Below are 72,089 nucleotides of genomic sequence, written 5' to 3'. Positions count from 1 at the left end.
TAAAGCTATCTTATTCGAAGGTTTAAACTTGTAATCACTAGAACATAGTTTAGTTAATTCTAAACTTGTTCGCAAACAAAAGTTAATCCTTCTAACTTGACTTTTAAAATCAACTAAACACATGTTCTATATCTATATGATATGCTAACTTAATGATTTAAAACCTGGAAACACGAAAAACACCGTAAAACCGGATTTACGCCGTCGTAGTAACACCGCGGGCTGTTTTGGGTTAGTTAATTAAAAACTATGATAAACTTTGATTTAAAAGTTGTTATTCTGAAGAAAATGATTTTTATTATGAACATGAAACTATATCCAAAAATTATGGTTAAACTCAAAGTGGAAGTATGTTTTCTAAAATGGTCATCTAGACGTCGTTCTTTCGACTGAAATGACTACCTTTACAAAAACGACTTGTAACTTATTTTTCCGACTATAAACCTATACTTTTTTTGTTTAGATTCATAAAATAGAGTTCAATATGAAACCATAGCAATTTGATTCACTCAAAACGGATTTAAAATGAAGAAGTTATGGGTAAAACAAGATTGGATAATTTTTCTCATTTTAGCTACGTGAAAATTGGTAACAAATCTATTCCAACCATAACTTAATCAACTTGTATTATATATTATGTAATCTTGAGATACCATAGACACGTATACAATGTTTCGACCTATCATGTCGACACATCTATATATATTTCGGAACAACCATAGACACTCTATATGTGAATGTTGGAGTTAGCTATACAGGGTTGAGGTTGATTCCAAAATATATATAGTTTGAGTTGTGATCAATACTGAGATACGTATACACTGGGTCGTGGATTGATTCAAGATAATATTTATCGATTTATTTCTGTACATCTAACTGTGGACAACTAGTTGTAGGTTACTAACGAGGACAGCTGACTTAATAAACTTAAAACATCAAAATATATTAAAAGCGTTGTAAATATATTTTGAACATACTTTGATATATATGTATATATTGTTATAGGTTCGTGAATCAACCAGTGGCCAAGTCTTACTTCTCGACGAAGTAAAAATCTGTGAAAGTGAGTTATAGTCCCACTTTTAAAATCTAATATTTTTGGGATGAGAATACATGCAGGTTTTATAAATGATTTACAAAATAGACACAAGTACGTGAAACTACATTCTATGGTTGAATTATCGAAATCGAATATGCCCCTTTTTATTAAGTCTGGTAATCTAAGAATTAGGGAACAGACACCCTAATTGACGCGAATCCTAAAGATAGATCTATTGGGCCTAACAAACCCCATCCAAAGTACCGGATGCTTTAGTACTTCGAAATTTATATCATATCCGAAGGGTGTCCCGGAATGATGGGGATATTCTTATATATGCATCTTGTTATTGTCGGTTACCAGGTGTTCACCATATGAATGATTTTTATCTCTATGTATGGGATGTGTATTGAAATATGAAATCTTGTGGTCTATTGTTACGATTTGATATATATAGGTTAAACCTATAACTCACCAACATTTTTGTTGACGTTTTAAGCATGTTTATTCTCAGGTGATTATTAAGAGCTTCCGCTGTCGCATACTTAAATAAGGACAAGATTTGGAGTCCATGCTTGTATGATATTGTGTAAAAACTGCATTCAAGAAACTTATTTTGTTGTAACATATTTGTATTGTAAACCATTATGTAATGGTCGTGTGTAAACAGGATATTTTAGATTATCATTATTTGATAATCTACGTAAAGCTTTTTAAACCTTTATTGATGAAATAAAGGTTATGGTTTGTTTAAAAATGAATGCAGTCTTTGAAAAACGTCTCATATAGAGGTCAAAACCTCGCAACGAAATCAATTAATATGGAACGTTTTTAATCAATAAGAACGGGACATTTCAGTTGGTATCCGAACGTTGGTCTTAGAGAACTAGAAAATTTGCATTAGTGTGTCTTATCGAGTTTGTTAGGATGCATTAGTGAGTCTGGACTTCGACCGTGTTTTCTTTAAAAATGATTGCTTAACATTTTTGTTGGAAACTATATATTTTTAACATATGAATATTATGTGATATATTAATCTCTTAACGTGTTTGATATTATGTGATAGATGTCTACCTCTAGAACAAGTCCCATTGACTCACCTAATAATAATGAAGAGTCAAATGTAAATTGGAATGATTTGTGGACTGATTCACAAGTTCCCGAAGAGGAACCGGAAGAAGAGTCGGAACCGGAAGAAGAATCGGAACCGGAAGAAGAATCGGAACCGGATGAAGAAATAGAACCGGTGGGGGAAATAATAAAACGGTTAAGTAAAAGAAAATCCTCAACCAACCGACCAAAGTTAATTATGGTCAATGGTGTTTCCGCCAAGGAAGCAAAATATTGGGAGGATTACCAATTCTCCGATGAATCGGATTCCGACGAGAATTCCGATGATGTTATAGAAATTACCCCAACTGAATTTAAGAAGGCAAAAGAAAATAATAAGGGAAAGGGCATAAAAATAGAGAAATCTAATTCCAACCCCGATGAACTTTATATGTATCGTCAACCCCCGAAGTCCTTAAGTTGTAACAATGACCCGGGAACCTCTAAACCACCAGGTTTTTCTAAACCAATGTGGACAACGACGGCTCGTATTAGGGGAACATCATATATCCCTAGAAACTTGGCAAAACGAACCAAAACCAAAGAAGAAGAAACGAGCGAGTCGGAATAAGATAGTTATATTCGTGTGGTGTAATATATGTAATATAGTGTTCTTATGCTTTATGATATATGTAAAAATTGCTTGTATTAATAAGTATTTTTTTATGAAACTAACTCTTGTCTATTTTACAGTTTAAAAACACAAAATGGATAGACAACCCAATATTTTAAGAGACCTACCCGGAGACATGATTGATGAAATCTTGTCTAGAGTCGGCCAGAATTCTTCGGCACAACTATTTAAGGCGAGATCAGTTTGTAAGACATTCGAAGAACGTTCCAAGAATGTCTTGGTTTATAAGAGACTTTCGTTTGAAAGATGGGGGATATCACATTGGGAAACCCATAAGTTACGATGTGTTTACTTTGACGCATATATTGCGGGGAACCCAAATGCTATTTTACGCAATGGGTTAAGAAATTATTTTGACTCAATATATCCGAATATTGGACTTCGTGATTTAGAAAAAGCGGCTAACATGCAACATAAAGAAGCATGTTATGCTTACGGATTAGTAATGTTCGCTTCTCACCAAAGTGAGAACAAGAACATCGGGATACAACTATTAAACAAAACGTTTCCACAAGTGGCGGAGTCGGTAATTGGGGTAAGAAATGAGGTTTTTAGATTATTACGGGACTGTTGGACATTACGTAACCCTCGTCCCTTTGATGACGTTACAACACGCTGTCTTATCAACGGCCATAACGGTTATGTTGCACAAGACCAAGGATGGGAAGTAGTCCTAGTAAAACCAGAATGCATGACTTGTTTCTGGACGTATGAATTACGTGTCTTTATTGCCTTTGCTGAACGACTTGTGTACTAGCTAGAATTGTCTTCACAACTATCTTGTATCAAAGTTATTGTGTGCTATATTTCATGCTTTATGTAAAATAAGCGGTATTGTAAGTTTGTAAAAATATTGTATAAAAGTTTGAACGCGAAATATTATTACAATCAGTTTTTCATATAGAATTGTAGTAGTTGAATTGTATATTAGCTTCTAAGTATGAACTTAACGGGTAGGTACTACCCGAATTTAAACTTATAAAACGCTAATATGAAGAAAAAGCTTTTATAAATGAGTTCATATTATGCTACGAAATACTATTAACTACTCTTAATATTCTGTATGATTAACTTGTTCCATTTGACTATTTTGAAGGAAATGGCACCGACTACTCGACACACCGTGAATATGAATGAAGAGGAATTCCGTACTTTTCTAGCTTCAAACATAGCCGCAGTACAGGCTGCGCTACATACCAACAATAACCTTGGATCTAGCAGTACAGGAAATCGTGTAGGATGCACCTACAAAGAATTCACTGCCTGCAAACCTTTGGAATTTGATGGAACCGAAGGACCAATCGGATTGAAACGGTGGACCGAGAAGGTTGAATCGGTGTTTGCCATAAGTAAGTGTACTGAAGAGGACAAAGTGAAGTACGCTACGCATACCTTCACAGGTTCTGCGTTAACATGGTGGAATACCTATCTAGAGCAAGTGGGACAAGATGATGCGTACGCACTACCGTGGTCAGCATTCAAGCACTTGATGAACGAGAAGTACCGTCCTAGAACCGAGGTCAATAAGCTCAAGACAGAACTTAGAGGGTTACGAACCCAAGGATTTGATATTACCACGTACGAAAGACGATTCACAGAATTGTGCCTATTGTGTCCGGGAGCATTCGAAGATGAGGAAGAGAAGATCGACGCGTTTGTGAAAGGATTACCGAAAAGAATCCAAGAAGATATAAGTTCACACGAGCCCGCCTCCATACAACAGGCATGTAGAATGGCTCACAAACTAGTGAACCAGATTGAAGAAAGAATTAAAGAACAGACTGCTGAAGAGGCCAATGTGAAGCAAGTCAAAAGAAAGTGGGAGGAAAACGGTGATAAGAATCACCAATACAACAACAACAGCAATTACAACAATAACCGCAACAATTATCCCAACAATCGCAACATCAATCGCAACTACAACAAACGGCCCAACAACAACAACAACAACAACAACTATAACAATCATCCCAACAACAATAATAACCGCAACAACAACAACAATCAGAAGCAGCTATGCCAAAGGTGTGAAAAGAATCACTCAGGGTTCTGCACCAAATTTTGCAACAAGTGTAAAAGAAATGGTCATAGCGCTGCGAAGTGTGAGGTCTACGGACCAGGGGTTAATAGAACGAAAGGAACAAATGGTGTCGGAACGAGTAATGGCAGAGCAAGTAGTGTCGGAGCAAGTTATGCCAATGTAGTTTGTTATAAATGTGGAAAACCAGGCCACATTATTAGAAATTGCCCGAACCAGGAGAACACGAATGGACAAGGCCGTGGAAGAGTTTTCAATATTAATGCGGTAGAGGCACAGGAAGACCCGGAGCTTGTTACGGGTACGTTTCTTATTGACAATAAATCTGCTTACGTTTTATTTGATTCGGGTGCGGATAGAAGCTATATGAGTAGAGATTTTTGTGCTAAATTAAGTTGTCCATTGACACCTTTGGATAGTAAATTTTTACTCGAATTAGCAAATGGTAAAATAATTTCAGCAGATAATATATGTCGGAATCGAGAAATTAAACTGGTTAGCGAAACATTTAAGATTGATTTGATACCAGTAGAGTTAGGGAGTTTTGATGTGATAATCGGTATGGACTGGTTGAAAGAAGTGAAAGCGGAGATCGTTTGTTACAAAAATGCAATTCGCATTATACGAGAAAAAGGAAAACCCTTAATGGTGTACGGAGAAAAGGGCAACACGAAGCTACATCTTATTAGTAATTTGAAGGCACAAAAACTAATAAGAAAAGGTTGCTATGCTGTTCTAGCACACGTCGAGAAAGTACAAACTGAAGAAAAGAGCATCAATGATGTTCCCATTGCAAAAGAATTTCCCGATGTATTTCCGAAAGAATTACCGGGATTACCCCCACATCGATCCGTTGAATTTCAAATAGATCTTGTACCAGGAGCTGCACCAATAGCTCGTGCTCCTTACAGACTCGCACCCAGCGAGATGAAAGAACTGCAAAGCCAATTACAAGAACTTTTAGAGCGTGGTTTCATTCGACCAAGCACATCACCGTGGGGAGCTCCTGTTTTGTTTGTCAAGAAGAAAGATGGTACATTCAGGTTGTGTATCGACTACCGAGAGTTGAACAAACTTACCATCAAGAACCGCTACCCACTACCGAGAATCGACGACTTATTTGATCAACTACAAGGCTCGTCTGTTTATTCAAAGATTGACTTACGTTCCGGGTATCATCAAATGCGGGTGAAAGAAGATGATATTCCAAAGACTGCTTTCAGAACACGTTACAGTCATTACGAGTTTATGGTCATGCCGTTTGGTTTAACTAATGCACCAGCTGTGTTCATGGACCTTATGAACCGAGTGTGTGGACCATACCTTGACAAGTTTGTCATTGTTTTCATTGATGACATACTTATTTACTCAAAGAATGACCAAGAACACGGTGAACATTTGAGAAAGGTGTTAGAAGTATTGAGGAAGGAAGAATTGTACGCTAAGTTTTCAAAGTGTGCATTTTGGTTGGAAGAAGTTCAATTCCTCGGTCACATAGTGAACAAAGAAGGTATTAAGGTAGATCTGGCAAAGATAGAAACTGTTGAAAAGTGGGAAACCCCGAAAACTCCGAAACACATACGCCAGTTTTTAGGACTAGCTGGTTACTACAGAAGGTTCATCCAAGACTTTTCCAGAATAGCAAAACCCTTGACTGCATTAACGCATAAAGGGAAGAAATTTGAATGGAATGATGAACAAGAGAAAGCGTTTCAGTTATTGAAGAAAAAGCTAACTACGGCACCTATATTGTCATTGCCTGAAGGGAATGATGATTTTGTGATTTATTGTGATGCATCAAAGCAAGGTCTCGGTTGTGTATTAATGCAACGAACGAAGGTGATTGCTTATGCGTCTAGACAATTGAAGATTCACGAACAAAATTATACGACGCATGATTTGGAATTAGGCGCGGTTGTTTTTGCATTAAAGACTTGGAGGCACTACTTATATGGGGTCAAAAGTATTATATATACCGACCACAAAAGTCTTCAACACATATTTAATCAGAAACAACTGAATATGAGGCAGCGTAGGTGGATTGAATTATTGAATGATTACGACTTTGAGATTCGTTACCACCCGGGGAAGGCAAATGTGGTAGCCGATGCCTTGAGCAGGAAGGACAGAGAACCCATTCGAGTAAAATCTATGAATATAATGATTCATAATAACATTACTACTCAAATAAAGGAGGCGCAACAAGGAGTTTTAAAAGAGGGAAATTTAAAGGATGAAATACCCAAAGGATCGGAGAAGCATCTTAATATTCGGGAAGACGGAACCCGGTATAGGGCTGAAAGGATTTGGGTACCAAAATTTGGAGATATGAGAGAAATGGTACTTAGAGAAGCTCATAAAACCAGATACTCAATACATCCTGGAACGGGGAAGATGTACAAGGATCTCAAGAAACATTTTTGGTGGCCGGGTATGAAAGCCGATGTTGCTAAATACGTAGGAGAATGTTTGACGTGTTCTAAGGTCAAAGCTGAGCATCAGAAACCATCAGGTCTACTTCAACAACCCGAAATCCCGGAATGGAAATGGGAAAACATTACCATGGATTTCATCACTAAATTGCCAAGGACTGCAAGTGGTTTTGATACTATTTGGGTAATAGTTGATCGTCTCACCAAATCAGCACACTTCCTACCAATAAGAGAAGATGACAAGATGGAGAAGATAGCACGACTGTATTTAAAGGAAGTCGTCTCCAGACATGGAATACCAATCTCTATTATCTCTGATAGGGATGACAGATTTTTTTCAAGATTCTGGCAGACATTACAGCAAGCATTAGGAACTCGTCTAGACATGAGTACTGCCTATCATCCACAAACTGATGGGCAGAGCGAAAGGATGATACAAACGCTTGAAGACATGCTACGAGCATGTGTTATTGATTTCGGAAACAGTTGGGATCGACATCTACCGTTAGCAGAATTTTCCTACAACAACAGCTACCATTCAAGCATTGAGATGGCGCCGTTTGAAGCACTTTATGGTAGAAAGTGCAGGTCTCCGATTTGTTGGAGTGAAGTGGGGGATAGACAGATTACGGGTCCGGAGATTATACAAGAAACTACCGAGAAGATCATCCAAATTCAACAACGGTTGAAAACCGCCCAAAGTCGACAAAAGAGCTACGCTGACATTAAAAGAAAAGATATAGAATTTGAAATTGGAGAGATGGTCATGCTTAAAGTTTCACCTTGGAAAGGCGTTGTTCGATTTGGTAAACGAGGAAAATTAAATCCAAGGTATATTGGACCATTCAAGATTATTGATCGTGTCGGACCAGTAGCTTACCGACTTGAGTTACCTCAACAACTCGCGGCTGTACATAACACTTTCCACGTCTCGAATTTGAAGAAATGTTTTGCTAAAGAAGATCTCACTATTCCGTTAGATGAAATCCAAATCAACGAAAAACTCCAATTCATCGAAGAACCCGTCGAAATAATGGATCGTGAGGTTAAAAGACTTAAGCAAAACAAGATACCAATTGTTAAGGTTCGATGGAATGCTCATAGAGGACCCGAGTTCACCTGGGAGCGTGAAGATCAGATGAAGAAGAAATACCCGCATCTATTTCCAGAAGATTCGTCAACACCTTCAACAGCTTAAAATTTCGGGACGAAATTTATTTAACGGGTAGGTACTGTAGTGACCCGAACTTTTCCATGTTTATATATATTAATTGAGATTGATGTTTACATGATTAAATGTTTCCAACATGTTAAGAAATCAAACTTGTTAAGACTTGATTAATTGAAATAGGTTTCATATAGACAATTGACCACCCAAGTTGACCGGTGATTCACGAACGTTAAAACTTGTAAAAAACTATATGATGACATATATATGGTTATATATATAGTTAACATGATATTATGATAAGTAAACATATCATTAATTATATTAACAATGAACTACATATGTAAAAACAAGACTACTAACTTAATGATTTTGAAACGAGACATATATGTAACGTTTATCGTTGTAACGACATTTAATGTATATATATCATATTAAGAGATATTCGTACATCATAATATCATGATAATATAATAATTTAAAATCTCTTTTGATATTATAAACATTGGGTTAACAACATTTAACAAGATCGTTAACCTAAAGGTTTCAAAACAACACTTACATGTAACGACTAACGATGACTTAACGACTCAGTTAAAATGTATATACATGTAGTGTTTTAATATGTATTTATACACTTTTGAAAGACTTCAATACATTTATCAAAATACTTCTACTTAACAAAAACGCTTACAATTACATTCTCGTTCAGTTTCATCAACAATTCTACTCGTATGCACCCGTATTCGTACTCGTACAATACACAGCTTTTAGATGTATGTACTATTGGTATATACACTCCAATGATCAGCTCTTAGCAGCCCATGTGAGTCACCTAACACATGTGGGAACCATCATTTGGCAACTAGCATGAAATATCTCATAAGATTACAAAAATATGAGTAATCATTCATGACTTATTTACATGAAAACAAAATTACATATCCTTTATATCTAATCCATACACCAACGACCAAAAACACCTACAAACACTTTCATTCTTCAATTTTCTTCATCTAATTGAACTCTCTCAAGTTCTATCTTCAAGTTCTAAGTGTTCTTCATAAATTCCAAAAGTTCTAGTTTCATAAAATCAAGAATACTTTCAAGTTTGCTAGCTCACTTCCAATCTTGTAAGGTGATCATCCAACCTCAAGAAATCTTTGTTTCTTACAGTAGGTTATCATTCTAATACAAGGTAATAATCATATTCAAACTTTGGTTCAATTTCTATAACTATAACAATCTTATTTCAAGTGATGATCTTACTTGAACTTGTTTTCGTGTCATGATTTTGCTTCAAGAACTTTGAGCCATCCAAGGATCCATTGAAGCTAGATCCATTTTTCTCTTTTCCAGTAGGTTCATCCAAGGAACTTAAGGTAGTAATGATGTTCATAACATCATTCGATTCATACATATAAAGCTATCTTATTCGAAGGTTTAAACTTGTAATCACTAGAACATAGTTTAGTTAATTCTAAACTTGTTCGCAAACAAAAGTTAATCCTTCTAACTTGACTTTTAAAATCAACTAAACACATGTTCTATATCTATATGATATGCTAACTTAATGATTTAAAACCTGGAAACACGAAAAACACCGTAAAACCGGATTTACGCCGTCGTAGTAACACCGCGGGCTGTTTTGGGTTAGTTAATTAAAAACTATGATAAACTTTGATTTAAAAGTTGTTATTCTGAAGAAAATGATTTTTATTATGAACATGAAACTATATCCAAAAATTATGGTTAAACTCAAAGTGGAAGTATGTTTTCTAAAATGGTCATCTAGACGTCGTTCTTTCGACTGAAATGACTACCTTTACAAAAACGACTTGTAACTTATTTTTCCGACTAGAAACCTATACTTTTTTTGTTTAGATTCATAAAATAGAGTTCAATATGAAACCATAGCAATTTGATTCACTCAAAACGGATTTAAAATGAAGAAGTTATGGGTAAAACAAGATTGGATAATTTTTCTCATTTTAGCTACGTGAAAATTGGTAACAAATCTATTCCAACCATAACTTAATCAACTTGTATTATATATTATGTAATCTTGAGATACCATAGACACGTATACAATGTTTCGACCTATCATGTCGACACATCTATATATATTTCGGAACAACCATAGACACTCTATATGTGAATGTTGGAGTTAGCTATACAGGGTTGAGGTTGATTCCAAAATATATATAGTTTGAGTTGTGATCAATACTGAGATACGTATACACTGGGTCGTGGATTGATTCAAGATAATATTTATCGATTTATTTCTGTACATCTAACTGTGGACAACTAGTTGTAGGTTACTAACGAGGACAGCTGACTTAATAAACTTAAAACATCAAAATATATTAAAAGCGTTGTAAATATATTTTGAACATACTTTGATATATATGTATATATTGTTATAGGTTCGTGAATCAACCAGTGGCCAAGTCTTACTTCCCGACGAAGTAAAAATCTGTGAAAGTGAGTTATAGTCCCACTTTTAAAATCTAATATTTTTGGGATGAGAATACATGCAGGTTTTATAAATGATTTACAAAATAGACACAAGTACGTGAAACTACATTCTATGGTTGAATTATCGAAATCGAATATGCCCCTTTTTATTAAGTCTGGTAATCTAAGAATTAGGGAACAGACACCCTAATTGACGCGAATCCTAAAGATAGATCTATTGGGCCTAACAAACCCCATCCAAAGTACCGGATGCTTTAGTACTTCGAAATTTATATCATATCCGAAGGGTGTCCCGGAATGATGGGGATATTCTTATATATGCATCTTGTTATTGTCGGTTACCAGGTGTTCACCATATGAATGATTTTTATCTCTATGTATGGGATATGTATTGAAATATGAAATCTTGTGGTCTATTGTTACGATTTGATATATATAGGTTAAACCTATAACTCACCAACATTTTTGTTGACGTTTTAAGCATGTTTATTCTCAGGTGATTATTAAGAGCTTCCGTTGTCGCATACTTAAATAAGGACAAGATTTGGAGTCCATGCTTGTATGATATTGTGTAAAAACTGCATTCAAGAAACTTATTTTGTTGTAACATATTTGTATTGTAAACCATTATGTAATGGTCGTGTGTAAACAGGATATTTTAGATTATCATTATTTGATAATCTACGTAAAGCTTTTTAAACCTTTATTGATGAAATAAAGGTTATGGTTTGTTTAAAAATGAATGCAGTCTTTGAAAAACGTCTCATATAGAGGTCAAAACCTCGCAACGAAATCAATTAATATGGAACGTTTTTAATCAATAAGAACGGGACATTTCAAAAGGATCCTTGGATGGCTTGAAAGTTCTTGAAGCAGAATCATGACACGAAAACAATTTCAAGTAAGATTTCCACTCGAAATAAGATTGTTATAGTTATAGAAATTGAATTAAAGTTTAAATATGATTATTACCTTGTATTAGAAAGATGACCTATTGTAAGTAACAAAGGTTTCTTGATCTTGGATGATTACTTGGAATGGATTTAGAAAACTTGGAAGTAAACTTGCAATCTTGGAAGTATTCTTGATTTTATGAAACTAGAACTTTTGGAATTTATGAAGAACACTTAGAACTTGAAGATAGAACTTGAAAGAGATCAATTAGATGAAGAAAATTGAAGAATGAAAGTGTTTGTAGGTGTTTTTGGTCGTTGGTGTATGGATTAGATATAAAGGATATGTAATTTTGTTTTCATGTAAATAAGTCATGAATGATTACTCATATTTTTGTAATTTTATGAGATATTTCATGCTAGTTACCAAATGATGGTTCCCACATGTGTTAGGTGACTCACATGGGCTGCTAAGAGCTGATCATTGGAGTGTATATACCAATAGTACATACATCTAAAAGCTGTGTATTGTACGTGTACGAATACGGGTGCATACGAGTAGAATTGTTGATGAAACTGAACGAGGATGTAATTGTAAGCATTTTTGTTAAGTAGAAGTATTTTGATAAGTGTCTTAAAGTCTTTCAAAAATGTATGAATACATATTAAAACACTACATGTATATACATTTTAACTGATTCGTTAAGTCATCGTTAGTCGTTACATGTAAGTGTTGTGTTGAGACCTTTAGGTTAACGATCTTGTTAAATGTTTTTAACCCAAAGTTTATAATATCAAATGAGATTTTAAATTATTATATTATCATGATATTATGATATATTAATATATCTTAATATGATATATACATTTAAATGTCGTTACAACGATAATCGTTACATATATGTCTCGTTTTGAAATCCTTAAGTTAGTAGTCTTGTTTTTACTTATGTAGTTCATTGTTAATACACTTAATGATATATTTAATTATCATATTATCATGTTATATATAATATAACAATGTATTAATATGCTTCATATATATTTAGTAAGACGTGGTTATAACGATAATCGTTATATGTATCGTTTCGAGTTTCATACGTCAATAGTCTCCTTTTTAAGTATATAACTTCTTGTTACTATTTTTAATGAGATACTTGATGATCATTATATCATGTTAAACATATATATTTATTCATTTATGTATCATCATGTCATATACAACTTATAGCGTTCGTGAATCATTGGTCAAACTCGGTAATCAGACGTTTACAAAATTTCCGTTTCAATTAACCAAGTCTTAACAAGTTTGATTGCTTAACATGTTGGAAACATTTAATCATGTAAATATAATTTTCATCAAACATATAATCATAGAAAGGTTCGGAATAGTTCAGGTCACTACATTTATTGGCATAAGATTTTTGTCTATCTTGCGCCGCCTTAAGTCGAGCCCGAATCATCTCGATCTTGCTATTCGTCTCTAAAACCAAATCAATACTCTCAATTTCTCTTTAACCTACTTCTCCCCAACAAATAGGAGTTCGACATCTACGCTCATAAAGCATCTCATAAGGTGGCATTCCAATACTAGTGTGGTAACTATTATTGTACGAGAATTCCACCAATGGTAAGTGCTCATCCCAACTTCCACCAAAATCAATAATGCACGCCCTTAACATGTCCTTCAACGTTTGATTTGTACGCTCAGTTTGGCCATCCGTTTGAGGATGATACGCCATGCTCATTTTCAATTGAGTACCCATATCTTCATGAAACTTATTCCAAAACCGAGAAGTGAAACGAGTATCTCGATCCGAAATATGTATATAGGAACCTCATGTCTCGATATCACCTCCTTGATAAACAACTTAGACAAAGTCTCCGACGATATCGTTTCCCAAATGGGAAAAACAAGGCACTCTTCGTCAATCTATCGACTATCATCGTATCATATTGGGTTCTCGCCGTCTTTGGTAACTTGGTAATGAAGTCCATGGTAATGTGCTTCCATTTCCATTTTGTAACTTCCAATGTTTGTAACTTACCGTACAGCTTTTGGTGTTCGGCTTTAATTTGCAAACACGTGACACATTGTTCAACATACTTAACAACATCACGTTTCATGTCGGGCCACCAATACTCTTTCTGCAAGTCATCGTACATCTTTGTTACACCTGGATGAATGGAATACTTTAACTTATGTGCTTCATTAAGTAGCACTTATCGGTAGGGATGGCAATGGATCGGATACGGATCGGATGATGCCATATCCACATCCATATCCATTTAATTTTTGCTCATCCATAACCATATCGATATCCATTTAATTATAGTTCATCCGTCCATATCCATATTCGATGGATTAAGTGGGTTAATGAATATCCGTTGGATATCAAATGAAATGTTAATCTAACGATGATTTTATCAATTTAGTATAGATTATAACAAATGTAAATATTTAATCTTTATGTTTTTGAGTCGTTACACATGTTTTGATTGAAATTTATTGCCGATTAAAATTTAATTGAGCAAATTACGTTATAATATAAGTAAATATACGTTTAAACTAATCTAAATATATAACTTGTAATATTGTAAGTAACAATTTAATAATTGTGACTATCACAACCCTTATTTTCGTTAATAATTTAAGAATTCTTAGGTTATATGTATATGTGTATTGATATGTAGATGTATATGCCTATATTTTAGTACGTATATATGTATATATAGATGTATTTCGGGTGATTATGGATATATCTGTGGATGGTAAATTATCATCCATATCCGATCCATAAAATATTTAGATCATCCATATCAATATCCATATCCGTTAATCGTCCATTTACATCATCCATATCCATTACAAATGGATCAGCTTGGGTGGATGTCCATGGATGGAACATCCATTGCCATCCCTACTTGTCGGTAGCCACCCATCTTAGGCACCCACACTCTTCCTTGAAAAGACAACAAACCATGCGGGCCTAAAGTAATAGACTCCGTTTGCCCCACAATCCGCTCTTCATGTTTGTTGTGAATGTACGCTTCTATTTGAATCTTACCAAGCTTTACAAGAAAATCGTTAGTAATGATCATGCGTAACGACCCTACTCGTATTGCCGGATGTTGACTCTTTCGACTTAACGCATCCGCGACCACGTTCGCCTTACCCGGATGATAAAGTATTTCGCAATCATAATCCTTTACCACATCCATCCACCTACGTTGACGATAATTCAAATCTCGTTGGTTAAAGAGGTGTTTTAAACTCTTATTATCCGAATAAATCGTACACTTGACACCATACAAGTAGTGGTGCCAAATTTTCAACGCATGTACCACCGCCGCCAATTCAAGATCATGAGTCGGGTATCTCTTTTCGTGTTCCTTTAATTGCCAAGAGGCGTAAGCGATGACTTTACCTCTTTGCATTAGAACACACCCGATTCCATTTAATGAAGCATCACAATAAACCGTCATATCTTCGATCCCTTCCGGTAATACCAACACTGGAGCTTGACACAATTTCTCTTTTAATAATTGGAAAGCAATCTCTTGCTCGTTTTCCCAATTAAACCTCACATTCTTCCTCGTCAACTTCATTAAAGGAGAATCAATTTTAGAAAAGTCTTGGATAAACCGACGATAATAACCGGCCAACCCGAGAAAACTTCGAATTTCCGTAGGCGTAGTCGGTTTTCTCCAATTCTTCACCGTTTCTATCTTCCCCGGATCTACTTGAATACCTTCTTTATTCACAATATGGCCAAGGAATTGAACTTCCCTTAGCCAAAATTCACATTTGGAGAATTTAGCATACAACTTCTCCTTCCGCAATGTCTTCAATACTTCACGCAAATGGTGCTCATGTTCCTTTATACTCTTAGAGTAAACAAGTATGTCGTCAATGAACACAATTACCGACTTGTCCAACATAGGTTGGCACACTCGGTTCATAAGGTCCATGAATGCCGCCGGTGCATTCGTAAGACCAAAAGGCATAACTACAAACTCAAAATGCCCGTAATGAGTTCGAAAAGCCGTTTTCTCTATGTCTTCCTCACGGACCCGCACTTAATGATAGCCGGACCGTAAGTCAATCTTAGAAAAATAGGTTACACCTTGGAGTTCGTCAAACAAATCATCAATCCAAGGCAATGGATAACGATTCTTGATCGTCACTTTGTTTAACTCTCGATAATCGATGCACATCCGCATACTACCATCTTTCTTTTTCACAAACAAAACCGGAGCACCCCATGGCGAGGAACTCGGTTGAATAAAATCTTTTCAAGCAACTCTTGAGTTTGATTTAACAACTCTTGCATTTCCATCGGCGCTAAACGATAAGGAGTTTTAACAATGGGAGTAGCTCCCGGAACCAACTCAATGCGAAATTCGACTTGTCTTTCCGTCGGGACACCCGGTAACTCATCCGGAAAAACGTCTTCAAATTCATTAACCACCAAAATTTCACGAATGGATGGTGGCTCATCATGAGTATCAACAACATGGGCAAGAAAAGCCATGCCACCACTAATAAGGGTAAGACGTGCCCGTGCAAAAGTGCATATCGGCACAAGTCTACGTCGTTTATCGCCATGAATAATTAACTCTCCCCCACTCGGGGTCTTCACACGAATAGATTTTTCGTGGCATGCAATATCGGCTCTATAAGGATCGAGCCAATCCATACCAACGACAATATCAAAATCACTCAAAGTCATCGGAATGAGATCGATTTTAAACGTTTCGGTACCAAACACAACATTACAATCATTACAAATATCAACCCCTAGCACCGTCTTACCATCCGCTATTTCGACTTCTACCAGATGACTTAACTTAGTTAGCGGTTTATTTAACTTAGGCACAAATCTTGGAGATTAGCACCACTATCAAAAAGTATCCGTGTCGGATTAGAGTTAACCATGAAAGTACCTGAGACAACTTCATTGGATTGTTTGGCTTCATCATTCGTCATCAAATAGTTGCGACCCCTAGCCGTGCCTGCCGCCTTTTCTAACTTCTTAACATGATCATTGCACAAATTGGGACACTCCGTCCTTCGGTGCCCTTCCTTACCACAATTAAAACAAGTGAGCTTGGTTGTGGATGATGGTTTCGGGCACTCACGAGCCATGTGCCACTGTTGCCCACAATTGTAGCAAGCATAAGTAAAATCTCTGGAAGCACCCTTCTTCACACTACCAACACTCTCGGAGCCCTTCTTGTGCTTCTTGTTAGAAAAGTTGGAATGACTAGTGGCTTCAAACTTCTTTTTGCCGAAATTAAAGCCACTCTTTCTCAAGATGAGCGACTCGAAACCTTTGGCCATATCAAACAATTCATCAATGCTTTTCACCACGTTCACACTAATCTTCTCTTGATAATTGTCATTCAAGATTTGATAGAAGTCTTCCTTCAACATTTTATCATTCCCGACATACTCCGGGCAAAATTGGGTTTTTGATAAGAAAACGTATTAAGAGTGTTCAAATCCATCGACCCTTGCCTCAAGGAATGCAACTCGTCCTTAAGTATAGTAAGATCGGCCGAAGTTAGGTACTCTTAGAAAAACTCCGCCTTAAACTCTTCCCAAGTAAAATCCATACACTGTTCTTCATTATAAACTTGGATTTTCGCATCCCACCACAATTTAGCGTCACCTCTCAACATGCTACAACCGTACCTCGTCTTTTTATCAAGAGGGCATTCACAAGTACGAAAAGCCCCCTCCATATCAGAGATCCACCGGACACTCTTAAGTGGGTCTCTTTCGCCCTCAAAAGTAGGAGGTTGAGCATCTTTGAAATTCTTATAGAAAAAGTCCCGCCTTTCAACATTATCCTCTTAAAGGACAATCTTAACTTGTTCCTTTACTACGTTGACTAATTGCTCATCAATCATATCTAGAGACATTTTCCTAACATCTTCAAGGAAAGACGTACGATGATCTTTCAAAATGGCCTCAACTTTGGCCGTGAACTCGGGGTCCTCGCTCGTGCCCCCATTATAGGTGTCGTGTTCGTTTCTCATCTTCATTCTATAAAATGGAAGAGGTTAAACATTAAAACGAAAAGACATAACACATATAAATATACACATATACACCTTAACACCTCATCTTGCTCAACAATCATCGTACATCGCTTGTTTGACACGAATTGCACCCGTAATAATGGTAGCTAGTCATTATTACGCGTGCACTTCGCATTAACTCACTAGTACAACGTCTATCTCGCTTGATGATTGCAAATACAACACCAAAATACTTGGCGCAAGGTTAGATCACATAAACCTAAGCACTAACGATTCCCGATCCGACCCGAAGTCCTACAAGTCCCGCATAAAGCGCACACATAATAAAGTCTAAGTCTAGGCACCGATCTTAAGTTGCCTAAATCCCTTAGACCATGCTCTGATACCACCTGAAACAACCCAACCCGTATTCCATACGATAATTTTTTTTAAAATAACAAACTATTAGCGCCTAATTGAACGGTTACATGTAACCCATTTAAACAATATCACAATTAACTGTTTACAAATGACATGAAGGCCCTTAACAAATGTAATAAGTTTGACCCATTCACAAACGATAGTTTTAATCCAAACAACACTTCCATCATGGTTTGGGGCTAAACTGCCCAAAACACTAGGCCAACTTCAAAAGCTTCAACAAGCATCACCAAGGGACACCTACTGCCCAACAACCCCTATTCCCTTATCCGCACCTACATCTAAAAAGATAAACAACGAGAGGGGTAAGCTAATGCTTAGTGAGTGCAACAAATATACGAATACATATACAACCTACTTACTTGCAATCACTTACGCATTTACCGCATACATGCTAGCAATATAAATAATCATACCATCACAAGTATAATAACTAAACTTCCAACCACACAAGCTAGCATAACGTTAGCATATAACTCGAACAATATAATATGCTAGAATACAACGCACAACCATGTTTAACCAATCAAACGAGGGAACGGTATTTAAAAGACCGTCGGAGTTCATAACAACCATTAGTGCACTTAACACGTCATACACTAACCCCACGGGTGGCATCTTAACACGTTGATACTTCACCCCGGGTAGTGCCGTAACACGTCGACACTTTACCCCGAGTGGTGTCTTAACACGTCGACACTTCACTCGTTACATCTCTCAGAGTGGCATCTTAACACGTCGATGCTTCACTCCCGAGTGGTGTCTTAACACGTCGACACTTCACTCGTCACGTGAGAAGTGGTGCCTTAACACGTCGACACTTCACAACTCAACTACACAAATAAATACATCATATATGCACGCATATAATTATTCCACTCACCTTTTCGCCTTCGGTGATCTAGTGAATCAAGCTCGCAACCTTCAATGAAATGCACCTATCACATTATGCATTTAATTAACATACAACCTAGCGAAATTAACCACTATCACTCAATTCTTGAGCATTTAATGTCCTAACCGCATTAAATGACTCACACCCACTAAACCGCCCATTAATGGCCATGACTCATCATAAATCACTAAAAGCTAGTGATTGGAGCCTAATATCACCAAAAAACACAAATTATGGGTATTTCATACCCATTTCACCCAATTAGGTCAACCATGACTCATTTGACCCATTTTAACACTTATACACACCAACTGGGTCAAACTTAACCCTTTAACAAGCTTTCATGATTTACAAGTATGTTAGGGACTAGCAAATCAATTTAACACTTACAAAACCCCAATTACATAAACAAACCCTAGGTTAACACCATTTGGGTTTTCTTACATCAAATTAACCCAAATCCACCCATTAAGTCCCCAAATGGGTCTTACAAGTCCCAAATGGCCAAACCCTAGCCATAAATTACTAAAACTCATAATATAGAGTTAAGACTTACCAACACTATCCACTCGTAGCTTAGAATGAGGAGAATAACTTTAATTCTTGCTCCAAAGATCAAATCTCAATTCTTCTCTCTCAAATCTCACTTTGAAGTCACTTGGGTTTTATGTTTGAGAGAATAATGGAGAAGAAAAATGGAAAAGAAATGAATTAAGTGGATAAGATTTGAGGTCATAAGGCTGGTCACACGTGTAAATTACCAATTTGCCCCTTAAAATCCCTTAAAATGAGTTAAATCTGGAATCAGCCCAGCAGGACTGTCGCGACGCGGCCCCATTAGGCGCGGCGCGAAATATAAAGGAAAAGTTGACCCTGTTTAACATGTCTCCTGTTTCTGGTTTGCATGAGATGCCGCGGCGCGGCAATGGTCATCGCGGTGCGCCATTAGGCGTGGCCTGACCAGTTTCTCGGCAACAAAACTAACAATAAATTATTTGACTTGTACGCTTCGTTCTCGCTTCCTATATACGTCTAAAATTCATCTTTAAGTCTCACACGACTTAACACTATCAAAACCCATGTATAAACGTATGCATGCATACATTCTCAAATATATATATACATATACGTTTACACAACAACTAACACTTTAATTTATTTTTCATATAAACGAACGAGTTATAAGCGAACTAACGCTTAAATATGTACCTTTACTCATGTACGGGAAAAACGGGATGTTACACTATTGTATTAGATTTCGTTATGTGATCTCGTTGGTAGTTTCATGTTTTACTCATGTATTGTACGAACCTTATGTATGCAACTTCCTTATTAATGGATGGAACTTAATGTTGTTTAATTATTATACGGTGTTCTTTTTAGGTTATTACCTGATGGTTTTCGTGCTATCAGTAACTAGCTAGCCATGCTTAGTTAGCACGTATTGTGATGTTTCCCGGTTGATTTCCTTATGCTATAGCATTATGAATTATTGAATGCGAAATTTTGACTTAAGTCGAAATTTTTGGTTAGAAGATCAATGGTGAACGGAAGAGTTCCAAGGGACTTGCTCACAACAGCTCAGATTGAGGAGATGATAGCTACTCGAGTAGCCGCAGCTATGGCGATTGCCAACCCTGCTCCAGCTCCACCGGCCAACCCAGCTGTTCAGAATGGGTGTACCTATAAGGAATTCCAAAGCTTCAAGCCCCACAATTTCAGTGGTACTGAAGGGCCAGTTGGACTGACGAGATGGTTTGAGAAGTTGGAATCTGTGTTCCGTGTGAGTAACTGCTCCGAGGGAATAAGACTAAGTTCGCATCCTGCACTTTATCGGATGGCGCTTTAACTTGGTGGAACACACTTGCCCAGGCCAAGGGAATTGACGAGGCTTATGCTACACCATGGGAGGAGTTTAAGAGTGCTATTATCGAGGAGTATTGCCCCCGAACCGAAATTCAGAAGATGGAAGCGGAGTTTTGGGAACTGAAAGATGTAGGGACTGATCTTGATGTCTATAACCGAAGGTACTTGGAGTTAGCTTTGATGTGCCCGACGATGGTCACTCTTGAATTTAAGCGAATGGAATGATATTTGTGGGGACTTCCCAAGGACATTCAAGGAAATGTCACTTCATCGAAACCAGCGAATGTCCCAGAAGCAATGCGTATGGCGCACACCCTGATGAACCAAATTACCTGCCAAGAGCCAGAAAAGGAGAAATCAGAATCGGGAGCTAGTAATGGGAAGCGTAAGTGGGACGGAAGCAAGGGAAAAGGTTTTGACCAGAAGCCGACTAAGAGGTATGAGAATTTCAAATGGAACAACGATTGGAGGAACCGGAACCCGAACCTTAGCTCGAACCCTAACTACAAGCGTAGCCTTTCGCAGTGCAAGAGATGCTATAAGCATCATACTGGGTACTGCAACGTGGTTTGTGAAAAGTGTAAGAGGACTGGACACATTGGCAAAGATTGTAAGATCACCGCCCCAGCTTTGAGGACAAACCCGATTGGACCCAGGAAGTGCTTTGAGTGTGGCCAGCAGGGCCACTTTAAAAATGAATGTTCGAACAAGAAGAAGGATGGCTGGCTAGCATGTGGAAGAGTCTTCAACATGAACGCCCAAGATGCCCGTGAGGATCCTGACTTGGTCACAGGTACATTCACTATCAACAATCTATTAGCTTATGTCTTGTTTGATACTGGTGCTGATAGGAGTTATGTAGATAGAAACTTTTGCTCTAAGATAGATTGGTCGTTAGTACCTTTGGAAGAGAGTATGCTTGTTGAGGTAGCCAATGGAAAACTTGAGAAAGTTAACTAAATTGGCCGAGGAGGTATAATAAACTTAGCTGGTGTAGATTTCGAGATTGAATTGATACCCATCAAGTTGGGAAGCTTTGATGTGATTGTCGGTATGGACTGGTTGTCCAAGGTAAGAGCCGAAGTTATCTGTGGTGAGAAGATTCTACGTATACCACGCGAAGATGGTGAGCCTCTGATTGTTTACGGAGATAGATGTAGTCCGAAGTTGAACCTTATTAGTTGCTTGAAGGCACAAAAGGTTATGAAGAAGGGACATTTTGCTGTTTTGGCGCATGTGAAGAAGCTAGAAGTTGAAGAGAAAAGTGGTGATGATGTGCGAATTGTGAACGATTTTCCCGACGTCTTTCCAGAAGAATTACCGGGATTACCACCGCCGAGATCAGTGGAATTTTAGATCGATCTAGTACCAAGAGCTGCACCTGTAGCCTGTGCACCTTATCGACTTGCACCTTCTGAACTACAAGAGTTGCAGAGTCAACTGCAGGAATTGCTAGACCGTGGATTTATCCAACCGAGTTCATCGTCTTGGGGCGCACCTATTTTGTTCGTGAAGAAGAAGGACAGATCTTTCCGCAGGTGAATCAATTATTGTGAACTGAACAAGTTGACGATCAATAATCGGTGTCCTCTTCCCAGAATTGACGATCTTTTCGATCAGATGCAAGGATCCAGTGTTTACTCCAAGATTGATTTACGATCAGGTTATCACCAGTTGAGGGTGAAGGAGAGCGATGTGATGAAGACTGCGTTCAGAACCCGTTATGGCCATTATGAGTTTCTTGTGATGCTATTCGGTTTAACCAACGCACCTGCCGTGTTTATGGATCTCATGAACGTGTATGCAAGCCATATCTGGATAAGTTCGTTATCGTCTTCATAGATGATATCCTCATCTATTCCAAAAGCGAAGAAGAACATGAGCAACATCTTCGACTTATGCTAGAACTCTTGAGACAAGAGCAACTTTATGTCAAATTCTCCAAGTGTGAATTTTGGTTGAAGGAAGTTCAATTTCTTGGTCATATCGTGAGCGATCAGGGTATCAAAGTCGATCCCGCAAAGATCGAAGCTATCAGCAAGCGGGAAACCCCCACTACTCCGAATCATATCTGCCAACTTCTAGGTCTCGCCGGTTATTACCGAAGATTCATTGAAAGTTTCTCTCTGATTGCGCGTCCTTTGACTACATTAACTCATAAGGGGAAGAAGTTCGTTTGGGAAGCCGTGCAAGAGTCGGCATTTCAAACCCTAAAGCAAAAGTTGACCTCCGCACCTATCTTATCACTTCCCGAAGGCAGTGACGATTTCGTTGTGTACTGCGACGCCTCGAAAAATGGATTTGGTTGTGTATTGATGCAACAGAAGAAGGTTATTGCTTACGCCTCTCAACAACTGAAAATTCACGAGCGAAACTACACTACTCATGATCTTAAACTTGGAGTTGTTGTCTTCGCACTCAAACTGTGGAGACACTATCTTTATGGAACCAAGAGTACTATCTTCACCGATCACAAAAGCCTCCAACACATATTCGACCAGAAGCAGCTGAATATGAGACAGCATCGATGGATTGAGACGTTGAACGACTATGATTGTGAACTTCGCTACCACCCTGGCAAGGCAAATGTTGTAGCCGATGCCTTGAGCCGAAAGGAGAGAACGGTACCACTTCATGTCCGTGCCTTGAACATCACCATTCAGACAATTCTCAATAACCAGGTCCGCATAGCTCAAGAAGAGGCTCTCAAGGAGGAAAATATTTCTCAAGAGCAATTGAACATTCTCGTTTCTCGATTTGAGGTCAAGGAGACTGGACTCCGATACTTTGCCGGAAGAATTTGGGTACCTAGTTATGGGGATTTACGGAGCCTTATTCTAGACGAAGCCCACAAGTCAAGGTATTCGATTCATCCAGGAGCTAGTAAGATGTACCATGACCTCAAGGTTCAATATTAGTGGTCGAACCTCAAAAGGGATGTTGCAGCTTATGTTGGAAAGTGTTTGACTTGTTCCAAGATCAAAGCCGAATATCAGAAGCCGTCTGGATTACTCCAATAACCCGAAATCCTGTAATGGAAGTGGGAAGGAATAAAAATGGATTTCATCACGAAGCTACCAAAGACGGTAGGAGGTTATGATACTATATGGGTTATCGTTGACTGTCTTACCAAATCTGCTCACTTCCTAGCCATGAAGGAAACTGATACAATGGAGAAACTGGCGCAATTATACATAAAGGAAGTTGTATCTCGACATGGTGTACCCTTATCGATTATCTCAGATCATGATACCCGCTTTGCTTCTAGGTTTTGGCGTTCTTTACAAGAAGCCTTGGGAACACGTCTTGACATGAGTACCGCATATCACCCGCAGATCGACGGACAGAGTGAACGCACGATTCAAACTTTAGAGGACATGCTGCGTGCTTGTGTTATGGATTTCAGAAAAACTTGGGAAAAGCATTTACCGCTAGCTGAATTCTCTTACAACAATAGCTATCATGCAAGCATTAATGCCGCACCTTTCGAAGCGTTGTATGGCCACAAGTGTCGTTCTCCTATTTGTTGGGCCGAGATAGGTGAAAAGTAACTCACCGGTCCTGAACTCGTCCATGAAACCACCGAGAAGATTGTCCAAATTCAAGTAAGGCTCAAGACGGACCGTGATCGTCAGAAGAGCTATGCCGATCTTAAACGTAGAGATCGCGAATTTTAAATCGGTGATCGCGTTATGTTGAAAGTCACAACTTGGAAAGGTGTAGTCCGTTTCGGAAAGCGTGGGAAGTTGAATCCGCGATATATTGGTCCTTTTGAAGTTTTGGAGCGTGTTGGACCCGTTGCTTACCGTTTGGATCTTCCGACTCAATTGAGCGCAGTTCATCCCACATTTCACGTGTCGAATCTGAAGAAATGTCTTGCTGAACCAGAACTCGTCATACCTCTTGAGGAGCTTACAATTGACGACAAACTCCATTTTGTGGAAGAACCTGTCGAAATTATGGACCGTGAGGTCAAGACCTTGAAACACAACAAGATTCTGATCGTCCGAGTACGATGGAATGCAAAACGAGGACCTGAGTTTACTTGGGAGCGAGAGGATCAGATGAAATAGAAGTATCCTCACCTCTTTACAACTCTACCGTCTACCTCAGCTTAAAATTTCGGGACGAAAGTTTCATTAACAGGTGGGTAATGTAACGACCCGACTTTTTCGACTTGCTTTTGTGCTTTGTGCTTTCATAAACTGCGTATTTGTGCGTACTGAACTATATTATAATCTGGGAACTTTCTACATATGGATTACTTTCATTTATATATTAAAATGTTCCTTTAAGTACGTAGGTTACTTAACTTGAACCCCGGAAGCCTTTATGACCGTTAGTGTCACTTGATATTTTGAACGAACTGCGTACTGTGTACACGTTTAACTTTTGTCGTAACCAGAATATTACGACTAAGAAATACTAATTGTTATTTTATAATAACAATTACTTGGGTTTTTGGATGCTTAATTACGCTTAGTAATTTACTAAAGCACACTAGTTAGTCTTGTTGGACTTTCTACCTTGTTGGACTTTAGCCCACCCTACACTAGCTAGTGGACTATTTAATTAGCCCAATTTAAATAAGTTAGTGACCCATATTAATGAAAGACAAATTCCCATTTATTAGAGGGAACATACTAGCATTTTTGTTAAGCATTATCCTTAATGTTGCATGAGATCCTAACATAAGCACCTACTTTAGACAAGCAAAACTTTTGACAGGCAGACACGGTCGAAGTCCAGACTCACTAATGCATCCTAACGACTTATCAGTTAGACACACTAATGCAGACCTGGTTCGCTAAGACCACCGCTCTGATACCAACTGAAAGGACCCGTTCATATACATTATAAACGATTCACAATAGTTGATTACATTGCGAGGTATTTGACCTCTATATGATACATTTTACAAAAATTGCATTCGTTTTTAAAAGACAATTTTTCTTTACATCAAAAATTGACAGGCATGTATACCATTTCATAATATCCACTATCCAACTATAAATTGATTTAATAATAATCTTTGATGAACTCAATGACTCGAATGCAACGTTCTTCGAAGTATGCTATGAAAGACTCCAAGTAATATCTTTAAAATGAGCAAATGCACAGCGGAAGATTTCTTTAACACCTGAGAATAAACATGCTTTAAAGTGTCAACCAAAAGGTTGGTGAGTTCATTAGTTTATCATAATCATTTATTTCCATCATTTTAATAGACCACAAGAATTTCATTTCCAGTTCTCATAAATATACGTCCCATGCATAGAGATAAAAAAATAATCATTCATATGGTGAACACCTGGTAACCGACATTAACTAGATACATATAAGAATATCCCCTATCATTCCGGGATCCTCCTTCGGACATGATATAATTTCGAAGTACTAAAGCATCCGGTACTTTGGATGGGGTTTGTTAGGCCCAATAGATCTATCTTTAGGATTCGCGTCAATTAGGGTGTCTGTTCCCTAATTCTTAGATTACCAGACTTTAATAAAAAGGGGCATATTCGATTTCGATAATTCAACCATAGAATGTAGTTTCAATTACTTGTGTCTATTTCGTCAAACATTTATAAAAGCGCATGTATTCTCAGTCCCAAAAATATAAAGGGTAAAAAGGCAAATGAAACTCACCATACTGTATTTCATAGTAAAAATACATATAACGTCATTGAACAAGTGCAAGGTTGGCCTCGGATTCACGAACCTAAATTAATTATATATATTTATGTGTTGGTCAATATTTGTCTAACAAATTAGGTCAAGTCATAGTGTACCACAATCCTAATGCTCGAGACTAATATGCAAAAGTCAACAAAAGTAAATTTGACTCAAAATAATTTCCAAAAATTTATACATGATTAATATATAGTTTAAATATCGTCGTTTTATATTTTTAAATATTTTTAAAAGATTTATTATAGTAAATAATATAATTTATTTATTGATAAATAAAATTTTATATTATATTTATATAATAAAATATACTTTTATATATATTAAGTAATAAAATTTATAGGGTTCATTTAATATTATAAAGAAAATATGATACGTATTATTAAAGTAAGTTATTACACGTAGTAAAATATGTTTGTATCAAATATTTATTTGATAAAATAATATCTATAATGATAGTAAGTAAAAGTTGTATTATTTTGTAATAATAATTATTATTATAAAAATATCAATATTTATAATTACTAAGATGACATTATGATAAAACGATAATTCTAATTATGATAACTTTAATATTTATGATAATTTTTAATATTATCTTTAAAATAATAATTCTATTTAAAATAATAATAATGATGATATTTTATAGTAACAATGACATTTCTATTAAAATGATAATTTTTGTTAAAATGATAGTTTTAATACTAACGATAATTTTAATAATAATAGTAATGATAAAAATAATAAGAACGATAATTTTATCTAAATCAATATCTTATAATATTTTAATTTCATCATGATACTCTTACCCATTATTTCCTAATCGTTTCGTTTAATAGCTTTTAATCGTCTTTTATATCGTGTTCGTAATAATGATAATAATAGTAATCAAAATAATTAGGTGTTACAAATATTTGTTTTAATTACACTAATATTAATAATGATATTTACTATAACATTATTAACGATAATACTAATAATTATCTTAATGATAATATAGTATTAATAATAATAACAATAACAATAACCATTTTTAAATAATGATATATATATTAATAATGATAATAATAATAATAATACCAATAATAATAATAATAATAATAATAATAATAATAATAATAATAATAATAATAATAATAATAATAATAATAATAATAATAATAATAATTGGATAATAATAATAATACTAATTATAACTTTAACGATAGTAATAATAAAAAAATAACAATTTTTAATGATAAATCCTTTTATTGATAAAGATAAGAATAATAATAATAAGATAAAACTAGAACGACGATAATAACGATGATAATAATAATCATTTTTAATAATAATACAAAAATTCGATGGACTATAACTTCAAATCCGTTCATCGAAATCATTCGATATCTAAATGAAAAGTTCTTAATTTTTCGCTAGCTTTCCAACGACATGCATATCTTATACCTTATCTCAGTCGCATATATAACTAATTTAGGATTCAACATAACCTAACTAAAGGCAATATCAAAAGTACAAACATGCATAATCCTATATACTCGAGCACTAGTCAGGGATACACTATTAGTATGTAAAAGTTAAATTATGAGTACTCACGTATCAATATTGAGATTCAATATTGCAGGAAAGGTACGTAGACGCAACGGAGATGATAAACACTATATTGACCTCACGAGCATACCCACGAACCATACCAATCACCTCCATAGATATAATCCATAATTTCCTTAATCCAATCCCACCCGAAAAACAATTTCGAAATCACTCGAACAGCACTCTGACGTAATATTTTATGTATACTAATAATATCTTGAAATAATACGGAGTAAATATATATATGTAAATCGATTGAGAGAGTTTAGAGAAAAATATTTTCAAGTTTCTATGAAATAATGAAACCTATTGAATTCTATTTATAATTGATTTTTGAATTATTAAAGTAAATTATTAAAGTATGAATTATTAAAGTGAATTATTAAAGTATGAATTATTAAAGTGAATTATTAAAGTATAAATTATTAAAGTGAATTATTAAAGTATGAATTATTAAAGTGAATTATTAAAGTATGAATTATTAAAGTGAATTATTAAAGTTAAAGTAAAGTAAAGGTAAAGTTTAAGTATAGTAAAAGTATAAAACTATGTACGTATAATACGCGTATAAATATATATAATATTAATTTAAATCGTTATATATATTTAATAAAATAAAATATAAATATCGTTATCTTTATCATACTGGTTAAGTAATGAGTTGTCAAAAGTGGTTCTAGATATTTATAAAAGTTATATACGTTTTAATAATAAAGTTCTTTTTAAACTGAAAACGTTTTTTTGTACGTTTGAAACTAAATCAAATAAATATAATAATTTTGTTTTCCAAAACCAAATATATTTTTCAGAATCATTTTGTTTAAAGGTTAAAATAATAGAAATCGTTATATCATAAAATGTTTTAAAAAAATAGAATCATATATATTCATAATAGGTTTCAAGTTTTTAAATTACAGTTTGTTGGTGAAGCATGGGATAAAGTTCAAAGGTTAAATAAACGTATGAAATCATCTTAATGAAAAATGTCGAGTTACTTAACTTGTCGATATCCCAACATCTAAGTTATTTACACTTCACGTTCTTACTTATAAATCACTTTACCATTTTCCGAATGTTGTCAAAAAGAATAGATTTCTTAAATCACAGTGGACCTCATAACATAGACCCGTAATCATATCATAATGTATCGGATAAATCAACAATTTGATATTATCTTCTAATTTCATCGATAAACATATTGAAACAAATACGATCATGTAAAGTATTATACGTTTAATACTTTATTAATATTCTCAAGTTATAATATATATATATATATATATATATATACATACATATATATACATATTTATTTATATATAACGGTTCGTGAATCGTCGGAATTTGGTCGAGGTTATAATGAATGTATGAACACAATTTAAAATTCTTGAGATTTAACTTAACAAACTTTGCTTATCATGTCGGAATAATATAAAGATAAAGTTTAAATTTGATTGGAAATTTCCGGGTTGTCACAGTACCTACCCGTTAAAGAAATTTCGTCCCGAAATTTGAGTGGAAAGGTCGTGAATGATAATAAGTATGTTTTCATGATGCATACAGGCTGAAAATTAGAGTTTTATTATCAGCGAATAATTTGGATAAACAATCTATTTATATGAAGAGTACGAATGAAGCTAACATAGAAGAGTGAAATGAGTAAGTGTAGATTCATCTTATCATTTGACGTAGATATGATTGATTTCCAGATTTCAAGGGATTTGAAGAAAATCTTTGTAATAAGATTTGATTCTCCTGTAACAAAAGGAATTAGGATCCGCTTTAAATGCGATCGTCCATTTTAATTGTTCTGTCGGAGATTTTCTTATAAATTCACCTCCTTCCTTTTCTTACAACTCACACCTTCTGTTGATGCATTTTATGCAAGTCCCTAGACATCTACCCACGTCCATTGCAGGTACAACAGTTTACAGGCCACCATGATCATTCGTTATTATCCTATCCGTGTTTGTATGTGGTTACAGCAACTGCAGGAACGAGATGTGGATGTTTGACTATGTTAGACTTAGTCAGACGTCCGATTGAAGCCTTACTCGTACGGCTGACAGGCTCATACGCACGGTTGATGCTGAGCTAAGTCACAATTACAACCTAAATGAGAAGACACGAGTGAGTGATCACCCGTACGGCTGATGAAGCCAACTCGTATGTCTGATGGATGAATCGTACGGGTGAGTCAACAGCAGGGGTATATAAAGTCTTATGTTCTTCATTTTTAGGTTAAGCCTCTCATTTGTTACACACACTCAGATCTGGTGAGCTCCTCCGATTCTCTCTCAACCCAAATCACCCAGGTGGTGAATAATAGCTCTAGGTGTTGATCTAATCACACTTAATTTAGTTGTGGTATGACTAAATTAATCACAAAAAGCTTAACCTATTCACTAGAGGGTTTGATTCACTTATTCCGTCATTGTGTGAGTTAAATCTGTTGATTTCTAAGTTCCTAGTCATGTTTCATCACCTTCTATTCTTTCCCCCTCAACTCATATTTTAAAGTATTCATCAATATGCTCCATCCAGTTCTGATTCTCGATATACTTATAACTTTCATATCGGTCATTCTTCTTTTTCATCTACCGCCGGAAGAATCTATTTACTTCTACTATACTCTTGGGTTTATAGTGTTTCTAGTTCTCCCGTGTCTTTATATTGCTATTTGCATCGATATATATGGTTTATAATTTTTGGTTTGTCGTTGGGCTTTATATCTTCCCTTATATTTCAAAGTCTCTGTTTCTATCTTCTATAATCATTGTCATCCATAGTTAATGCTCTCTTTTATTTGCTGCAATTTATACCCCAATTTCTATTTCGGAGTTTTGTCCTTTCGTTTCTTCTTCTTGCGATTAAGCACCGCTTGTAATGGTCCAGAATTCACAAATATGATTTTCGGAATGAACATTGTTAACGTTCTAGGAAGGAAATTGTGATGGCACGATCTTGACTTGTCAAATTACTAGAATACCTTGGAAAAGGCCGAATCATCAAGAAATATTTTCTTGATATTTTAGAGGTTAAATAGAATACAAGAGTTGTATAACATGGCACATGATGATGTTATGATCTGTGAATCATCACGTTCCATTTAGAAACTCAGCATGAATTATCGTAATATAATCACGTTGATCAAGTGTCATTATATTATACTAACTCATGCTTAAGTTTCCAACACTACTTCAAAAACATTCATATTTTAAACTCAAAGGTTTACAGAGTATAGGAACTAAACAGTTTCCTTTTTGATGTAATACAGATAGCGCAAAGAGATAAATGATTCCAGATAAAAATAGTTATGAAAATATCTTCAGAAATATGGAGGATATTTATAATGAAAGATACGATGATATCTTAGAATTTCTAATATCAGAGGATGATGAAGAATATTGTCTGTAAGGGTTTAGTGTCAGGAGCAAGGTATTCGTTAATGACTTCAGCAGACACTGAATCATTTGGATTCTTTGAAGGCAGGTTCAGTCTTTGTGATTTGTCCACAGTCTCCTTCATACTTTGCTCAATCCGTTTTCCAGTTCCAAAACTTCTCTGTTTCTGAGCTTTGTTAATACACTAATCTTTATCATCAAACTTTTTACTGCTAAGGTCGTTTACAGTTTTTGTTGCTTCATCAGCATTTCGAGAACTAGTTCGCGGTTCAGAGTGTTTTTCAGAAACTTCACATTCGAAGTATGTAAGCCTTGGAAATAGACGTTATGTATAACTGTTGGCGTCAACATGCTGTGAGATTTCAAAATACTGATTGCTAACTCCCAATGATTCGTATGACAATTCTCGTTACAAGAGGCAGATGAGTAAATGATGAGGTTTCGATAAATAGAAAGATTCTTCAGAATGCCCAAGATCAGTGAAGTTGTTGGTAAGCTTATTGCTAATGTGGTGGAATATGAAAGGTTCTCCGGTAACAAAAGGGTAATCACATATATCAAAATTATGATAAGGCTACTCCGAATGAAAAAATCGAAGTTGTCTTGCTGGAGCAGTGATATAATTTGCTACTTTGCAAAGGAATTGCAAGGTTATTTTTGCTAATAAATGCCAAAAGATCTGACACAGATATGTGTTGAATTATGACTTTGGTTTCGAGAGCTTTTTAAGTACATAACTGTGGGTAATATGTGGTTGGATCATCATCTCGATTGCTCATTATTTGAAGTGTCTTCAGAGATTTTTGAAGGGTTTGAACATAGATTGTAATCGTTTGTATACATTTGATGTTCTAACACACTTTTGAAGTCAAAGTATAGCTTTGAAAGATGTAGGAATCTAAAAGTAATGGTACCGGTTATATCTCGAATTGAATTCTGAAATTTTAAAATCAAAATACGTAATTGGGTTTGAATGAGTATGGTTGTTTTGATTTCTATGAAAGAATGTATATTATTGTGAAAGTAGGAAGTATAATTGATAATTTGCTTAATCTGATTCGAAGAATGTAACATATTAATTGTGAATTTATATATATCTCTCGGGTATTACCTACCCGTTAAAAAATTTTCACAATTAATATTTTGTACATAAGAATTTTATTACAGTCTTTATGAAAATATATATGTATATATTCTCCTCAGATGTAACATAGATTTTAATGAGTTAATACTAAATTAAACTCATTCGATTTAAGGTTGGAACTAGAATTGAATAATTCCTTGAAGGTTTAGAGGTTACATAAGTATTTCTTCAATAATATTGAAATTATGAATCAATACTTCGTTATTTGCTGAGATGTGATGTTGGTTTTCGTTAAATTCTTGTGAACTTCGCAAAGTACGAATGATGTTATCTGAAAAGTTTCGGTTACATCAATGATGAAGTGTAAAATCAAATATATACTTGATTTATTAGGAATTGGAATTTGTTGAATTGAGACAGAGATTGTAGTTAACGATGGTTAAGTCACGGGTGAGGGACGTACATTATTGCATATTTGTAATATGAATTAACTGAGTAGTTAAGATTCACACACAATAGCTTAGCACGGAAAGATTTATTTTTTATTTCAAAAAATATATATATATACAAAATATATATATAATTTCTTCAGAGGGAATGAGTTAATTCTTCATAACTTATTGATACAATATACACGTTATTGATTCGTAATGATGTCCACAGTGATTCTTTAACTGACAGAGTTTGTGATGTTATAGGTGTTGTTGATTCTGATGTTGACTGTACTGACGATGCTGGTGACGTTGACGGTACTGTTGATGCTGTTGGTAAAACAAGTTTAACTTGTTAATCACACACCATTTTTGTCCGGGTTTCTACTCTTCCTTCTATCATTTTGGTTCGCTTAACTGATTTATGGTTAGGGCTAGATTAGATAATCTCTAAGACTTTAGAGATTATATAATCGCCGCGGAATGTTTCTTCAATAAAGTTATGAATTAATACTTCGTCAGTTATTGTTGTTGGTACTCCTTGGTATCTATGGTGCGTATGACGTTGATGCTCGTGGGACAGATTGTGAAGTTGAGGTTTACAACACGGTTGTGGTTGGAGGTGGTAATGGTACTATTGGCATTGATGATGGTGGTACTGGTTATGCTGCTGGTGCTGCTGCTGGTGTTTGTAATCTCTGCACCATATTCTCCAAAGCCACTACCCGAGCGCGAAGTTCGTTGACTTCTTCTATTATTCCAGGATGATTGTCGGTCAGAACGAGCGGATAAATAAAATCTAGAATTTGATGTAGTATATAATCGTGACGAGATACCCTGGAAATGAGAGAGAAAATGGTGTCTCGAACAGGTTCGCCGGTAAGTGCTTCAGGTTCTTCGCCAAGAGGGCAATGTGGTGGATGGAAAGGATCGCCTTCTTCTTGTTTCCAATGATTGAGGAGGCTACGAACCCATCCCCAATTCATCCAGAATAGGTGATGACTGATTGGTTGATCCATTCCGGTCACACTGCTTTCGGAGCTTGAGTGAGATTCCATTTCGGAATTCGAGTGACTTGAACTGATGACAAATTCCAATTCGTACGATTGGATAAAGGATTTTCGATATAAAAATGATTTTTCGGCTATCGGGAGGTATTCTATTTACATAGGATATCTATATATAGAGATAAAAAGATTTCATAGATTACGGAGGAATTTGCGGGGTATGTCAGGTAAAGTTTAAAGTAACAGATACGATAAGACATGATTTAGCAGATACGCTAAGATATGAAGTTTGTCTATACACTACTCATGCAATTAATGTAGCAAGACGTGTCTAGACTAATAATGATAAGCAGGTAATTTCCTATGGATGATAAGCAGATGATTTCCGACTAGAAATGATAAGCAAAACTTTTGACAGGCAGACACGGTCGAAGTCCAGACTCACTAATGCATCCTAACGACTTATCAGTTAGACACACTAATGCAGACCTGGTTCGCTAAGACCACCGCTCTGATACCAACTGAAAGGACCCGTTCATATACATTATAAACGATTCACAATAGTTGATTACATTGCGAGGTATTTGACCTCTATATGATACATTTTACAAACATTGCATTCGTTTTTAAAAGACAATTTTTCTTTACATCAAAAATTGACAGGCATGCATACCATTTCATAATATCCACTATCCAACTATAAATTGATTTAATAATAATCTTTGATGAACTCAATGACTCGAATGCAACGTTCTTCGAAGTATGCTATGAAAGACTCCAAGTAATATCTTTAAAATGAGCAAATGCACAGCGGAAGATTTCTTTAACACCTGAGAATAAACATGCTTTAAAGTGTCAACCAAAAGGTTGGTGAGTTCATTAGTTTATCATAATCATTTATTTCCATCATTTTAATAGACCACAAGAATTTCATTTTCAGTTCTCATAAATATACGTCCCATGCATAGAGACAAAAAAATAATCATTCATATGGTGAACACCTGGTAACCGACATTAACTAGATACATATAAGAATATCCCCTATCATTCCGGGATCCTCCTTCGGACATGATATAATTTCGAAGTACTAAAGCATCCGGTACTTTGGATGGAGTTTGTTAGGCCCAATAGATCTATCTTTAGGATTCGCGTCAATTAGGGTGTCTGTTCCCTAATTCTTAGATTACCAGACTTTAATAAAAAGGGGCATATTCGATTTCGATAATTCAACCATAGAATGTAGTTTCAATTACTTGTGTCTATTTCGTCAAACATTTATAAAAGCGCATGTATTCTCAGTCCCAAAAATATAAAGGGTAAAAAGGCAAATGAAACTCACCATACTGTATTTCATAGTAAAAATACATATAACGTCATTGAACAAGTGCAAGGTTGGCCTCGGATTCACGAACCTAAATTAATTATATATATTTATGTGTTGGTCAATATTTGTCTAACAAATTAGGTCAAGTCATAGTGTACCACAATCCTAATGCTCGAGACTAATATGCAAAAGTCAACAAAAGTAAATTTGACTCAAAATAATTTCCAAAAATTTATACATGATTAATATATAGTTTAAATATCGTCGTTTTATATTTTTAAATATTTTTAAAAGATTTATTAGAGTAAATAATATAATTTATTTATTAATAAATAAAATTTTATATTATATTTATATAATAAAATATACTTTTATATATATTAAGTAATAAAATTTATAGGGTTCATTTAATATTATAAAGAAAATATGATACGTATTATTAAAGTAAGTTATTACACGTAGTAAAATATGTTTGTATCAAATATTTATTTGATAAAATAATATCTATAATGATAGTAAGTAAAAGTTGTATTATTTTGTAATAATAATTATTATTATAAAAATATCAATATTTATAATTACTAAGATGACATTATGATAAAACGATAATTCTAATTATGATAACTTTAATATTTACGATAATTTTTAATATTATCTTTAAAATAATAATTCTATTTAAAATAATAATAATGATGATATTTTATAGTAACAATGACATTTCTATTAAAATGATAATTTTTGTTAAAATGATAGTTTTAATACTAACGATAATTTTAATAATAATAGTAATGATAAAAATAATAAGAACGATAATTTTATCTAAATCAATATCTTATAATATTTTAATTTCATCATGATACTCTTACCCATTATTTCCTAATCATTTCGTTTAATAGCTTTTAATCGTCTTTTATATCGTGTTCGTAATAATGATAATAATAGTAATCAAAATAATTAGGTGTTACAAATATTTGTTTTAATTACACTAATATTAATAATGATAGTTACTATAATATTATTAACGATAATACTAATAATTATCTTAATGATAATATAGTATTAATAATAATAACAATAACAATAACCATTTTTAAATAATGATATATATATATATATATTAATAATGATAATAATAATAATAATAATACCAATAATAATAATAATAATAATAATAATAATAATTGGATAATAATAATAATACTAATTATAACTTTAACGATAGTAATAATAAAAAAAATAACAATTTTTAATGATAAATCCTTTTATTGATAAAGATAAGAATAATAATAATAAGATAAAACTAGAACGACGATAATAACGACGATAATAATAATCATTTTTAATAATAATACAAAAATTCGATGGACTATAACTTCAAATCCGTTCATCGAAATCATTCGATATCTAAATGAAAAGTTCTTAATTTTTCGCTAGCTTTCCAACGACATGCATATCTTATACCTTATCTCAGTCGCATATATAACTAATTTAGGATTCAACATAACCTAACTAAAGGCAATATCAAAAGTACAAACATGCATAATCCTATATACTCGAGCACTAGTCAGGGATACACTATTAGTATGTAAAAGTTAAATTATGAGTACTCACGTATCAATATTGAGATTTAATATTGCAGGAAAGGTACGTAGACGCAACGGAGATGATAAACACTATATTGACTTCACGAGCATACCCACGAACCATACCAATCACCTCCATAGATATAATCCATAATTTCCTTAATCCAATCCCACCCGAAAAACAATTTCGAAATCACTTGAACAGCACTCTGACGTAATATTTTATGTATACTAATAATATCTTGAAATAATACGGAGTAAATATATATATGTAAATCGATTGAGAGAGTTTAGAGAAAAATATTTTCAGGTTTCTATGAAATAATGAAACCTATTGAATTCTATTTATAATAGATTTTTGAATTATTAAAGTAAATTATTAAAGTATGAATTATTAAAGTGAATTATTAAAGTATGAATTATTAAAGTGAATTATTAAAGTATGAATTATTAAAGTGAATTATTAAAGTATGAATTATTAAAGTGAATTATTAAAGTATGAATTATTAAAGTGAATTATTAAAGTTAAAGTAAAGTAAAAATAAAGTAAAGGTAAAGTTTAAGTATAGTAAAAGTATAAAACTATGTACGTATAATACGCGTATAAATATATATAATATTAATTTAAATCGTTATATATATTTAATAAAATAAAATATAAATATCGTTATCTTTATCATACTGGTTAAGTAATGAGTTGTCAAAAGTGGTTCTAGATATTTATAAAAGTTATATACGTTTTAATAATAAAGTTCTTTTTAAACTGAAAACGTTTTTTTGTACGTTTGAAACTAAATCAAATAAATATAATAATTTTGTTTTCCAAAACCAAATATATTTTTCATAATCATTTTGTTTAAAGGTTAAAATAATGGAAATCGTTATATCATAAAATGTTTTAAAAAAATAGAATCATATATATTCATAATAGGTTTCAAGTTTTTAAATTACAGTTTGTTGGTGAAGCATGGGATAAAGTTCAAAGGTTAAATAAACGTATGAAATCATCTTAATGAAAAATGTCGAGTTACTTAACTTGTCGATATCCCAACATCTAAGTTATTTACACTTCACGTTCTTACTTATAAATCACTTTACCATTTTCCGAATGTTGTCAAAAAGAATAGATTTCTTAAATCACAGTGGACCTCATAACATAGACCCGTAATCATATCATAATGTATCGAATAAATCAACAATTTGATATTATCTTCTAATTCCATCGATAAACATATTGAAACAAATACGATCATGTAAAGTATTATACGTTTAATACTTTATTAATATTCTCAAGTTATAATATATATATATATACATACATATATATACATATTTATTTATATATAACGGTTCGTGAATCGTCGGAATTTGGTCGAGGTTATAATGAATGTATGAACACAATTTAAAATTCTTGAGATTTAACTTAACCAACTTTGCTTATCGTGTCGGAATAATATAAAGATAAAGTTTAAATTTGATTGGAAATTTCCGGGTTGTCACAGTACCTACCCGTTAAAGAAATTTCGTCTCGAAATTTGAGTGGAAAGGTCGTGAATGATAATAAGTATGTTTTCATGATGCATACAGGCTGAAAATTAGAGTTTTATTATCAGCGAATAATTTGGATAAACAATCTATTTATATGAAGAGTACGAATGAAGCTAACATAGAAGAGTGAAATGAGTAAGTGTAGATTCATCTTATCATTTGACGTAGATATGATTGATTTCCAGATTTCAAGGGATTTGAAGAAAATCTTTGTAATAAGATTTGATTCTCCTGTAACAAAAGGAATTAGGATCCGCTTTAAATGCGATCGTCCATTTTAATTGTTCTGTCGGAGATTTTCTTATAAATTCACCTCCTTCCTTTTCTTACAACTCACACCTTCTGTTGATGCATTTTATGCAAGTCCCTAGACATCTACCCACGTCCATTGCAGGTACAACAGTTTACAGGCCACCATGATCATTCGTTATTATCCTATCCGTGTTTGTATGTGGTTACAGCAACTGCAGGAACGAGATGTGGATGTTTGACTATATTATCCTATCCGTGTTTGTATGTGGATGTTTGACTATGTTTGACGAGGTTATAATGAATGTATGAACACAATTTAAAATTCTTGAGATTTAACTTAACAAACTTTGCTTATCGTGTCGGAATAATATAAAGATAAAGTTTAAATTTGATTGGAAATTTCCGGGTTGTCACACTTGTCCCCCCCCCCCCCACCACCCCCCACTAACCCACGGCCTAAACCACCCCACCCTCACCTCACCACCTATAAATACAAGCCTTATTTCACTCATTTCACACTTGATCACATTTGCAATTTACACACACTTACTCTCTAATTCTCTCTCTAGTCTTTCTCACTCTAAAAAGTGTAAGTTTTTGATTTATTTCTTCTTCTTCTCCCTTCATCACCCACGACATCATCAAAGGGATCAAACTTTTTAGCTTTTGATCTTGATTACATCTTGTAGATTCAAACTTGGGTTTGAATCCTTCAAGATCATGAAAGATTCAAGCTTCCTAGCTTTGAATCTTCACTTATTTTGTAGATCTAAATCTTTTTAGCTTTAATCTTGTTATTTTGTTATAAAGATTCAAACTTGTGTTTGTAATCTTCATGTATCTTAAAGGTCCAAGCTTTATGCTTCAAGATCTTCAAGAACACTAAAGATCCAAGCTTTTTAGCTTAGGGTTACATTATTATGTTAAAGATCTTAGCTTTTTAGCTTATGGTCTCATTACTTTCATTATTTTGTTAAAGATCTTAGCTTTCTAGCTTATGGTCTCATTAATCTTGTAAAGATCCAAGCTTTCTAGCTTAGGGTTTTCTTAATACTTGAGATCTAAGTTATTATTATAGATCTCACTTACTTGGAACCTTTTTGTGTTTGTTGTGATGATAAAGATCAAGTCTTCATCATCACATATGATATAGATGCATGAACTTGTGTAAAATGGACAAAGGTTGAAGCTTTATTGGATTCATACAATAAAGAGGCAATCTTGATGTTCAAAACTTGTAGAATGATAGATTTTACTTTTAGTTGTGTGTTGATGGTTGAACCTTGGTCAAAGTGATGCTAAAACATCAAAGAGTTCTACACTTGAATCTTACAAGCATCAAGGATGAGAACCGTGATGAGCATCAAGCACCAAGAACCTCACCGGAGCACTTTTTTGCTGTTTTTTGGGGTCTGATCAGCTCCTGGGCTTCTGAAAAATTAATTTTCAGATATTTCGTTTCGAGTAGATGACTTTTCATTTAGGCCTCGACTTAATCCGATATACGGTTTAGGATTTATAGCCTTCCGAAAGTCACTACGCCCTTGTAACGTTGTGCTGAAATTTCTGACCTACTCGGACTTAAACCATCGTCACGGTTAAACGAAGACGAGTTAGGTTCTAAATATTGGTCAGCAGTTAGAGGACTCACATACGGAGCCATATCCACTGACTATGTGCCTTTTCGATTTGTACAGAGGTCGTAACAACGGTCCGAAATCAACCTTTTGTTTCGATCTCTATTCTTGTTAAACTTACCTTAGCGTTGATGAATGATGATGATAATGATGATGTCGATGATGACACTTAAACTTAATTTATTCACTTTTAACCTTTTGGGACAACATACTGACCTAGTGACCTTTGACTTAGGTTGACGACCTTTCGGACCGACTTACTACCTGCATATGTTTCGTATCGACTTTTACTGCTTATTCACTGTGAGTTATAGCTTCCCTTTTTTACTTATACTATTTTTGGGACTGATAATACATGCGCTTTTTATGTTTTACTTACTTGACACGAGTACTTAAACTTTACATATGTGTGGGTTATATAACGGCATAAAGATTCCCCTTAGCACGGTAACGTTTAATCATTGGTTTTGAACCGGTGAACGCGAATATTAGATATGGATTCATAGGGTTTGACATCCCCACTCGGGCTAGTCGCGCTAGCATTTAACGGGTGTTTGATACTCCGAGGACATACGCACTCACCAAGTGTACTTTTAGGGGGTATTACTATTACGTTAAGTTAGTTACCGGGTGTCCAAGGATAAGCATATACTTTTCATACTGTTTTGAATACGATAACTCGTGGTCTACATTACTTTACTGATTACAAACTATAGCTCACCAACATTCGTGTTGACTTTTAAGCGTGTATTTCTCAGGTGCTTAGACGATGTTGCTTCCGCTGTTAGACTTGCTGTCTTTGTGTTATAGACTTGCTGTTATGGACCTGCTGTGTTAGATTTCCGCTGCATTACTTTGAGATGTTTCAATCATGAAACTTTTATCTTGCATTCGTAACTTATGTTATTTTCAAATAATGACTTTGTAACGAACTTTGTGTCACGTTATCTTTTGTAAATGATATCTTTTTATGAATGCAAAACTGGTTTTCAAACAGCATGTAGTATTTGACCGTGTAAAGATCCTGTTGTTGACGAATCGTACACGATGGTTTTGTACGGGGCATCACACAAAAGGTTGGCGAGTTCATTAGTTTATCATAATCAATAATTTCCATAATTTTAATTGACCACAAGATTTTCATATTTATAAACAGAATCCTCTCGTCTGCATACAGATAAAATCATTCATATGGTGAACACCTAGTAACCGACATTAACATAATGCATATAGAATATCCCCAAAACAGAATCCTCTCGTCTGTATAACAGAATTCTCTCATCTGTATAAAAATTGAAGTACTAAAGAATCCGTAACTCGGATGGGGTTTGTTAGGCCCATAGATCTATCTTTAGGATTCGTGTCAATTAGGGGGTCTGTTCCCTAATTCTTAGGTTACCAAGCCAAATGGGTGATATTCGGTCTAATTATCCAACCATAGAATGTAGTTTTAAGTACTTGTGTCTATTTCATCAAATATTTATAAAAGCAGCGCATGTATTCTCAGTCCCAAAAATATATATTGCAAAAGCATTTAAAAAGGGAGTAATGAAACTCACGATACGATATTTTATAGTAAAAATATGCATACGACGGAACTGAACACTGCAAGGTTGGCCTCGGATTCACGAACCTATATCATTCATATATATATTAAAACATATACTTGTAATCGAACAAATATATATATTATAATTAGTTATATAAATTTTTATTCATTAACTTATATATTTCATTATATATTCATTTTATATATTTTAAATAATAAAATATATTTTATATAGATAATCTTTTGTTTGCAAATTAATAGTTATAATAATATTAGAATAAGTATAATGATAGTAATAATAATTTTAATACTAATAATAATAATTATTATAATAATGATAGTAATAATAATAGTTTTAATAAAAATCATAGATTTAAAAGTAATGATACTTTTAGTAATAATAATAACACTTATATTGATAACAATGAAAATTCTAAAATTTTAATAATAATATTTTTAATAATAACGATAAGAATAACAACAATAATAATAACAATATTAATGATAATATATTAATAATAATAATCTTATTCATAATAATTATAATAATACTTATTCTAATCATAATAATACTAATATTAATAATAATTCGGATATTTATAATAATAATAATAACAATACTAGTAATGATAATCATTTTAGTAATAATAATAATAATAATAATAATAATCATAATTGTAATTATAAACATGATAATAATAAATGGTAACTAATACTTACTATTAATAATAATAATAACTTTAATACTTAGTGATAATAACAATAATAATTAATAACAATAATAATAATAATAATAATAATAATAATAATAATAATAATAATAATAATAATTAATAATAATAATAATAATAACATATTAATGATAGTAAAAATAAAACTACCTTTAATAAGGTTTTTTAAGAAAAAAATGTACCAAATCGGGCTCAAACCCGAGACCTCTCCCTCACCCGAACCAACACTTAACCACTCGTCCATATATGTTTTCCTGATTTAAGCCCCCTAAATTTAAATATAACCCGTAATATTAGTATTTTGTTCATCTTCTTCATACAGCACATCGACCAGAGTTCAAACTATATTAATAGCTAATAAATTCTTTAATTTAGGATTTGAAAACTATATAGAAATCATTAGTGAGTGATTAAATTAGTTAAAACAAAAATAAAATAATTAAAAAAAAAAGAGCTGTATAGCTCGTTTATACCTCTCAAGAACTCAAACATCAAACTCGATTTTAAAAGTGTTTTAGATCACGATTTCCAAATGAAAAAGGTTTTAAATCGTTATTAGAAACTATCTGGATCTTCAATTTAAATTAAAACATCAAAACAAGTTCAAATTTTGTGAAGAACAAATTGTTTGACTTTTTTGATTTAAACATTTGACTCGAAAATTCGAATTCGTTTTGAGGAATTGGATCGTAAAACTTTGCAGAAAGATTTAGTAAAATATTCCTAACACTCATGCATTTCTAGTTTTTGAAATTAGATTCGTTTTCGAAGCTTTTAAAAATTGGACTCAAGAACAGAGAATGAACACTTTTTTTTATAAATCTGGTTTTTTAATCTGTAATTTGCAGAGGGTACATTATATAGTGTGATTGAGTACGTGATTTAACAGTTGAATTGGATCCTAATTAATATGTGAAATCGACTTTTAACAATTTGGTAGACAGGAAGTACAATTTTTTTCAATCAGTAGAATAAAAAAAAAGCAGATAATTACATGTAACTGATTCTTGTTTATATCTGAGATATTAATTTCGTTTTTGTTTAGATTTAGAGACAAGAATATATCTTGTTGATGTGGATATGAAACAGATTCATATTCTATATCTGTATTTCTAAATTTATAAATTATATACTTAGTATTATCAATTAATAAATATATAAGTAATGATAATAACTCCAATTAATAATAATTATATTAATAATACTGATTAATAATAATAGAAATACTAATAGTAGAAACACTAATATTATTAATTATAAAATATTTAATAATACTAATATTAACATTAATAATGATAAGAGTAATAATGATAAATGTAATAAAAATGATGAACAAATAATTTTAAATAAAAATATTAAATTTTTAGTAATCATAATAGTAATAATTATAATAATGACTTAAAATTATAATTTTACTATCAATTATAATAATAATGGTATTAATAATTAATAATACTAATTATAATAATATTAATATTATTCGTGATAATAGTAATATTAGTAATAATACTATAACAACTATTTTATTTTATAATTTAAATTTAATATATTAATATTACAATTTATTAATTATATACTATTTAATAATCATATAATATATATTATATAATAACATATATTTAATATTTAATATTTATAAATTTTATATATATTACTATATACATATATTAATAATTATACATAGAATTCATATATATTTATATATAGATTCATTTTAAAATACAGTTAATTATTTTTATCCTATTTTACATATTTAATTCTAATGTTTAAATTATATTTTATAATTTCAAACTATTATACATACTTACATTTATATATATATATATATATATATATATATATATACGTATTTATTTACAAACAATTGTTCGTGAATCATTGAGAATAGTCGAAGTTAAATGAATGCAAGAAAACAGTTCAAAAATTTTGAGACTCAACCTAACAGACTTTTCTTATCGTCTCAAAATCATATAAAGATTAAGTTTAAATTTGGTCGGAAATTTCCGGATCGTTACAGTACCTACCCGTTAAAGAAATTTCGTCCCGAAATTTGATTGGGATCATCATGACTGACAATAAGTATGTTTTCATGATGCATACGAGTTGGAATTTAGAGTTTTATCATCAGTGAGTAATATGGATAAAACAATTTGATTTTGTGAAGAGTACGAGTGAAGCTATCGCAAAAAAGTGAAATGAGAAAAGTAAAGTTTTGTCATATCTTTTGACGAAGACACGGTTGATCTCCTGATTAAAGAAAATCTTTATAATCTATATAAGATTTGATTCTTCGGTAATTAAGGAAATTAGGATCTTCTTTTGCTTAGATGAGATAATCTGTCCAGATTGTTCTGTCTGATATTTCACTATAAATCCTCTCCCTTTGTTTCCTAATTTCCACAACTCACATCTTCTATACTTTCTTCCCCAATTCATACTTCTAAAACGTTCGTCAATATGCTTGATCCATTTCTAATCCTTGATATGTTCCTTTCAATTATCCTTCTTTTCCAACTCCCTCCGGAGGAATCTATTTATTTCTATTTCGCTCTTGGAGTGGTGATTTTCATAATCCTTCCTTGCATCTGTCTTTCCATAATTATCGACATCCAGGGTTACTGATCCCTCTTATTTTCTATTTATACTCCTATTTATATTTCGAAGCTTTGTGCTTTTGTTTTCTCCTCTTGCCTTTGTGTGAAGCAAGTAATGGTCCAAAATTCGTAGGTATGGAGTTTCGAATGAACATAACTAATGTTCTAAGAGAGAAATTGTAATAGCACGATCTTGATTGGTTAAATTACTAGAATTCAATAGAAATATAGAACTATCAGGAAGATATGTTCTCGATGTATTTGGAGATTAAGTAGAATGTAAGAAACATGGCACATGATGACGTTATGGTCTGTGAATTATCACGTTCCACTAGAAACTCATCATGCCTTACTGTAATATAATAACGTTGATCAAGTGTCATTATATTATACTAACTCAAGCTTCAATTCCCAACACTACTTAAAAAAAACATTCATATTTTAAATTCGAATTTTCCAGAATTTAGAAACTAAAACAGTTTCCTTTATGATGTAACGCAGATAGTGCGAAGATATATAATTTCAGATAAGAATAGTTATGAAAATATCTTTAGAAATATCGAGGATATTTATAATGAAAGATATGATGATATCTTAGAATTTCTAATATCGAAGTATGATGAAGAAGATTTGTCCGTAAAGGTTTAGAGTTAGGAGCAAGGTATTCGTTAATGACTTCAGCAGATATTGAATCATTTGGATTCTTTGAAGGCATGTTTAGTCTTTGTGATTTGTCCACAGCCTCCTTCATGGTTTGCTCAATCCGTTTTCCAGTTCTAACTTTTATGAGCTTTGCCAACACACTATTCTTTATCATCAAACCTTCAACTGTTAAGGTCGTTTACAGTTTTTGCTGCTTCATTCAGCTTCTTCAACATTCAGAGTATTGATTCGTAAATTGGGTTTTCAGAATTTCAGAATGGAAGATCATAATTCTAAGAGATAAATGTTATATGTATACATATAACTGTTGATGTTGAAACGTTACGAGATTCAAAATACTGATTGCTGATTCCCAGTAATTGGTATGACAATTCTCGTTACAAGATGCGGATGAGTATATGATTGGGTTTTAATTAACAGATATAATGGTTTTTCGGAGAGACTTAAGCCAATGAGTAATGAAGTTGCTGGTAAGTTTTCTTCTAATGTGATGGGATATAAACGGTTTCCCAGTAATGATGATGAAAGGGCAAATGTATATATTAAAGTTATAATAAGGCTTATTCGAATGAAAAGTTGAAATTTATTTGCTGGAGGTGTGACAAAACTGGCTATCTTGAAAGAAATTTGCAAAATTATTTTCGGTAATAATAATGCCAAAGGATCTAGCACATATATAGGTTAAAATTTTACTTAGGTTTTGAGTGTTCTCCAGGTGCATAACTATTATGGCTAAATCTTTCTTTTCATATATAACGTGTGGTTGGATCATCTTCTCGATTGTTCATTATTTGAGGTGTCTTCAGAAATTTTGAAGGGTTTGAACGTAGATTGTCATCGTCAATATCCAAATGATGAAATCATCGTGAATCTTGAATGATTCTAATATCTTTCTGAGTGTTATGAATAAAAGTGATGTTCTAGCACAGTTTTGAATTCAAAGTATGGCTTTGAAAAATGTAGGAATCTAAGAGTGATGTCTTCTTGTTAAATCTTGACTTGGATTTTGATTTGTCAAAATCAGAATATGTAATCAAATTTGGATGAGAATGGTTGTTTTGATTTCTATAAAAGAATATATATTGTTGTGAAAGTAGTGAGTATAGTTGATGATTGCTGAATTAGATTTGAAAAATGTAACATATTAATTGTGAATTTATATATCTCTTGGGTATTACCTACCCGTTAAAAGTTTCACAAGTAATATTTTGTACAAGAGAATTTTTCATTATATTCTTTATGAGAATATGTGTATATTTATTTTCTTCAGATGTAATACAGATTTAATGAGTTAATATCATATTGAGCTCATTTGATTTTCGGCTGGGATTAGAAATGAATAATCTCTAAAATATTAGAGATTACATAATCTTCGCCGAGTATTTCATTAATTTAATCAATACTTCATTATTTATTCTTATTGATATTCCTTGGTGATGAATGTTAATGCTCGTGGAATTCTTGCGAATTTCGAAAGGTACGAATGATGTTGTCTAGAAAGTTTTGAGTACATCGAAGATAAAAGTGTAAAATCAAACATGCAATTGATTATCACACTTGGTTTATTATGGAATGGAATTCATTGAGTTAAAACAGATATTGTAGTTATTAATGGTTAAGTTGTTAATAAAAGATGTACATCATAGCATATTAGTAATATGAATTAACCGAGTAGTACTTACCCTTAAAATTCATACGTAATAGTTTAGTACGAAAAGATATATTATGATTTCCAAAATTTATATATATATATATATATATATATATATATATATATATATATATATATATAAATATATATATATAAGATATACATATAAATTCTTCAGAGGGAATGAGTTAATACTTCATAACTCGTTGATAATATACTCGTTGTTGATTCGTGATGATGTCCACGATGATTATGGAACTGGCGGAGATTGCGATGCTGTAGGTGTTGCTAGTGCTAGTGACACTAACGTACTGCTGGTGCTGTTTGTATAATAACTCTAGTTTGTAACGCACGCACCATTCCTGTCAGGGTTTATACTCATCCCTTCATCATTTCAGTTCGATCATCTGATTTATGGTTAGGACTAGAATATATAATCTCTAAGACTTTAGAGATTACACAATCGCCGCAGAATATTTCTCCAATGAAGTTATGAATCATTACATCATCGTTTATTGTTGTTGGTACTCTTTGGTATCTATGGTGTGTATGATGTAGATGCTCGACGTACAGATTGTGATGTTGAGGTTGAGGTGCGGATGTTGTTGTTGGTGGTAATGGTACTGTTGGTGCCAGTGATGCTGCTGGTGCTTGTGGTATTGAGGCTTGCGATGTGGATGTTGTTGGTGGTACTGGTGTTGTTGCTGGTGCTTGTAATCTTTGCACCATATTTTTCAAAGCCACTACGCGAGCGCGAAGCTCGTTGACCTCTTCTATTACACTGGGATGATTATCGGTTCGGATGAGCGGATGAATAAGATTTAAAATTTGAGATAATATATAATCGTGACGAGATACTCTAGAAATGAGAGAGAAAATGGTGTTTCGAACAGGTTCGCCGGTAAGTGCTTCAGGTTCTTCGCCAAGAGGAAAATGTGGTGGATGGAAGGGATCACCTTCTTCTTGTCTCCAATGATTAAGTAGACTATGAACCCATCCCCAATTCATCCAGAATAGATGATGGCTAATTGGCTGATCCATTCCGATCACAATGTTTTCGGAGCTCGAGTGGAAATCCATATCGGAATCCGAGGAACTTGAACGGGTTGCGGCAGTCAGGGAAATGATTTTTGATATGAAATAGATTATAGGATTTAGATTGGTATTCTTCAATACATAATTTGCATATGTATATATAATACCAAGATTCCATAAATCACGGAGAAATCTTTGGAAGATGTCAGGTAAAGTTTACAGTAACAGATATGCTGAGATATGATACACAATCTATGCAATAAATGAAGGAAAATATGTCTAGACTTAAGAATAATAAGCAAGCAATTTTCGACAAGAAATGAGAAGCAAAACTTTTGACATGCAGCTAAGGTCGAAGTCCTGACTTACTAATGCATGTTATTAACTATCTAATCAATTAGACACACAAATGCAAGACCTGGTTCACTAAGACCATCGCTCTGATACTACATGAGATGACCCATCCAAATCCATATGGATGAATACAATTACATTTGGTCCCATTGCGAGGTATTGACCTCTATATGATACGTTTTACAAACATTGCATTCGTTTTTAAAAGACACTTCTTTCATTACAATGATAGCTGACAAATATGCATACCATTTCACATTATAACCAAACTATAAATGACTTAATCTGCCATTTACTTTATAATAATCCTTTTTGAACTCAACGACTCGAATGTAACGTCTATAGAAATATGCCATGAATGACTCCAAGTAATATCTTTAAATTGAGCAAATGCACAGCGGAAGATTTCTTTCATACCTGAGAATAAACATGCTTAAAAGTGTCAACGAAAAGGTTGGTGAGTTCATTAGTTAATCATAATCAATAATTTCCATAATTTTAATAGACTACAAGATTTTCATATTTATAAACAGAATCCTCTCATCTGCATAAAGATAAAATCATTCATATGGTGAACACCTTGTAACCGACATTAACATAATGCATTTAGAATATCCCAAAACAGAATCCTGTCGTCTGTATAACTGAATCCTCTCGTCTGTATAAAAATTGAAGTACTAAAGCATCCGTAACCCGGATGGGGTTTGTTAGGCCCATAGATCTATCGTTAGGATTCACGTCAATTAGGGGGTCTGTTCCCTAATTCTTAGGCTACCAAGCTAAAGGGGTGATATTTATAACAACCCTCATTTTTCCCTTTTGAATTAATCAAGTTGTCCTTAGGGTTTCAATGTCATATCCTGTGCATCATCATTAGGGTTGTTATCCATTTCGACGAACGAACCTTTATACTTACATTGAATGATTGGAATTATTATTAAAACCCTAATACTAAATAAACGATATGTCATAAAATAAATGTGACATTTTGTTGAATTAAAAATATATAAGGACTAATATGAACTTAGTAAAATTTATAAAGTTAAGGTCTAATATTTAAATAAAATGTAATCCTAATATTAGTAATAATATATATATATATATATATATATATATATATATATATATATATATATATATATATATATATATATATATATATATATAATACATAATAGATACATATGTGCCGTAAAAAAAATACATGTATAAAAAAACGGATAGATTAATAAAAAAAAAAGAGAAGACTAAACTTGATCACTATGTAACTTAATCCTAGTGAAATCCTAATTATTTGTTCTTGATCATTAAGCTATCCTAGTGGGATTAGGAAACTAGAACAACTATAAAAGGAGATCATGTTTTCCATAAGATCACCACAAAACCCCTATGCATTTAGTCGACTGATATCTTCCTTCTTTCCCTCTATTTTGTCGACTAAGCTGCCACATTCCAGCCTTCTTGTGTCGACTAGCAACGCTCAAAAATCCCCAACTGTATTCGACTACAGCAGCCTTCAAACCTGCTGTTGCAGTCGACCAAAATAACCCTCCAACACAGCCTGTAAATCGCCATCTTCCTGCTGTTTCCCTGCTGCTGTGATTTCAGCCGATCACCATCACATCCTGCTGCAAATTGTCATCTTCACAGCTCCTTCAACAGCTGCAATCGACCACCCATCACAACCCTTTTCTGTCGCCACCTCCTATTGTGTTCTTGCAGTTTTTTCGTCACCTGTTACAGCCCAAAAACAGTCGCTACTTGTTGTTGTTTGTCTTGCTGCATTCGTGTTCACAACAACCCTTTTATTTCCAGCTAAAATCGTGATCAAAATAGCCCTAATCAAGTTGATTGTTGCTGCTATTTGCTGTTGTTTCTGTCGAATAAAAGGACACAAGAAACCCTCCAATTGGGTCAAAGTTACTGCTGCAGTTTGCTTCTGTTTCACCTGTCAATCATCAACTCTTTCTTGATCTTTAATTTCATAAGGTAGTCCTAAAACCCTAGCTTAATCTTGTTTCATATTTATTACTTTTAAGTATTATGTTAAGTACATTGAATTAATAAAAGTGACTTTGTATGAATAAATATAAGTATTATGAATATGTTAGTGATGATGAAAAAGATTAAAGTATAGATTAAATTATGAACTAGTAATAAATTTAGTATGAAAATAAGTTGATCATGAATGTTGATACAAGTTAATTAAAATAAATAAAAGTTATAGGTATGATGAACATGATTATAATAAAGGATAATGAATAAAGATAAATAGGTTATGGTTACGAAGAAGTAATAATTTGTTAATGAATATTGAATATAATTAGGTAATGATGATTAAAAAGGTTAGGGTTTATAAATATGATCATGATGATAGATCATGATGATAGAGGATTAATGAATGAGATGAATATGATTATGGCATAAGATATGAGTATGAATCGAATAGATTAAGAAGTTACTAGGTTATGAATAAGTATTAAGATTATGATTTTATGTGATGAGTAATGATATTAGGATATGATCATGAATAAAAGTTATGATTTTATGTGCATAAGTTCGATTAATAGATAATAATGATTATGATATAGATTATGAAAAGGAATTGTTTATGTATTAAAGATTAGGGTTATATGTTTGGATACTACATATGGATAATAAGGATTAGAGTTATGAATATGATTAATTATTATGTTGTGATTAGGTTAAGATTATGATAAAAGTTATGATTATGGATTAGTAACGTAGTTATGAACATGGTATACGTGCATGCATGCATGCATACGTACGTGTGAGCATGTATACATTGTAGGTATATGTGTGTGTGTATATGTAAATATATACATACGTGTATATGTATATGTATATATGTATGTATATGTACGTGTGTATGAATGAATGAATGTGCATTATGTAAGTTATATGCGATTAGTAAACATAATAATAAAAGTAATAAGTATATATATACGTACCATCTTACACTTATGTATATGTAACACCTACACCTAATATATATATATATATATATATATATATATATATATATATATATATATATATATATATATATATATATATATATATATATATATATATATATATATATATATATATATATATATATATATATATATATGAACACATACATGTATAATAATAAATAAAGAATATATATGTATGTATCACATAGATATAATTATACACGTAACATATTATGATAAGATACATAATAGTTGATAAAAGTAAATAATAATACTATTATTAGTATAACCTATACACCTAATTATATAGTAACACTTAATATCACTAAGTATATTATCACTTATATGAATATAACTTTTCTTGAGAATGGTCACTGTTAATATAGTTTACTATATTAATAAACAAACTTATGTCTAATAGACATTAACTAATTAAACATTACATCTCTAGGTTGAGATCTCCGATTACATACTCCGTTCTTACTACTTGCGTGGAATATCTACTTGCTACTAAGGTGAACTTCATAGCCCCACTTTTTAACTTTTTCTATTTACTTATTTTAAACTTTGGGGTGAGACACATGCTTGCTTTCAAACTGTTTTACGCTTAGACGCAAGTACTCAAACTTTATTCTGATTAGTTCAAATTGTGCTAACATGCTTTGATTCATGCTAAATCCCTACCATGATATCGTTAATTGCTACGTATAAAGTCAAGCTTAGTTATTGTGAATAGCGCTATTGAGAGTGACGTCTCTATCCGGATGACCTATGGTCAATGGATACATAATAATGATTCACGACACGAACGTGATGTGTTTAGGGTAACTTATGGTTAGTATCGATATCATATACACCAGCACTACTACCGAACTGATTAAACTTTATAATTAAATCTTGTGGTCTAAAACTTGTTACGATTATTAAACCTATGTTGTTCACTCAACCTTTGTGTTGACACTTTAAGCATGTTTTGTCTCAGGTACTTAGATACATTACTTCCGCTGTAGAACTCTGTTGTTACTTAGAAGTCAAGCCGAGCACTGGGACCAGAGTTAACATCCGCGTCAATGACGATTTTGGCGGGGTGTTACAATATTCGGTCTAATAATCCTACCATAGAATGTAGTTTTAAGTACTTGTGTCTATTTCGTCAAACATTTATAAAAGCAGCGCATGTATTCTCAGTCCCAAAAAATATATATTGCAAAAGCATTTTAAAAGGGAGTAATGAAACTCACGATACGATATTTTGTAGTAAAAATATGCATACGACGGAACTGAACAATGCAAGGTTGGCCTCGGATTCACGAACCTATATCAATCATATATATATTAAAACATATACTTGTAATCGAACAAATATATATATTATTATTAGTGATATAAATTTTTATATCATTAACTTATATATTTCATTATATATTCATTTTATATATTTTATATATTTTAAATAATAAAATATATTTTATATAGATAATCTTTTGTTTGCAAATTAATAGTTATAATAATATTAGAATAAGTATAATGATAGTAACAATAATTTTAATACTAATAATAATAATTATTATAATAATGATAGTAATAATAATACTTTTAATAAAAATTATAGATTTAAAAGTAATGATACTTTTAGTAATAATAATAATAATACTTATATTGATAACAATGAAAATTCTAAAATTTTAATAATAATACTTTTAATAATAACGATAAGAATAACAACAATAATAATAACAATATTAATGATAATTTATTAATAATAATAATCTTATTCATAATAATAATAATAATAATAATAATAATAATAATAATAATAATAATAATAATAATAATACTTATTCTAATCATAATAATACTAATATTAATAATAATTAAGATATTTATAATAATAATAATAATAATAAAAATACTAGTAATGATAATCATTTTAGTAATAACAATAATAATAATAATCATTATTATAATTATAAATATGATAATAATAAATGGTAACTAATATTTACTAGTAATAAGAATAATAATAATAACTTTAATACTTATTGATAATAACAATAATAATTAATAACAATATTAATAATGATACGCATAATGATCCGTCTCAAAAACAGGCAAGCGTCTCGGTAAAAATCCTACCCGGTACTACGCGTCCCGGAATGCGTACTTCTTTTCTCGACATCCGTCTGATGTCATCCCAAGAATTTTACTATGCCTGGAAAATGGCAAGACCGAGAACTCGGATGACATACACACAACCGGCACCACACAGCTGGTCATGACAATCATAATCAAGCATTGCAAAGCCAATCATCATAATCATAACCGTAAAGAAACACTTGGAACAAGTGTTCGGTGAGACCTACCCGGCTAGACTGAGAGTATAACAACCCGTCCTAATCCATCTGGACGAAGTCTTCAATAGATTGTCCCATTGCGAGGTATTGACGTCTATATGCCATGAACGACTCCATGTACTATCTTTAAAATGAGCAAATGTACAGCGGAAGATTTCTTTCATACCTGAGAATAAACATGCTTTAAAGTGTCAACCAAAAGGTTGGTAAGTTCATTAGTTTATCATAAATAATCATTTCCATTATTTTAATAGACCACAAGATTTTTATTTCCATTTCTCATAAATATACGTCCCATGCATAGAGACAAAAATCATTCATATGGATTGAACACATGGTAACTGACATTAACAAGATGCATATAAGAATATCCCCTATCTTTCCGGGACATCCATCGGACATGATAAAACAACAGCGAAGTACTAAAGCATCCGCAACCATGGATGAGGTTTGTTAGGCCCAATAGATCTATCTTTAGGATTCGCGTCAATTAGTAGATCAGTTTACTAATTCTTAGGCTACCAAGCAAAAAGAGGCATATTCGGCTTCGAACATTCAACCATATAATGTAGTTTTAATTACTTGTGTCTATTTCGTCAAATATTTATAAAAGCGTATGTATTCTCAGTCCCAAAAATATATATTGCAAAAGCATTTAAAAAGGGAGTAATGAAACTCACAATACAATATTTTGTAGTAAAAATATTCATTCGACGATAATAAACATTGTAGGTTGGCCTCAGATTCATGAACCTATATCAATTGTATATTTATTAAAATATATAATTGTAATCGAACAAATACGCTATTATTAGTGATGCAATTTAATAAGTTTCATTATATACATTTTCATTTTATATATAGCTATATTAATATCGTTAAGTTATGTGTATTAAATATATATTTATATATATAAAATCTTTATTTTTATGCTTATAACTTTAATAACATCATTAAAACTTTTATTTTATATACTTTATATAAATAATTATTAATTATTATAAAAATATTAGTATAGTATGTTGTATAAATATAATTTTATATATATAATATTTATTTGATAAAATATTGTTAATAATAATAATGAATAAAGAGTTGCATTATTTTGTAATAATAATAATAATCACGATAATAATAATCATTATAATAATAATGTTAATAATGATAAAAATTATGTTAATGTTAATAATAATAATAATCATAAAAATAATAATAATATTAGTGATAGTTAATAAAAAAGATAATTAATAATAATTTTAATGATAGTAAAATGATAATTTTAATAGTAATACTAATTTTAATAATAAATAATAACAATAATTAATAAAAATGATAATTTTAATCAATTATGTCTTAATTATAATCCTTTTCCTAACTATATATATATATATATATATATATATATATATATATATATATATTATCTTTATCATACCGGTACTTATAATTATACTTTTCGGTTATAAATATCTTAATCGTCTTATTATAACATTAATTACTTCTTTTATAACATAGTAATAATAATAATAATAATAATAATAATAATAATAATAATAATAATAATAATAATAATAATAATAATAATAATAATAATAATAATAATAATAATAATAATAATAATAATAATAATAATAATAATAATAATAATAATAATAATAATCCTATTTACATTAATATTCATAATGATAATAATAATAGTAATCATAATAATAGTAATTATATTAATGCTAATAAGAGTTATAGCCTCCTAATCGTCATCGTATAACATCATCGTTATCAGCATCGAACACCACGACATCGTCACCATTTCGTTATCATAGTTATCATCATATTAATGATCATACATCATTATTTTTTATCATAACCTCATCATCATCTATATTATTATCTTTACCATTTATCATTCGTTATTAATTTAATATCACTAACATCATCATCGTCATCCCATTTTCATCATAACCATATCATGTATCCTCCATCATCATCACACATACACGACATCATCATCACCCCATACATTATCGTATCACTCTTAATTCGTTATTGTTTCACGACATAATCACCATCTATATTATATCGTCTCCATTATCATTATCATGATCCAATATCATCATCCTATTTTCCTCATCATCATCTTAGTATCTAACATCATATGTAACTTCATATAATCACCATTAATCATTAATATCATCATCTTGTAACCATGTCATCATACCCGTTCACTACGGATCATCAATTATCCTATCATCACGCATCATCCTAATCATAATCATGATCCTACATCATAACAGTTAACATCATATTCATCATCAACAATGGAATGTGTGCGTCCGATATTTGTCGAGTAAGAACCAGAAATATATAACGATGGCTTTGCAATTGTGTCTCGTGTAATATTTAGGCCCAACAGAAGGTAGCAGCCCATCTTGCACTCCAAGTTCTAGTTTAAGTGGCTTGCTAGATCACTCTAAAAATTACAGCCCAAGATTAAAAAACAGAAAAAGTGGCCTAACAAAACTCGCTGTAACCATCGTTTGTTTAAAAAAAATGGAATTATCTTATTCTAAAGGTGTCGGCCATTGAAGTTATAAATTGTCCCACTAGTCTTTGTCTATGAACATTAATAATGTATTGCATAATAATATTCCATATATCATTTTGATAAAACATTAAACCGTGAATGTTTCCCGCTTTTTCATCGTGTTTAGAACTCATCAAATAAAGATGCAAAAGCGTGCTTACAGTAGTGGTAGCAGGAAGTTACAGCAGCCTACAATCATAGGTATTTTGTGGTGGTTTTCGGTTTATAAACGAACAAAGGAAGATATATAAACCATAGCAGTAACAGTACCTTTAATGGGTTCGATGATGGTTGGTTCTTGGTTGATTTTGCAGAAGGAAACAACAATAAAGAAACTGGGTTTCGATGGTGGGAGTGGCGGTTTTTGGGTTGTTGTCTTTACTCGACTAAAACAGGGAAATTAAAATAGTAGCAATGACTTATTCACCACAATTGGTACGGTTCTTTGTCCGGAAACTATTCATAACAATAAGGATCTTCGATTGTGATTATGATTTGAGGTGGGTTTGGTTTAATGGTGTAAACCACAGCAGCAACAAGAGGGTTTTAGGGTTTTTGTTGTAATGGTTTTCAAATTTATCATAGAAATAGAAATATTGTGTAGTGGTGCGGTTTGTTGAAAATGGTGGTCACGGTATCACAAGAGAAGGAGAAAAATAGATGGTGGTTGAGAAGTGGTTTAATGGAGAAGAAAGGAAAGATGATGATGGGTTTTTGGTGGTCCTTGATGGTGATCGAAAATAGAAACCAGTGGGGGTGGTTCGATGGATATTGAAATAGAAGATTGAAGTTGTAAATTTGTGATCTATAATTCTATGTATAAGTATATATATTAAATAGAGAAAGAATTAGAAGTAGTTGATTACAATACTGCGGGTATCTACACGATCACGACATTTCTCTTTACAGCTCACATAAAATCACGGAATGAAGAAAAATTATATAAAGCAATTATCAAGATCGTGATGTCTAACAAACTTGTCATATTTGTTTTTATATTTTTATATCTAATAAATATTAATAACTTAATAAATATATTAATAATAATAATAATAATAAATAAAAAAAGAAAAAAAGAATGTGTAAAAAGGCAAGAAAGTCAAGCAGCCTTTACTAATTTAATCTACCGACATTCTTACTCTAGTATTATTTCGGGTTCCGTTGATAATTAGTGGCGGATTAAAAGTGTTCAGAAAAATCCCATATTTTTAAATTAACTATATTGATTTATTTTGGTCATTATGGTATAAAATTTGGACATTAATTACTAAGTAAACAATTAAATTTATTGTTCACTCCCAACCCCAATTAAAATATAGTTAGTGTTAAAATTTATCAATAACTTCTAAATATATTATTTGTGACGACCCGAAAATTTCCGATCAAATTTAAATTTAATCTTTATATGTTTCCGACACGAAAAGCAAAGTCTGTTAGGTTGAGTCTCAAAAATTTTGAACTGTTTCATATATGCAATTACCCTTCAACTATCTTCGACGATTCATTAACCATTAATTGTAAATAAATGTGTATACATATAAATATAAATATAAATATAAATATAAATATAAATATAAATATAAATATAAATATATGTATATATATATATATATATTTAATAAATAAAAATAATAATATACAATTTAATTTTTAGAACTGAAAATATAAAATAATAAACGATATAATTAAATTTTTATTAAAATAAATCTATATATATATATATATATATATATATATATATATATATATATATATATATATATATATATATATATATATATATATATATATATATATATATATAGTATATCAAATATAATTATTTAATAATTGTAATACTCGTTGGACGTTTTAATTATTATTTAAAGAAGTTTAATTTAAACTTATATGATTTCAGAATAAACGGTGATCCGAAAATGAGTTCTATAAATTTTATGCTTACTAAAAATGTATTTAGGATCTAGTTATAAAATTTTAGCACTTTTTATATTTTACTCAGAATCGAGCGCGGACAGTTGATTTAATTTTAATTTAATAATCTTAAATAGTTAAGGACCAATTTTATACCATAATGACTTAAATAAAAAATTACATTTAATTTAAAAATATGATATTTTTCAGAGGACTTTTTATCCGCCACTAATTATCAACGGACCACGAAATACAATTCCTAAATAAACTGTCGGTAGGATGCAAACAAGAAATATTCACGAGATGTATTGAAACAATAAAGGTGTTTACACGTTTAGAATTCTTAAATATTTAATTAATATATTTCACTGATATTTTTTCAATCTAATCTATGTTACTGTTTTTAAGTTTGTCTTCCACACCACTTGAATTATTATATATGATATAAGCATGCATACGATAGATATCTTCAACCATCCCATTTGTGTCTCTTTTGATCACTAATACCACACCCGAAACAACCATCTCCTCTTTCTCTTCATCACCCATACAAACCCACTTCTATAATTCTCTCTCGTTTCTCTCTTGATTGATCACCATTTAAAACCACCACAGATCACGATATTCCTACTACTCAACAAAAACACCTGTGTATTCTACTTGTTTCTCATCACCACCTTCATATTAAACCACTATCAAATCCATCCGTCCTCCTCCTTCAACTATTGATCACCGTAACCGAAAACCAAACCTTAAACCGTTGAACCCAAACAACCTCCAACAACACCACTTTCTATCACCACTTCATCCTACTCGATGCAAACCCACTTACTATCCTTGTTTTCGGTTTCTAACAACCAAAACGCACCACTTCTACTGCTGTAACAGTTGGGAACGATCACCAAACACCAACCTTCAACTGCTATTCCTCGTCTCCCGTTTCTGTTTGAAGCCCAAGAACAAAACGCTCACAACAGCTACTGCTACAGTAAACCTCTAACTTTATTTCTTTGCTTCTTGTTTGATACGGCTACTACTACAAGCAATTATGTCGGGTTCTTTCTGTCGTGCACCAAACATAAACCAAACCTCATTATTATGTTAATATCTCCTATTACCACATTTTTGTTTTCACTTTCTGATTGAAACCACCACTTGATACAATCATAGCTTCCATTGTTGTTGCGTGCTATTTTAATTAAACCCAAAACAAAACCCAGTTGTTACCAGCTGCCTTAACCACCAAAACAGTCTAAACACCACGCTTAAACTACCACTATCGAACACTACAATAAAACGATCATCTGTTGCTTCCGTCACTTCTTTATTTTTCTGTTTTTCTTTTCAATCTCCAGCTCACTAAGTATTGCTGTGTTTTTTCTATTAAAATGGCAATGTATTGATAAACATATGATAAGTGATGATGAGGCAATAAAAGAAAAGATACAATTAGTGGTCGACCCATATTGCATATTGACATTTAAATATAATTTTTTTGGATGATGATAAATAAATGGGTCCTCTTCGATAATGATTAGAATAAAATAATGGTGATAATGTTATGAGATGATGGAGGTTACAATTGATGCTAGTTAAAAGATGATGATGAACAAGTTCAAAAGATTTTGATGATACATGATGTTAGACGATGAAGTGAATATAGGATGATGTTGATGTACGTTTGAGCCATGGTTTCAATTCCTCAATTTTTTTTTACCGTCTAAATTTTATCAATCAAAGATCCTGTTTGCAGAATAAAATGAAAACCATTGACCTGTCTATAATAATAATTCAATTAGTGACATGGGCTGCTACTGGATTCTATTTAATTACAATATCTCACGAACCAATAAATGGGCTTACCATTAATTGCTATTTGGGCTTATGAAGCAAATTGGGCTACGGCTGCAAGCCCATCGTTCTGTTTCTGGTTCCTGCTCGCTAACAACACAAACACACACACAGTATTAAGGTATAAATATTAATATTATTAATATTATTCTTATCTTTATTATGATTAAATGTTATTAGAATGTTAAGTTTATGATTAACATATGAAGATAAGACTAATTTAATAATTTAAAATATGTTAAGTACATATATGGCATTAACTATGAAAAAGATGTTAATATAGTTACTAATACATTTATGAGAGATGTATAATACAATATTGATAAGTTACTTATACCCTAAACGATAATAATATGAATTAAAAAGTATTGATATAATAATAAGTATTAAGATGAATATAATTATGATCATCATCATTAAAAATATTAAGTATGAAGTTAATTGTGAGTATAAGATATTAAGATAGATATAAACACACATATATGAGAAGGATAAAAATAATTAAGATTTGAATATAATAAAAATATGATTAAGTTTAAATATGGCAGGAATATGGATATAAACATAGGTATTGATAAAAGATAAAATTATAAACACGAATATTATTATTATTACTATCCTTATTAATATTTTGATAGTTATTATTATTATTATTACTTTTATTAATATCATTATTAATATTATTAATATTATTATTATTATTATTATTATTATTATTATTATTATTATCTTTTTTACTACTAGTATCATTATTATTATTATTATTAACTATATTATTATTATCAATACTACTATTAATATTATTTCTATTATTACAATAAGAATTAGTTATATAAAAAAATATATTTAACAAAAACTATATAAATATTCCTATCATAAATATTAATTATTTAGTTAAAAGCATATAAAATAAATAAATTAATTAAGATATTAACAAAACATATAATTTACTAAGATAACATTTATATCACTAATAATATATAAATTTGTCCAATTACTAATATATGTGTTAATATATATATATAAATGATATAGGTTCGTGAATCCGAGGCCAACCCTGCGTTGTTCAGTTGTTCAATGTCGTCATTTGTATTTTTACTATAAAATACAGTATTGTGAGTTTCATTACTCCCTTTTTAAATTCTTTTTCATTATATATTTTTGGGACTGAGAATACATTCGCTTTTATAAATGTTTGACGAAATAGACACAAGTAATTGAAACTACATTCTATGGTTGAATGATCGAAGCCAAATATGCCCCTTTTTGCTTGGTAGCCTAAGAATTAGTAAACCGATCTACTAATTGACGCGAATCCTAAAGATAGATCTATTAGGCCTAACAAACCCCATCCAAAGTACCGGATGCTTTAGTACTTCGAATTCGTTTTTATCATGTTCGATGGATATCCTGGAATGATAGGGGATATTCTTATATGCATCTTGTTAATGTCGGTTACCAGGTGTTCAATCCATATGAATGATTTTTGTCTCTATGCATGGGACGTATATTTATGAGAAATGGAAATGAAAATCTTGTGGTCTATTAAAATGATGAAAATGATCGTTTATGATAAACTAATGAAGTCACCAACCTTTTGGTTGACACTTTAAAGCATGTTTATTCTCAGGTATGAAAGAAATCTTTCGCTGTGCATTTGCTCATTTTAAGTATATTACTTGGAGTCATTCATGACATATTTCAAAAGACGTTGCATTCGAGTCGTTAATTTCATCAAGATTATTACCAAGTAATTTATAGTTTGGATATATTATGAAATGGTATGCATGTCATCAACTTTCGATGTAATGAAAGTTTATCTTTTTAAAAACGAATGCAACGTTTGTAAAATGTATCATATAGAGGTCAAGTACCTCGCGATGCAACTAAATGTAATGTATTCGTCCAAATGGATTAGGACGGGTCATCTCATGTGGTATCAGAGCTGTAGTCTTAGCGAACCAGGACTTGCATTAGTGTGTCTAACTGATAGTTGTTTAGATGCATTAGTGGGTCTGGACTACGACCGTGTCTGCATGTCAAAAGTTTTGCTTATCATTTCGTGTCAAAAATTACCTGCTTATCATTCTTAGGGAATCACTTTCTTATCATCTTAAGTCTAGACACGTCTTACTGCATTTAGTGCATCGATAGTGCACATCTTACTGCATTTAGTGCATCGATAGTGTATAGACAAAATTCATATCTTAGCGTATCTGTTACTATAGACCTTTCCTGACAGCTTCTGTAGATTCCTCCGTAACTTATGAGATTTTAGTATTATATATGTATATGCAAATCGTGTATTGCAGGATACTAATTTACATCCTATAATCTATTTCCTATCAAAAACCCTTTATCTAACCGTACAAGATGGAACTCGCAACTAGTTCAAGTTCTTTGGAACCCGACAGCTATTCTGACACGGATGTTCACCTAATCTTTGAAAGCAGCGTCACCAGAATGAATCAACCAATCAGTCATCCCCAATTCATCTGATGGGTTCGTAGTCTACTTAATCAATGGAGACACGAAGAAGGTGATCCCTTCCACCAACCGAATCCATCTCTTGATGAAGAACCTGATGCACTTACCGGCGAACCTATCCGAAACACCATATTTACCCTTATTTCCAGGATATCTCGTAATGATTATATTCTATCCACAATTCTAAACCTTATTCATTCGCTCGTTCCGACCGCCAATCAACCCAGAATAATAGAAGAAGTCAACGAACTTCGCGCTCGAGTAATCAATTTGGAAAACATGGTGCAAAACCTACCAGCTTCAGCAATAGCACCGGCAACATCAGTACCACCAACAACCCAAGCTTCAACATTACATGCCTCAACATCTCATTTTGTACCCCAAGTATAATCTTCATTCTACGAATCGTTCTACATCATTTATCTTCATTCTACATGACGATTATATAATTTCTAATGTTTTAGAGATTATGTATTCTAGTTCTAACGATAAATCAAATGAGATTAATATCATTTTGACTCATTAAATCCATAGTTAGATCTGAAGAAAATATATATGTATATATGTTTTCATAAATATTGTAATTAAAAATTCTTTTGTACAAACTGTTAATGGTCAAAATATTTTAACGGGTAGGTAATACCCGAGGAATATTTAGATTTCACATTAATAAGTTACACTCTACATTCTTCGAATCTGATTCAACAGTCATTTACTATCCTACTTACATACACAGATATATGAAGCCGTTCACCACAAAATAACCTTTTCATACAATTTCATATTTGGATTTTGATCTATCAGAATCCAACAAGTGGCATAATGAAGAAAACATTGGACAAAAATAAAATTTGTTAGAAACAAACAAATTAATCATGAGAAAATTTTGTTAAGAATCCACGCTAACAAAATCATAGCTAACTGTTCCTAGATAACTGTTAATTCCTTATTACATTTTATTATCGCAATTTATTTATCGCAGTTTATTTATCGCAATTTATATTCTCGCAATTTTATTTATCGTCATTTAATTTCTGTTAGTTATTTTACGCACTTTATTTATCGTCATTTAAATACTGTTATTTACTCATTTTAAATATCGGGACACGTATACAATGTTTTGACATGTCATATCGAGGCATCTATATATATTATTTGGAATAACCATAGACACTCTATATGCAGTAATGATCGAGTTAGCTATACAGGGTTGAGGTTGATTCTATAATAATATATATATTTTGAGTTGTGATCGAGTCTGAGACATGTATACAATGGGTCACGATACGTATTAATTAATTCGAATATTATAAACTATATATGAATTATTGAATTAGTTACTGTGGAATGCTAACTGTGGACTACCAACATTGGACAATTAAAATGAAATAAAATATTGACTATAACATATGAAACTAAACAATTCTTCAAGTTTGCTACTTGATTTCATCTTAAACCTCATTTGTATCTTGACGATTACAATCTGCGTTCAAACCTTTCATATTCTTGAAAACACCTCAATCGATAGGATGAACCAACCACACTTCATCTACGGAAGAAAAGATTGATGCATACAGTTATGCACCTGAAAAACTCTCGGCACCTGAGTAAATGTTTAACACATATCTGTGATAGCTCCTTTGGCGTTGTTATTACCGAAAATAACTTTGTAATCCTTTTCCAAAGTAGCCAATTTTGTCACAGCTCCAATAAATCAACTTTGACTTTCATTTGGATTAGCCTTATTATAACCGTGATATATAAGTTGCCTTTCGACATCGTTATCGGGGAACCGTTTATATTCCACCACATTAACAGTAAACTTACCAGCAACTTCATTAATCTTTGACTTTCTGAAAAATCATTACATTCATCGAAACCCTGTCATATACTCATCCACATCTTTTAATGAGTATTGCCATATCAATTTCTGGTAATCAGCAATCAATATTTTGAATATCACCGCGTTTCTACATCAATAGTTATATGTATATATATATAACATTTATCCCTTAGAATTATGATCTTCCATTCTGAAATTCTGGAAAGCATCCAGTCTGCAAATCGATACTCGGAATGTTGAAAAAGCTGAATGAAGCAGCAAAATCTATAGATGACTTTAACAGTCAAAAGTAGGATGATAAAGAATGGGGTTTTGGAAACGCTCACTAGAAAATTTGGTACCAAAAAGCGGATTATGCGACACTATGAAGAAGGCTGTAGACAATTCACAAAGACTAAACCTGCCTTCAAAGAATCCAAATGATTCAATATCTGCTAAAGTCATTAATGAATACATTGCTCCTGACTCTACACCTTTACGGACAAATCTTCATCATCATCCTTTGATATTAGAAATTCTAAGATATCATCTTATCTTTCATTATAAATATCCTCGATATTTCTGAAGATATTTTCATAACTATTCTTATCTGAAATAACTTATCTTTTCGCGCTATCTGCGTTACATCATAAAAGAAACTATTTTAGTTTCTAAATTATGAAAAATTCGTATTTAAAATGTGAATGTTTTTATTGAAGTAGTGTTGGGAACTGAAGCATGAGTTAGTATAATATAATGACACTTAATCAACGTGATTATATTACAGTAAGTCATGCTGAGTTTCTAATGAGACATGATGATTCATAGACCATAACGTCATCTTGTGCCATGTTACACGACTCTTACATTCTACCTAATCTCCAAACATATCGAGAACATATCTTCCTGATAGTTCTATCTTTTCTTTTGAATTCTTGTAATTTAATCAATCAAAATTATGCTATTACAATCTCCCTCTTAGAACATTAGTCATGTTCATTCGAAACTTCATACCTACGAATTCTGGACCATTATTCGCTTGATTTAAAGTCGGGAAGAGAAAACAAAAAGGATGGAACTCCAAAATATAAAAGAAACGAAGGGAGTAGATTTATAGTAAAAATATCCGACAGAGAAATCGAAACAGATTATTGCATTTAACCAAAGAGGATTCTAATTTTCTTAATTACCGGAGAAACAAATCTTATTATGAAGATTTTCTCTAAATCCCTTAAATTCCGGAAATCAACCATGACTACGTCACCGGTTAAGTCAAATCTTCATTTACTCATTTTCACTCTTTTGTGATAGCTTCATTCGTACTCTTTGAATAATCGAATTATTTTATCCTTATTATTCAATGGTAACAAAACTCTATTTATCAGCTTACATGAGTCATGAAAACATACTTATTGTCAGCCATAATGATCTCATTCAAATTTCGAGACGAAATTTCTTTAACGGGTAGGTACTGTGACGACCCGGAAATTTTCGATCAAATTTAAATTTAATCTTTATATGTTTCCGACACGATAAGCAAAGTCTGTTAGGTTGACTTTCAAAAATTTTGAACTGTTTCATATATGCAATTACCCTTCAACTATCTCCGACGATTCACGAACCATTAATTGTAAATAAATGTGTATACATATAAATATAAACATAAATATAAATATATGTATATATATATATATATATATATATATATATATATATATATATATATATATATATATATATATATATATATATATATATATATATATATTTAATAACTAAAAATAATAATATACAATTTAATCGTTAGAACTGAAAATATAAAATAATAAACGATATAATTAAATTGTTATTAAAATAAATCTATATATATATATATATATATATATATATATATATATATATATATATATATATATATATATATATATATATATATAGTATATCAAATATAATTATTTAATAATTGTAATACTCGTTGGACATTTCAATTATTATTTAAAGAAGTTTAATTCAAACTTATATGATTTCAGAATAAACGATGATCCGAAAATGAGTTCTATAAATTTTATGCTTACTAAAAATGTATTTAGGATCTAGTTATAAAATTTTAGCACTTTTTATATTTTACTCAGAATCGAGTGTGGACAGTTGATTTAATTTTAATTTAATAATCTTAAATAGTTAAGGACCAATTTTATACCATAATGACTTAAATAAATAATTACATTTAATTTAAAAATATGATATTTTTCAGAGGACTTTTTATCCGCCACTAATTATCAACGGACCACGAAATACAATTCCTAAATAAACTGTCGGTAGGATGCAAACAAGAAATATTCACGAGATGTATTGAAACAATAAAGGTGTTTACACGTTTAGAATTCTTAAATATTTAATTAATATATTTCACTGATATTTTCTCAATCTAATCTATGTTACCGTTTTTAAGTTTGTCTTCCACACCACTTGAAATTTTATATATGATGTAAGCATGCATACGATAGATATCTTCAACCATCCAATTTGTGTCTCATTTGATCACCAATACCACACCCGAAACAACCATCTCCTCTTTCTCTTCATCACCCATACAAACCCACTTCTATAATTCTCTCTCGTTTCCCTCTTGATCGATCACCATTTAAAACCACCACAGATCACGATATTCCTACTACTGTTTTGCAGTTATTTGAAGACTACTCAACAAAAACACCTGCGTATTCTACTTTTTTCTGTTTCAAATTCGACAGCCCAAAACCATCCCAACATTCATCACCACACTCGTCTACTATGCTAGCATTGAACAAACCCATCACCACCTTCATATTAAACCACTATCAAATCCATCCGTCCTCCTCCTTCAACCGTTGATCACCGTCACCAAAAACCAAACCTTAAACCGTTGAACCCAAACAACCTCCAACACCACCACTTTCTATCACCACTTCATCCTACTCAATGCAAACCCACTTACTATCCTTGTTTTCGGTTTCTAACAACCAAAACGCACCACTTCTACCGCTGTAACAGTTGGGAATGATCACCAAACACCAACCTTCAACTGCTATTCCTTGTCTCCCGTTTCTGTTTGCAGCCCAAGAACAAAACGCTCACAACAGCTACTGCTATAGTAAACCTCTAACTTTATTTCTTTGCTTCTTGTTTGATACAGCTACTACTACAAGCAATTATGTAGGGTTCGTTCTGTCGTGCCCTAAACACAAACCAAACCTAATTATTATGTTAATATCTCCTATTACTACGTTTTTGTTTTCACTTTCTGATTGAAACCACCACTTGATACAATCATAGCTTCCATTGTTGTTGCGTGCTATTTTAATTAAACCCAAAACAAAACCCAGTTGTTACCAGCTGCCTAAACCACCAAAACATTCTTAACACCACGCTTAAACTACCACTTTCGAACACCACAATAACACGATCATCTGTTGCTTCCGTCACTTCTATATTTTTCTATTTTTCTTTTCAATCTCCAGCTCATTAAGTATTGCTGTGTTTTTTCTATTAAAATGGCGATGTATTGATAAACATATGATAAGTGATGATGAGGTGATAAAAGAAAAGATACAATTAGTGGCTGACCCATATTGCATATTGACATTTAAATATAATTTTTTTTTGGATGATAATAAATAAATAGGTCCTGTTCGATAATGATTAGAATAAAATAATGGTGATAATTGTAGTGACCCGAACTTTTCCATGTTTATATATATTAATTGAGATTGATATTTACATGATTAAATGTTTCCAATATGTTAAGCAATCAAACTTGTTAAGACTTGATTAATTGAAATATGTTTCATATAGACAATTGACCACCCAAGTTGACCGGCGATTCACGAACGTTAAAACTTGTAAAAACGACATGATGATATATATATGGATATACATATGGTTAACATGAGATTATGATAAGTAAGTATCTCCATAAGTATATTAACAATGAGTTATATACATATAAACAAGACTACTAACTTAAGGATTTCGAAATGAGACATATATGTAACGATTATCGTTGTAACGACATTTAAATGTATATATATCATATTAAGATATATTAATATATCATAATATCATGATAATATAATAATTTAACATCTCATTAGATATAATAAACAATGGGTTAACAATATTAATTGAGATCGTTAACTTAAAGGTTTCAAAACAACACTTACATGTAACGACTAACGATGACTTAACGACTCCGTTAAAATGTATATACATGTAGTGTATTTAGATGTATTAAAATACTTTTGGAAGACTTCAAGACATATATCAAAACACTCATACTTAACGAAAATGGTTACAGTTACTTTTCCATTCTTTTCTTTCATCAAGAATTCTAGTCGTATTCTTACCCGTATTATACACAGCTTCAAAACGTACTTACTATGGGTATATACCAATAGGAACTAGCATGGGATTCCACTCTTGATTATGTCATGTATGACTAATCAATTTTAACTTCTACCATGAGCTAGTCAACTAACTAGAACTCCTTTTAACCCCACTCACCACTCACCAATTAACACTCATCATTCACTCCATTTCACTTCCAATTCTCTTTCTAATTCTCTCTCAACACACCCACACTATTATGAACGTATTTTTCCAGTAATTAATCATCATCTTCATCAAAAATCACTTCAAGAATCAAGCTATAATCATCATAGGAAGAACACTTCAAGAACACTTCAAAAATCCCTTCAAGTTTACTAATTTACTTCCAAGCTTTCTAATCCATTCCAAGTAATCATCTAAGATCAAGAAACCTTTGTTATATATAGTAGGTTATCTTTCTTATTCAAGGTAATATTCATATTCAAACTTTGATTCAATTTCTATAACTATAAACTATCTTAATTCGAGTAAAAATCTTACTTGAACTTGTTTTTGTGTCATGATCCTACTTCAAGAACTTTCAAGCCATCCAAGATCCTTTGAAGCTAGATCATTTCTTGTCACTTCCAGTAGGTTTACCTACTAAACTTGAGGTAGTAATGATGTTCATAACATCATTCGATTCATATATATAAAACTATCTTATTCGAAGGTTTAAACTCGTAATCACTAGAACATAGTTTAGTTAATTCTAAACTTGTTCGCAAACAAAAGTTAATCCTTCTAACTTGACTTTTAAAATTAACTAAACACATGTTCTATATCTATATGATATGCTAACTTAATGATTTAAAACCTGGAAACACGAAAAACACCGTAAAACCGGATTTACGCCGTCGTAGTAACACCGCGGGCTGTTTTGGGTTAGTTAATTAAAAACTATGATAAACTTTGATTTAAAAGTTGTTATTCTGAGAAAATGATTTTTATTATGAACATGAAACTATATCCAAAAATTATAGTTAAACTCAAAGTGGAAGTATGTTTTCTAAAATGGTCATCTAGACGTCGTTCTTTCGACTGAAATGACTACCTTTACAAAAACGACTTGTAACTTATTTTTCCGACTATAAACCAATACTTTTTCTGTTTAGATTCATAAAATAGAGTTCAATATGAAACCATAGCAATTTGATTCACTCAAAACGGATTTAAAATGAAGAAGTTATGGGTAAAACAAGATTGGATAATTTTTCTCATTTTAGCTACGTGAAAATTGGTAACAAATATATTCCAACCATAACTTAATCAACTTGTATTATATATTATGTAATCTTGAGATACCATAGACACGTATACAATGTTTCGACCTATCATGTCGACACATCTATATATATTTCGGAACAACCATAGACACTCTATATGTGAATGTTGGAGTTAGCTATACAGGGTTGAGGTTGATTCCAAAATATGTATAGTTTGAGTTGTGATCAATACTGAGATACGTATACACTGGGTCGTGGATTGATTCAAGATAATATTTATCGATTTATTTCTGTATATCTAACTGTGGACAACTAGTTGTAGGTTACTAACGAGGACAGCTGACTTAATAAACTTAAAACATCAAAATATATTAAAAGTGTTGTAAATATATTTTGAACATACTTTGATATATATGTATATATTGTTATAGGTTCGTGAATCAACCAGTGGCCAAGTCTTACTTCCCGACGAAGTAAAAATCTGTGAAAGTGAGTTATAGTCCCACTTTTAAAATCTAATATTTTTGGGATGAGAATACATGCAGGTTTTATAAATAATTTACAAAATAGACACAAGTACGTGAAACTACATTCTATGGTTGAATTATCGAAATCGAATATGCCCCTTTTTATTAAGTCTGGTAATCTAAGAATTAGGGAACAGACACCCTAATTGACGCGAATCCTAAAGATAGATCTATTGGGCCTAACAAACCCCATCCAAAGTACCGGATGCTTTAGTACTTCGAAATTTATATCATATCCGAAGGGTGTCCCGGAATGATGGGGATATTCTTATATATGCATCTTGTTAACGTTGGTTACCAGGTGTTCACCATATGAATGATTTTTATCTCTATGTATGGGATGTGTATTGAAATATGAAATCTTATGGTCTATTGTTACGATTTGATATATATAGGTTAAACCTATAACTCACCGACATTTTTGTTGACGTTTAAAGCATGTTTATTCTCAGGTGAATATTAAGAGCTTCCGCTGTTGCATACTAAAATAAGGACAAGATTTGGAGTCCATGTTTATACGATATTGTGTAGAAACTGCATTCAAGAAACTGATTTCGATGTAACATATTTGTATTGTAAACCATTATGTAATGGTCGTGTGTAAACATGATATTTTAGATTATCATTATTTGATAATCTACCTAAAAATTTTTAAACCTTTATTTATGAAATAAAGGTTATAGTTTATTTTAAAAATGAATGCAGTATTTGAAAAATGTCTCATATAGAGGTCAAAACCTCGCAACGAAATCAATTAATATGGAACGTTTTTAATCAATAAGAACGGGACATT

The sequence above is a fragment of the Rutidosis leptorrhynchoides genome, chromosome 5, assembly GCF_046630445.1.
Source record: "Rutidosis leptorrhynchoides isolate AG116_Rl617_1_P2 chromosome 5, CSIRO_AGI_Rlap_v1, whole genome shotgun sequence".
Lineage (NCBI taxonomy): Eukaryota > Viridiplantae > Streptophyta > Magnoliopsida > Asterales > Asteraceae > Rutidosis > Rutidosis leptorrhynchoides.
Note: the sequence above shows the minus strand (reverse complement) of the source record.